The sequence below is a fragment of the Helianthus annuus genome, chromosome 2 (genome assembly GCF_002127325.2).
Source record: "Helianthus annuus cultivar XRQ/B chromosome 2, HanXRQr2.0-SUNRISE, whole genome shotgun sequence".
Taxonomy (NCBI): domain Eukaryota; kingdom Viridiplantae; phylum Streptophyta; class Magnoliopsida; order Asterales; family Asteraceae; genus Helianthus; species Helianthus annuus.
This window is the reverse complement of record NC_035434.2, coordinates 13,307,311-13,368,964: the sequence shown is the minus strand read 5'-3', so window position 1 is coordinate 13,368,964 and position 61,654 is coordinate 13,307,311. Positions and strand designations below refer to the sequence as shown.

Below are 61,654 nucleotides of genomic sequence, written 5' to 3'. Positions count from 1 at the left end.
AGCACTTAAAAAAAACACTTTTAAAGTTAAATAAGCAATCCCTTTGTAGTTTTATGATAATGAAATTAATTTATTTAAATAATTCATGGATCAAACTTATGGTGCATGCTTATTTAAAAACGCTGATGGTCTAAGTTAATTAAAGCAATGCATAATGGAGGGGCCCAAGTCCATACAAGTTGAAACATACTCAAGGCCCACGGCCCAAACAAAAACAACATACTAAAAAAAGAAAATAAAAGCTCCAATGAAAGTATGCAAAGCCCATATCCAAGTAGTGCCATACCATATTGAAGCACAGATCTGCAAGCCCAAAATTCCATACTAAATGATCCACAACCACCAAGCCTTGAGGCCCCCCAAACCAATCTGCCAGGCCCAATCCCATATAGAAGGCCCATAATGAAAAATCAAAGCAGGCCCAATGGCGACTCCAAGCCCAGTATCTTATAAACCCTAAAGTCCATGTAGAAACAACAAACCAAGCTACACCATTCCTTAGCCCAACACCCATATACTCAATTCTACCAAACAAGACACAAAAGCCTAGTGGTATCTTTGGGGTGGGATAAGGCTTATGACCATTAGGTCATGGGTTCGATTCTCACAAAGGGGGTTTTTCCCAGATTTATTGGGTTTCCTCCTGAATTGGTGTATAGACATTATTGCCTAGTGGAGATGGATATGATCGGGTGGTTCTGCTGGTGGCACAATGATACTCCAGTGGTCCGTCAGTGATCCAAATTTGCCGTTCAAAAAAAAAAAAAAAAAGACACAAAATAGGTTCCCACCAGTGACGAACCCATGAATTATTTGCTGCGAGTGCGGATAAAGGGTTCAACCATATTTTCAACAGGTGCGGTCGGAATTTTTACCTAAAAAAATACTCTAATTTTTTTTTTCAATGGGTGCTCCCTCCCACTCACAAAAACACATAGGTCCATTTTTATAGTAAGGAATTAAAAAAACACACACATTTTTTTATTTCAAAAATATTCCTTTTTAGTAGATTAACCTAGAGGTTTTATGGCTTAAAACTTAAAAGCAGGCTTTGGGTTATTTTTTTAGCCCAAACATCTTCTTCACGTAGGAAAAAAAGGAAGTATTTTTTTGTTTCTGAAGAGGGCGTCAAAATCGACGATACCTTCCGCTTTTACTACTCGGACGCTCTATCTTCTGTCACTGCTATTTCTAGCCATCTGAGATCTTTCAATAGAGGGAGCAACAACACCACTAGCGGTGATACGTAGGAGGTGTTTGGCGGTCTTATATTCACTTGTTGTGGTGAACACTTTTCTTTGGCCAACCAAACATTGCCGGTAAACCGTTTTTGGACAACTTTAAAGGTGTGACATTTGGTGGGACATCTGGTAGGAGGAGTTTCCCCTCTGACCATGCCCGCTTTCCTTCCGTCAGAGCCTCACCTTGTAGCGGAGACCGACAGTGTGCTTGGGTATATCAAATCCTTCCCTAAAGGGACTTCATGTGGGAGAGATGGTTTGAGGGCTCAACACCTTTTAGACGCCCTTTGTGGGGAAGGGTCCGTGATTGCGGTTAGTCTCCTTAGGGCGATTTCAGCTGTGGTTAACTTATTTTTGCGGGAGGGGGGGGGGGTGTCCGAGGAGTTTGGCGGAGTTTGTTGCATCTGCTCCCCTTACGCCCCTTCTCAAGCCCGATAATGGGATTAGGCCTATTGCATGTAAGACCCTATTCACGATTTGACCCAAAACGATGCAGCGGAAAATGAACCGTAAAATTTCTTTCTTTTTAACTACTCTAACATACTTAAATACCGTATAGGTCAACCCTTCTAACATAAATACATCATTCATCACTTATTTAATGTAACTATATTAACAAATGATTACAAACAACGTGACCGCTTTCCCATACAATCCATGATCTTCAACTTGATCCTCATTCACATGTCCATCATGAATATTTGATTAACCTGCGGTCACCATATATAACCAACACGTTAGTACATGGTAACATCATATATAATTTAATACATATACTTAAAAGGCTATGTCACATTCTAACTACATAAGGTATTCCATTGAAACATCCTCTCAATTCTATTTACTCGAGTCCGACCTCAATTCCTTGAGAGTCCGGCGTTCCCATACCTGCACTGCATTTATTTCATTCTCAATAGTAACATGGTTAGGAGTACGTAATCCCAAACATATTGAAAACCCACATCTTTACATATACGTATACCAGTGATCTACGATCATTAGATTACAACACGTGTATACACTTTCATATATCTAAGTACATTCATACGTATCCCATTCATATGTACGTACATACAAGTTCACAATGCTTACACACGCTACAGATCCATACATACATACATACATACATACATACATACATACATACATACATACATACATACATACATACATACATACATACATACATACATACATACATACATACATACATACATACATACATACATACATACATACATACATACATACATACATACATACATACATACATACATACATACATACATACATACATACATACATACATACATACATACATACATACATACATACATACATACATACATACATACATACATACATACATACATACATACATACATACATACATACATACATACATACATACATACATACATACATACATACATACATACATACATACATACATACATACATACATACATACATACATACATACATACATACATACATACATACATACATACATACATACATACATAAAAGTCACATTCACTTATTTGTAAGTTGAGTCTATCTACACTCATATCAACACAAATCAATGCAATTATAAACAAACATAACCGACTAACTTCCAACAAACATGATGAACATTCCATTAACACGATGAACATTTAGCAACATAATGAACATTCTATTAAAATGATGAACATTCAGCAACATAATGAACATTCCATTAACACGATGGACATTCAGCGACCTAATGAACATTCCAGTAATACAATGAACATTCAACAACATAATGAACATTCCATTAACATGATGAACATTCAGCAACATAATGAACATTCCATTAATACGATGAACATTCAGCAACATAATGAACATTCTATTAACATGATGAACATTCAGCAACATAATGAACATTCAGCAACATAATGAACATTCAGCAACATAATGAACATTCTATTAACACGATGAACATTCAGCAACATAATGAACATTCCAATAACACGATGGACATTCAGCGACATAATGAACATTCCATTAATACAATGAACATTCAGCAACAGAATGAACATTCCATTAACATGATGAACTGTAGGACCGGTTTGGTGACCGTTCGATTGCGTAACGGACGTTTCACGTGCGGAATCCGTGAACGAACGTGACCGAACACACGATAACGTACTACTAACGTGACTTCATTGATAGATGTGACAATTAGGTACAAGAAACCACGTTTACACTACTTTCTCTCTCTACTTTCTCTCTCTAGAAAGTCTCCTCTCCAAGAACTCTCCAAAGTCTCCAAAAGTCTTCTCCAAATTCTAACTCAAGATCTCTAAAAACTAACTAACTTAGTGACATAATCCCCTATTTATATGGTCAAGGCAACTTTAATGATATTTCTCATTAATTACAAGTTTGCCACCTTGCCATTTCTAACTAAATAAGACATTACGCGCTTGATTCCTTCCGGCTTTTCACTACGACACGGATTGACGAAGGCGATAGACATTACGTGCATCAACAATCTCCCCCTTGGATATTGCCGTAGTCAATCTCGTAGCGAAACTCATAGCGACTTGACTTTCTATTTGAGAGACTCGAACGAAGATGTAGTCGACAGACAACTGCACTAACAAACTCCCCCTTGGATGTTGACGGAATCTTTAGTGAGAGTCTTCAAATACTCTTGTTCGAACAGAATCCCAGAGGATCTGTATTTACTTCAGAATCTTCAGGCTCCCCCTTTCGTCAAGCTTCCGTGCTTTTGGGATCGACGCCTTGCTTTTCAGATACAAGCTCCTTTAGTGTTGAGCTCGTCTTCAGACTCCCCCTTAGACTCGGCTGTCGGGATCGTAGTCTGGCTTTTCGTAGCAACAAAAATTCGAAACCTACACATCTCAAACACACAATTATAACAAACAATATTGTGATTCAACTTAATGAATCAGCTAAACATTTGAGAATTTTCACATTTAAAACTTTATCAAACTAATTCGAAACATTCCAAATTCTGATTCAAATTAACGAATCATCTTAAACATTTCAAACCAATTAACCAAACCGTCTGTTCATCATGTTTAGCCTTTGAGATTTTGAATGTCAGCTCTCCAACATCAGTTGTCGAAAATCTTTTTGAATTTTTTTTAAAATAAGAAACATAAATGCAAAGACAGAAATTAAATGCGGAAATGAAATATGTACAAACATATTTTTGTGAGTTTGTGTAAGAGGATCATATCAGTTTTTGAGACACATCACAAGCACCGTTAAGCTTTTAGACATTTTAAGTTCTAAACGATTCACGTTGATTGACGATATTGTTGTCCACTTAAGCTCAATCTAAGAACTTTCGAAATGCTGACCGATACGTTTAAGGTATATTAATTATGCACTAAGTTCTTATGGACCCCACGATCTCAGCATATCCCCTCATCATGCAATACACTAACTCAAGTAATGCCTTTAAACTTTCATCAACTGTGATTTGTGCGAAAACAAAGCAGAATGTTTAAACATTAACAATCAGGTCGATACTTCCGTATACGCAGAGAAAGTCCAATGTTTAAACAAAATAAGAAAATAAAACAAGTTGAAGTTGTTTAGGCTTTAACCACCAGGTCGATACTCCCGTATACGCAGAGGAGGTCCAAAGCTTAAACGAAACACCAAAGAAAATAAAGTAGAACGTTTAGGCAACAACATCCAGGTCGATACTCCCGTATACGCAGAGGATGTCCGATGCTTAAACAAAATAAAGAAATCAAACAAGTTTAAATCTTTGCAAAATGAAATGCACAATCACAGCGATTTTTCAGCAAAGTAGTGAAAGTTCACAAACTTAACCAGTTTTATGTCTTTCGACAATCAGCGATTACTGAGCAGGCACACAGTCAAGAAGGACAAAACTAAGTACTATGCTTTCAACCATGTTTCCCACTAGAACTAGGCTTTTACATTTATATTTGTATCGTTATCGCAAATCTACTAGTCTAGCTGAGCCTATCGTCACATCTTTAGTGAGATCATTTATCACATTTTAGACTTTACATATCTTTAGCATGCTGTGATAGTCCACTGATTTACTATCATTTCCTCTTTTTCACAACAAAACTCATTTTTAAATTTTTCGATGTTTTTGACTTTTTCAAATTTTCTAATTTTTTAAAATTTTTCTCCCCCTAAAATCAAAATATGTTTCAATTTTGATTTTCTGAGAAAATTTGAAACAAACTGTACAAAGTTGACAACATGATGAGAATCACTTCAATTCTCCATCCACTTGGCGTAAACAATCAGAACTCCCCCTCACAACAAACTATTTTCCCATTATGATTTCAAAACACTTAAGTTTGTTTTAATCAAAATGGTTTTTCCGGAAAATTAGTTTTGTGTGTCATTTCACAAATTCGGGGTTTCATCACCTTGTTTTACAAATTATCACTTGTAGGAAAGATGAATCAAGTACAACTTAATGTCCCTGATTTATCTTTTGAAAGACGAAAAATCACCAGAGTGAAATTTCTCAAGAAATGTGCCGATTCATGTTCCACGCTTACCAACCTGGGAACTCCGGCAAGTCAGGATTTTAAGCAACGAATGTAGGCACCCAAGCCTGACCAGCCTTGGGTGTATTTGAGTTATTTTCACTCGGGGTTTGAACATTCCTTTTTGTTTCATAAAATTCTTTAACCCCTTTAACCTTTCCCTCAACCATCTTTCCAAAAATATTTTTCAATTTTACATTAAAAGCCTTTTCGACATCAAATTCTTTCTTTTCAGAATAGAATTTATTCGAAATTTTCACTTTACCATCTTTTTGTTTAAAGTTTTCAGTTCGCAATGGTGGAAAGTTTGTGTCATCCATTGGCGGAACTGAATTTTCACTTTTGAGCTCAACTTGTGGCTCCTCTGATTTTGACGAATCAGAATCATCGCCTGAAGGTGGCTTGTCTGACTTCGGCATGTCAGATTCATCGCCGACCTTTTCCTTCTTCTTTTCCTCCTTCATCCTCAGATTTGCATCTGACGAATTCGGTTTACTTGACTTTGTTGTCGAGTGAATCGATTCATCAGCACTCTTATTCGATCTGTCGGGTGAACCCGAGGACAAAATCTTTTCCAGATATTCCCTGGCCTTCTTCCTCTTCTTACGCAGTCTGTCTTTCTGCCCCTGAGAAAGTTTCACTTTCTTTTCTTGAACTTTAGGTTCTTGGACCTTCTGTTCTTTGACATGCTGTTCTGAAACTTTCAGTACCTTGGGCTTGACAGTGACTGGTTTCTTTGCCAATTTTTGAGAATTAACCCTCAATCTTTCACTTGATTTCCTTGGGCAATTCTTGGCAATATGACCTTTGATTTGGCAATTATAGCATCTTCTTGTCTCAAATCTCTGTTTCTGGCAGTTAACAGCAATGTGTCCTTGATATCCACATTTGTAGCACACTCTGTTATCATACCAATCACCATTGTCATACCAAACGCTTAGATCAAAGCATTGTCTAGCGTGGTGATACTCCTTCCTCCTCTTGATTGTTGGATTTGGCTTTTGAGCACTGTGGTCTGACCTGCACCACTTATTACCAACAATTTTTGAGTTTTCGTTTTTCAATTTTTGTACTTTTTGATTGCGATTGGATGATCGATCTGATGAGCTTTTATTATCTTTTTGAACAATTTTCAAATTTTTACCTTTTTGTTTTTGTTCTACAATCTTCTTAACAGGTTTCTGCTTTGAACATTCACCTATTTCAGTAGATTGCAAAACAATATTTTTGAATTTTTCTTTTAATTCTAAAAACAATTTTTGTTTTTCAATTTTTGTATTTTCATCATCAGATTTCTCATCGCAATCTTCAACTTTGACATTGTCAAAGTTTGTGACACCGTCACTTATTGGAATAGAATTGATTGGTTTTGGACAGGGAAAATTCAAACTGTCAGATTTAGTCACAAAACCTTTCAATTTCTTCTCGAGCTCATCAATTTTCTTCCTAGAATTCTCAGCTTCATTTTCAAACTGAGATATTTTACTGAGCTGAGAAGCAATTGTAATTTCATTCACAATTTTGTTTTTCTCAAAAATTGATTTTTCATTTTCTAAAATTTTTATTTGATTTTGAAATTCTGTTTCTTTTTCTTTCAAAACTTTGTTTTCCAGCTTTATCCAAGAAACATCTTTATTTTCACTTTTAATTTTTTCAAAATCTTTGTTTTCTAATAACAAACTCTTAATATTCTTCAAAAGTTTGTCATTTTCAGATTTCAGTTTTTCATAGTTCAAGCGCAACTCCAGAATCTGTTCATCATCAGCTTTCTTCTCAATCTTCAAAGTTTTGTTTTCCAATGTCAAACTCTCCATATCCTTCAAGAGTTTGGCATTGTCTGATTCAGATTTATCACATTTTGAACACTTCTCAGTCATCTTTACATCCTCAGCTTTCTTTTCTTCCTTGATCGCTGAAATTTCTTTAACCTGCTCCTCTACATCTTGATCGATTTTCTCAGATTTTAATTTTGCTTCATTTCTAATCTTTTGAATTTCAAGTTCTCGCTCTTCAATCTTCTCGATAAAATCACTCAAGCTGTAATTGATAAAATCAGTTTTATTCTTCAGCATCATTAAGTATGTACCCCACTCATCGTACGGAAGAGCATCGCAAAGCTTATCAATCCATTCTTTGTTTGTTTTTACAATCTTCAAACGTCTCATCTCCAACACTAAATGACAATATCGTTCAATCAGCTGTTTCGTCGATTCACCATCGATACCTGAAAAATTATTGAACTTGTTCAGTGCAATATTAATTGCAAAATCCATTTTCGTTATCAAACGATTCACAAAAACGAATTCTCAATTAATAATGAAATTCGAATAACAAAGATCAACAAATCGAGTGAGGATTCTCTTGGGCGAGGATCCTATTCTTTGACAAACACTTTGGATTACCTGCAAACACACAAGTAAACAATCAGTTTAAACTGAACTGAAACCGTAAAAGTGTGAATGAACCAATCTAAGACTCGTTTTCGAAGATTCGTGAACCCGTTCCAATGAATGTGCACAGTTAATACAAATGCCCCTCAATTTTTTATAAACTAATAATGTGAAAAGCTGAAAACACTTGATTGGACCTTTTGGGCGGTTTGGGCGGTTTGGGCGGTTTGGGCGGTTTGGGCTTTAAAATGTGGGATTGGGTCTCGTAATATGTGAATGGGCAGCAGTCGTGGGCGACAGAATTAAAGGTTTGTTTTGGTATTACATCGGTAAGTGGGCGGTGGGCTATGTGATGATTGGGTTTCAAAAGAAGGTGGGGCGGTGACACATAATTCAACAAACAACAATCTAAATGAATGGGTGATTGTGGCGGTTAACCTTGCAACTGACAACAACCTGCAACAACCTGCAAGTTCAGACAATTCACGTGAAGAAGACGACTTAAGAGCGAACCACACTCAGACACATAAGCGAACCAGAACTCAAACTACGAGCGAACCAGACAGTATCTTTGAACGATTCTCAATACTTGTACACAAAAGCGGTTCAGGTCAGTTGGAGCGGACCAGACCTGTATCTTCGAGCGATCCAGAAGTCAATTTCAAGCGAACCAGCCTAATATGTTCACAAAGGCGATCCAGGTGACTTTGGAGCGGTCCAGATGTTCGTATAAGCGAACCAGATCTGATGACGTAAAATCGGACCAAAAAATCGCGATTACTCCTAAACGGCTTGGAGTTTCGGGCTGAAACTTGGTAGGGTTGTAGATCGGGTCTATACGCACAACATATCCAAAAATCAGACGAAACGGACCGTATTTACCTGTTCAATTTGACGTTTTTCAGTAAAAAACGTAAGAAACAAGTAGAAAATGATGAAATCGACGAAATTGGATCTGAATCGGCTCTGAATCGGATGAAATCTGTACGAGAACTACGTGTTTGATCAAGCAATCGAGCTCCTAGCTCTGATACCACTTGTAGGACCGGTTTGGTGACCGTTCGATTGCGTAACGGACGTTTCACGTGCGGAATCCGTGAACGAACGTGACCGAACACACGATAACGTACTACTAACGTGACTTCATTGATAGATGTGACAATTAGGTACAAGAAACCACGTTTACACTACTTTCTCTCTCTACTTTCTCTCTCTAGAAAGTCTCCTCTCCAAGAACTCTCCAAAGTCTCCAAAAGTCTTCTCCAAATTCTAACTCAAGATCTCTAAAAACTAACTAACTTAGTGACATAATCCCCTATTTATATGGTCAAGGCAACTTTAATGATATTTCTCATTAATTACAAGTTTGCCACCTTGCCATTTCTAACTAAATAAGACATTACGCGCTTGATTCCTTCCGGCTTTTCACTACGACACGGATTGACGAAGGCGATAGACATTACGTGCATCAACATGAACAACATAATGAACATTCCATTAATACGATGAACATTCAGCAACATAATGAACATTCTATTAACACGATGAACATTCAGCAACATAATGAACATTCCATTAACACGATGGACATTCAGCAACATAATGAACATTCCATTAACATGATGAACATTCAGCAACATAATGAACATTCAGCAACATAATGAACATTCCATTAACACGATGGACATTCAGCAACATAATGAACATTCCATTAACACGATGGACATTCAGCGACATAATGAACACTCAACAACATAATGAACATTCCATTAACACGATGGACATTCAGCAATATAATGAACATTCAGCAACATAATGAACATTCAGCAACATAATGAACATTCCATTACAATGGACATTCATCTTAATTTACATTAAGGATAGACGAAGTTCATATGAACTTACCTTGGTATTTATCCTTACCCGTAAATTCTTACATGGTTCCCTATATACAACATACCAAACTTCATTTATAAATAAGAAGTGATTCCGGAAATCACTTACCTTAAGTGTCCGTATTCGCATCCGTTTCCTCGCCTCCTTTTGACCCGTTAGCCTTCCATGCTTCCATCCATCTTGACATGATCCCTATACTTTCATGTCATCGCATTTACATTCTTGTTAGCATGCATGATTGTACATATAAACGATCATATCAAATTCATGTTTCACATTTGACTTTCATCAGTCAATTCCAACAAGCATAAGGCATATTTCCACAAGTCAATCTTTTCAAACTCATATAATTTATTACGTCATCACATATAACACATATGGATATAACACGCATCGTATGACTTTCTATAATATTACAATTGTGACAAAAAGTCTAACATTGCTACTTATGCACAGTTGACTTTCAGAAAGTCAACGATTTATCATATGATCTTTCAACTTAACCTCATACATCTATGTCATTATAGTAGACTATACTAATGACACCATATACATTTCATACTCACGATGCAATAAGCATACAACCACATGATCATCTAGTTATATGCACACACCAAACATATCCAATTCCGCTCATTCTAGTAACATAATTCTACAACTAATACCATGACCTATGCTTAACAACCCAACATCATTCTAACTTCATCCTGTTCTAATGATCTCATATGCTTCACATTTAGAGTAATTTTACTCATAAATTTTGATTAAGCAATTATTTAAACATGTAGTAAACATCATACCACTTCAACATAGAGTACAATATTCTAATGCATACTTTTACCAAATAACATTGCCAACCAAATCCTACATGAATTCCATCTAAAAATAGATTTCTCATGTTTATTTATCATCAAATACATCATATCCCCATATTATACGATTTCATCCATTACTTGCATACCATTTCATCTATTAATCTTACCTACGCATTTCATCAAACACTTGGTGTGCATGCCACAATTTATGCATAATGTACAAGTGTTTCATGCTTTACTTCCTAATTCATGCTTTCATTCATCAATTAACACAAAAACATCAACAAATTCATATCACATTCAATCTACGTAACAAGAACGCATCACATGCAACATAGCACAACAAGATTTGAACAAGGATTGGACATGGGTGACACACCCATGTCGCCATCTTCACCACAAGAAGTGGGTTTCACCTCCAAACATCAAATTAACCCAAACCATGCATAATTCATATTCTATATGATGATTCTAACACATACTCATACTAAATTTCATACGAATTCGCGATTTACAACACAACTCACTTCATACATAATCACCAACCTAGGTTTTAAGACATACCTTATGATCCCCTTGTGAAGGTGATCATTAATCCATGCTCGGTTATGAATTTAAGCTTCATCTTACCTTTCAATTTGATGAAATGGATGGAAGTTAGGGTTTTGAGCTCATGGAGCTCCTGCTCGATCTAGAACACACGCGAAGTGTGTGTTTGTGTGTGTTAAACTTTCATAAATAAAACCCATGTTTCCATCTTAACGGTTTCGGTCCCTCAAATTTCGTTTTGATTACATATGGGACTAAAACTCACCATCTTGTTACTTATATACATGACACCACTAGGCTAATTTATTCCTAGTTATTTTTGTTTATGGGTTCACTTTTACTACTAACGGTACTTTACCCATTCCTTTATCTTAACCGGGTTCTAAATTACCAAACCCGTTTTTGGGGTGTTACATTGCAGTGGGTTCGATCTAGAGGAGAGTGGTCTCCAAGGTAGCGGTGAAGGGAGTGGGGAAGGATATGGCCAAATATCTTGGCGACTTTCAGTTTAAGGTCGGGGTTCCATACGGGGCTGAGGCGGTTCTTCATAGTGCCAACAGACTCTTAAATGCGCACTACCAAGACGGGTCGTTGGCTATGCTTACCGTCGATTTCTCGAATGCCTTTAATCTTGTGGACAGAATTGCTCTTTTAAATGAGGTAAGGAAAATGTATCCATCCATCTCTGCTTGGGTTGATTTTTTATACGGGCAACTAGCTAGGCTTTATGTGGGGAATGATTATATTTGGTCTTCCACGGGGCTCAGCAGGGGGATCATTTAGGGCCTCTCCTGTAACGCCCATATTTCTTAATCCGAAAAGTAATATTACCATACTATTATTTTTTTAAAAAGATTCGGGCATGACCCGTTCGTAATAAGAACAATTCCCTGTAAGATCATCGTGTAAGAACTTAAAGATAACGCAGCGGAAAAATAGCTTTAAAATTTTCTTTATGATCTTATAACAATACACACATTCATGAAGAAGCTTACAAAATTCACTTCCATTTACAAATTAATGCGTTACAAAATTAAGACTACGCAACCGTTCTTTCCGTACAATCCTTGCACTTGACTCGATCTACGCCCACTTGGTTATATTAGTCACAGAGAGATAGAGAGACGTACAATTCCTATGGAAACCATAAACAACTAAACTGTTAGTCACTGGCAACACCATAAAACATAACTCTATATAGTTAAAAATCAGTTCATAATTCACTAAGAACTTGGGTTCACCCAATCATCTCCTCATAGTTTATAGTTCCAAGTTCGACTTCAATCTTCATGAACTCTACGTTCTCATTCCTGCATTACCTTCAAATCTCAAGCACATTATTAGTATTCATCGATACACATACTAAAAACCTCATTCGCACATACTTGCACACATACATACTTACAATCATACACATCTACACACCTATATACATTCAATCATACCTACAATCATGTATTTATACCTACGTGTTCCGTACGCATTCTTGTATACCATTTACATGTAATACATGCCCAACTTCATAACATACATCTATCATACTCTTATATAAATTACATGAGGCTTAGACTTGGGTTTACAACTTATAATCGTCAAGGGAACACTCGAAATCATGTTTGGGAGGCCCACCGTAGTCCACGGATAATATACCGAAGCCTACGATGCATAAATCGCATAAATAATATTTTTTCACAGAACTTTCACCCGGCCGTGTCAGCCCACCACCCGGCCGTGTCAGCTCCGCACTTTTCCTAGCCATTAATCCTTACCGAAACAGACATAACTCTCTCATTTTTCATCCGTTTTGCGTCACGTTTCTTCCTACATGATTGTAGATTAACATTCTATCATGTGAACTTGAAATCCAACATCCGGGTTAAGGAAATTCTTAACTTATACGTCTTCGGCTTATTATTCATCTACGAATTATTCGACCCATTCATGACTTTATCAAGCAACTCATATGTTTACACTTAAGGCTCACATAATGGTAATGTTATAACACCTTATACTAACCGGGCACATGTAATACTATCGTCATTACTTGTACAAACGTTCCGTACTAAAGCATACCTTCACCTTGACCCATTAACCTAAGTCCCCATTCTCGGTTGGTGCACTTATGTGCAATTTTACCCATTACCCGGTTACATACCGTAGCCATTACTTAGACATTAATCGTCATATCATTTCAACTTTATATTGTCCCATTCGGTCTACTAAGCTAAAATTACCGATTTCATACAACCAAAACCATATGAAACTTCAAACAACATCATGCTTAATTAACTAACGCTGCTTTACTTAAATAAAATAAGAAGTGATTACGGAAATCATTTACCTCGTGCATCCATGTTTGTAACCGCTTATTTGCCTCATTTCGACCCGTTAGCCTTCCATGCTTGGTCCATGCTAGTTTGGTTCCTATCCTTTCATGTCGTCATGCCATAATAATGTTAGTATTCATGCTTATTCATATTAATACACATTTTCCAGCTCTTATCTACATTGACTTTCGCTAACACGCATACGACATGAATTGTCAACCACATTGTTCGGTTAGACAACCTAACGTAATTCATAACATCATCCTTTACTAGCATGGTCATATGTTATATATTTAGTACACATTCACTTCTTGCTTGAAATTAATGGATTAATAAAAACACATGGCGAGCATCGCCCGTTTAAGCACAACATACAAGCTTCTAATGCATAATCTTAACCATCACATACATTCAACCCGAATTCTCTTATGAATTTCCTCTAAGGCACCTTATTCAAGTTAGTTTACTACCGACCTCGTCATTCCCCAATTCATTCATAATGTCAAGCCCTTTCATAAAATTCTCATATCCTAACATCACTTGGGCATTTCATCAAACACTTGGTGTGCGTACACCGTTTAATGCATAATGCACAACCAAATCATGCTTTCATTCCTATTTCTTATCTTCATTCATCATCACCACTAAAAATTACATAAATTTCATACAATCTTTCAATCTAACCTATAATTATGTATCACACACCAACTAGTTCATCATATTTACACAACTTCACTCTTACGAGATCATCATATATCATCATCATCACTTCTACAAGTGGGTTTTTACCCCAAATCACCAAATTACTAAGAATCTTACATAGTTCATTTTCCATATAGTGATTCTAACACATATACATGATCAATTTCATACGAATTCATAGATTGATCATAACCTACTTCACAGCAAGATTGTCAAATCATAAATTACAACTTACCAAATGATTTTATAGGGCTAAGTGATCAAGAATCCTTGTTCATGTAGTAGAATTGGGCTAAATCACCTTTCAATTTGATGGTTTCTTAAGGTTTAGGGTTCACACCCCCTTGTTCCCTTCTCCTGTACGATCGCAACACACACCTTGTGTGTGTGTGTGATTAAATTTTGTTTTAATTAAATTCAGTTTCCGTTATGGCAACCTTAGTCCCTCAAGTTTATCACACCATCATAATCGCAACAAATTTTCATTCCTTTACTTTTTATTAGGCATTTAACTAAGTATAATAACTTAGTCATTGTAATTCATTTAATTACACATGGTGACATACTAACGAATTTAATAATTCGAGTTTTGGGGTGTTACAAATCTACCCCCCTTAAAGAAGGTTTCGTCCCCGAAACCTACTTCATCAATATCAGTTTATCCATTAGTAAGGTCATAACTTTAAGAACATCATTTCTAGGAAGTCCCTTCCCCATTCCTTTCAACAAATCAATCTATCTAGATTTGCACGTAACATTCATTAAACATCAAACATATAGTCCATCCGACCTATTCATAACGGGTCAAAGTTTTGACCATTATCATAGCCCATCATGCTTGTCTCAATTGACCCATCTATAATGGGTCAATACTTAACCTTTTTATATCATAGTTTTTATCCCTTGTGACCTATCACAACGAGTCACTACTTTTGCAACTTCTTCATTATGCTTTCTTCGTTACATTGACCCGTTCGTAACCGGTCAACTACATATACTTTACAATTCCATTCTTTATTAATTTCTTCTTGAATTTTCAACTCGTTACATTACTGTACTTAAACTAGTGTGTGCTGACTAGTAGAGACCTAAAGAGTCTAATACCATAATTTGTATTACAACAATTTGAATTTCATATGAACTTGCTAATACATTTCACTGTTCACATTAGTTTCACTTATTGTTGGAGTTCTATTTCTACCTCCTTACTCATTCACACTGCTTACTACGTAAGCCTGAATTGAAACTTAATCTTAATCAACTTCTAAAAGCCAAACCTTCCTTTTCATAACACATTCTATGCTATCAATAATTCATACGGAGGTACTTTTTCAACAATAGCGTAAAATTTTTACATTCATATATTAAATAATTTGCTAACCTTACTACCTTGGTGCAGTACTTGAACATGCAGCAACGAGTCGGTCCTCTTCGTCACTATCCATACCATGTTTCGGATTGACCTTGTTCATCCGTGTGACGAGCTTTCGCTTATGAACATTCTTTCACTGACCTTGCTAGGGTTATCATATCCTGCTTCCTTATTTATATTTTAATACTTTCTCAATTCCTTCGTAAGGCATTTATGCGTCTCACCTGTATAAAACATGTCAATAAGTGACCATTTCATAACATATCATTTCAGTTGTTTGACCCGTTCACGATGGTTCAATACATAACTGTTCTTTCGCAATTCTTTAACTTATTTATCAACTTCTGCAGTTTGACTTTTCAGAGTCAACCTGCCACTTCTTTCTCATTATAAATACACATGACGAAAAAAAACGTTGGTACTTCTTGTCAATTCAAACATGCATTCAATTTCATCGCTTTATGCTTTAGTGCTCCTCACGTATACTTGTCCTTTCCATTAAAACTTAGGTATTCCACCCGGGTCGTAACCCGTCATTCACCTTCTAACTTCACCTATGAATATAAACTTAACAAATCAACACATTAACTACCGAGTTCAAATGGCGATCGCCATCTGACCCGTATGACCCATTTATCTTTTCGACCATTCTTGTATGCAACACATTTGCATAATATATTCGTATATATATATGAAAGTTTAAACATAATTTGGATCATATCACTTAAGGAATATTTACTTGTTCGGTCCGTAATTACTTACACATTCGAATATTTTCATTCTTATCATTCTTTTGTTCTTTTGCTTTACATTTACTTATATGACTTATTTGACGCAAACATGGTCAAGCTATCGACTTCTTCTTATGTAGACTAGTTTCGTCTTTTATACCTTAAATCTGTTTCGCGGGTTCGAACACATTATTCATACCTTTCGTACCTTATATGTTTTGAATCCGTCTTGCGGATTCAAACATTGCATTCACATCTTTCATTCTTTGAATACGTCTCGCGGATTCAAACATTTCATTCATGTCTTTCATTCCTTGAATCCGTCTCGCGGATTCAAGCATTGCATTCATATCTTTCATTCTTTGAATCCGTCTCGCGGATTCAAACATTTCATTCATGCCTTTCATTCCTTGAATCCGTCTCGCGGATTCAAGCATTGCATTCATATCTTTCATTCTTTGAATCCGTCTCGCGGATTCAAACATTTCATTCATGCCTTTCATTCCTTGAATCCGTCTCGCGGATTCAAGCATTGCATTCATATCTTTCATTCTTTGAATCCGTCTCGCGGATTCAAACATTTCCTTCATACATTGTTGATACGTACTTTCTTACAGATTCAACATTCTTCATTCTTATCACTCATACTTTTCACTCTTACGTAGTACTCTCAATTCCCCGAGAGTCTTACTACCCATTTCACCGCACGCCCACCTGTTACCCAGTTCTACCGGACACACCTGTGATAATTACCACGGTCTCACGAACGTCATATGCTTCTTGCGTACTGGCCAGGTGCGCAATCCACATACTAGTTTCGTGCCTTCGTGTAATCATCGCCTTATGTCCGAGAAATGGGTTTCAGTTTCGTGCACATCTCTAAAATTTCCCCAAGACCATATCATTGCCTTTCGTTTAATAATCACCCTCCCAGGGAGATTTCTTCCTTTTTCTTTCAACATTGGTACCCATAGATATTAATAGTGTGTACCTGGGGTTCATTAGCTTATTTACACCTTTGCCAGCCTTAGTATTCACCCTATCCTGCATCCACGGACCATCCTCTTCAAACACTTATGCTTACCTTGCATGTACAAAACCGTTAGTTTCTTTATATGAATGTATACATACATGCTTTCATTCCATTTCTACCTTTAGATCTTGATCGAGTCATGGATTGTACGGGTTCCTTGTCACAAGAGCACTTTGATTTGAGTTCAAGTATTTACCTCCACATACTTGATTTCCCTCAAACCATGGCTCTGATACCAACTTGTAACGCTCATATTTCTTAATCCGAAAAGTAATATTACCATACTATTTTTTTTAAAAAATTCCGGGTATGACCCGTTCGTAATAAGAACAATTCCCTGTAAGATCATCGTGTAAGAACTTAAAGATAACGATACACACATTCATGAAGAAGCTTACAAAATTCACTTCCATTTACAAATTAATGCATTACAAATTTAAGACTACATAACCGTTCTTTCCGTACAATCCTTGCACTTGACTCGATCTACGCCCACTTGGTTATATTAGTCACAGAGAGATAGAGAGACGTACAATTCCTATGGAAACCAGAAACAACTAAACTGTTAGTCACTGGCAACACCATAAAACATAACTCTATATAGTTAAAAATCAGTTCATAATTCACTAAGAACTTGGGTTCACCCAATCATCTCCTCATAGTTTATAGTTCCAAGTTCGACTTCAATCTTCATGAACTCTACGTTCTCATTCCTGCATTACCTTCAAATCTCAAGCACATTATTAGTATTCATCGATACACATACTAAAAACCTCATTCGCACATACTTGCACACATACATACTTACAATCATACACATCTACATACCTATATACATTCAATCATACCTACAATCATGTATTTATACCTACGTGTTCCGTACGCATTCTTGTATACCATTTACATGTAATACATGTCCAACTTCATTAGATACATCTATCATACTCTTATATAAATTACATGAGGCTTAGACTTGGGTTTACAACTTATAATCGTCAAGGGAACACTCGAAATCATGTTTGGGAGGCCCACCGTAGTCCACGGATAATATACCGAAGCCTACGATGCATAAATTGCATAAATAATATTTTTCACAGAACCTTCACCCGGCCGTGTCAGCCCACCACCCGGCCGTGTTAGCTCTGCACTTTTCCTTCCCATTAATTCTTACCGAAACAGACATAACTCTCTCATTTTTCATCCGTTTTGCGTCACGTTTGTTCCTACATGATTGTAAATTAACATTCTATCATGTGAACTTGAAATCCAACATCCGGGTTAAGGAAATTCTTAACTTATACGTCTTCGGCTTATTATTCATCTACGAATTATTCGACCCATTCATGACTTTATCAAGCAACTCATATGTTTACACTTAAGGCTCACATAATGGTAATGTTATAACACCTTATACTAACCGGGCACATGTAATACTATCGTCATTACTTGTACAAACGTTCTGTACTAAAGCATACCTTCACCTTGACCCATTAACCTAAGTCCCCATTCTCGTTTGGTGCACTTATGTGCAATTTTACCCATTACCCGGTTACATACCGTAGCCATTACTTAGACATTAATCGTCATATCATTTCAACTTTATATTGTCCCATTCAGTCTACTAAGCTAAAATTACCGATTTCATACAACCAAAACCATATGAAACTTCAAACAACATCATGCTTAATTAACTAACGCTACTTTACTTAAATAAAATAAGAAGTGATTACGGAAATCACTTACCTCGTGCATCCATGTTCGTAACCGCTTCCTTGCCTCATTTCGACCCGTTAGCCTTCCATGCTTAGTCCATGCTAGTGTGGTTCCTATCCTTTCATGTCGTCATGCCATAATAATGTTAGTATTCATGCTTATTCATATTAATACACATTTTCCAGCTCTTATCTACATTGACTTTCGCTAACACGCATACGACATGAATTGTCAACCACATTGTTCAGTTAGACAACCTAACGTAATTCATAACATCATCCTTTACTAGCATGGTCATACGTTATATATTTAGTACACATTCACTTCTTGCTTGAAATTAATTGATTAATAAAAACACATGGCGAGCATCGCCCGTTTAAGCACAACGTACAAGCTTCTAATGCATAATCTTAACCATCACATACATTCAACCCGAATTCTCTTATGAATTTCCTCTAAGGCACCATATTCAAGTTAGTTTACTACCGACCTCGTCATTCCCCAATTCATTCATAATGTCAAGCCCTTTCATAAAATTCTCATATCCTAACATCACTTGGGCATTTCATCAAACACTTGGTGTGCGTACACCGTTTAATGCATAATGTACAACCAAATCATGCTTTCATTCCTATTTCTTATCTTCATTCATCATCACCACTAAAAATTACATAAATTTCATACAATCTTTCAATCTAACCTATAATTATGTATCACACACCAACTAGTTCATCATATTTACACAACTTTACTCTTACGAGATCATCATATATCATCATCATCACTTCTACAAGTGGGTTTTCACCCAAAATCACCAAATTACTAAGAATCTTACATAGTTCATGTTCCATATAGTGATTCTAACACATATACATGATCAATTTCATACGAATTCATAGATTGATCATAGCCTACTTCATAGCAAGATTGTCAAATCATAAATTACAACTTACCAAATGAGTTTATAGGGCTAAGTGATCAAGAATCCTTGTTCATGCAGTAGAATTGGGCTAAATCCCCTTTCAATTTGATGGTTTCTTGAGGTTTAGGGTTCACACCCCCTTGTTCCCTTCTCCTGTACGATCGCAACACACACCTTGTGTGTGTGTGTGATTAAATTTTGTTTTAATTAAATTCAGTTTCCATTATGGCAACCTTAGTCCCTCAAGTTTATCACACCATCATAATCGCCACAAATTTTCATTCCTTTACTTTTTATTAGGCATTTAACTAAGTATAATAACTTAGTCATTGTAATTCATTTAATTACACATGGTGACATACTAACGAATTTAATAATTCGAGTTTTGGGGTGTTACAAATCTACCCCCTTTAAGGAAGGTTTCGTCCCCGAAACCTACTTCATCAATATCAATTTATCCATTAGTAAGGTCATAACTTTAAGAACGTCATTTCTAGGAAGTCCCTTCCCCATTCCTTTCAACAAATCAATCTATCTAGATTTGCACGTAACATTCATTAAACATCAAACATATAGTCCATCCGACCTATTCATAACGGGTCAAAGTTTTGACCATTATCATAGCCCATCATGCTTGTCTCAATTGACCCATCTATAATGGGTCAATACTTACCCTTTTTTATCATAGTTTTTATCCCTTGTGACCCATCACAACGAGTCACTACTTTTGCAACTTCTTCATTATGCTTTCTTCGTTACATTGACCCGTTCATAACCGGTCAACTACACATACTTTACAATTCCATTCTTTATTAATTTCTTCTTGAATTTTCAACTCATTACATTACTGTACTTAAACTAGTGTGTGCTGACTAGTAGAGACCTAAAGTGTCTAATACCATAATTTGTATTACAACAATTTGAATTTCATATGAACTTGCTAATACATTTCACTGTTAACATTAGTTTCACTTATTGTTGGAGTTCTATTTCTACCTCCTTACTCATTCACAATGCTTACTACGTAAGCCTAAATTGAAACTTAATCTTAATCAACTTCTAAAAGCCAAACCTTCCTTTTCATAACACATTCTATGCTATCAATAATTCATACGGAGGTACTTTTTCAACAATAGCGTATAATTTTTACATTCATATATCAAATAATTTGCTAACCTTACTACCTTGGTGCAGTGCTTGAACATGCAGCAACGAGTCGGTCCTCTTCGTCACTATCCATACCATGTTTCGGATTGACCTTGTTCATCCGTGTGACGAGCTTTCGCTTATGAACATTCTTTCACTGACCTTGCTAGGGTTATCATATCCTGCTTCCTTATTTATATTTTAATACTTTCTCAATTCCTTCGTAAGGCATTTATGCGTCTCACCTGTATAAAACATGTCAATACGTGACCATTTCTTAACATATCATTTCAGTTGTTTGACCCGTTCACGATGGTTCAATACATACTGTTCTTTCGCAATTCTTTAACTTATTTATCAACTTCTGCAGTTTGACTTTTCAGAGTCAACCTGCCACTTCTTTCTCATTATAAATACACATGACGAAAAAAAACGTTGGTACTTCTTGTCAATTCAAGCATGCATTCAATTTCATCGCTTTATGCTTTAGTGCTCCTCACGTATACTTGTCGTTTCCATTAAAACTTAGGTATTCCACCCGGGTCGTAACCCGTCATTCACCTTCTAACTTCACCTATGAATATAAACTTAACAAATCAACACATTAACTACCGAGTTCAAATGGCGATCGCCATCTGACCCGTATGACCCATTTATCTTTTCGACCATTCTTGTATGCAACACATTTGCATAATATATTCGTATATATATATGAAAGTTTAAACATAATTTGGATCATATCACTTAAGGAATATTTACTTGTTCGGTCCGTAATTACTTACACATTCGAATATTTTCATTCTTATCATTCTTTTGTTCTTTTGCTTTACATTTACTTATATGACTTATTTGACGCAAACATGGTCAAGCTATCGACTTCTTCTTATGTAGACTAGTTTCGTCTTTTAGACCTTAAATCTGTTTCGCGGGTTCGAACACATTATTCATACCTTTCGTACCTTCTATGTTTTGAATCCGTCTTGCGGATTCAAACATTGCATTCACATCTTTCATTCTTTGAACACGTCTCGCGGATTCAAGCATTTCATTCATGTCTTTCATTCCTTGAACCCGTCTCGTGGATTCAAGCATTGCATTCATGCCTTTCATTCTTTGAATCCGTCTCGCGGATTCAAACATTTCATTCATGCCTTTCATTCCTTGAATCCGTCTCGCGGATTCAAGCATTGCATTCATATCTTTCATTCTTTGAATCCGTCTCGCGGATTCAAACATTTCATTCATGCCTTTCATTCCTTGAATCCGTCTCGCGGATTCAAGCATTGCATTCATATCTTTCATTCTTTGAATCCGTCTCGCGGATTCAAACATTTCCTTCATACATTGTTGATCCGTACTTTCTTACAGATTCAACATTCTTCATTCTTATCACTCATACTTTTCACTCTTACGTAGTACTCTTAATTCCCCGAGAGTCTTACTACCCATTTCACCGCACGCCCACCTGTTACCCAGTTCTACCGGACACACCTGTGATAATTACCACGGTCTCACGAACGTCATATGCTTCTTGCGTACTGGCCAAGTGCGCAATCCACATACTAGTTTCGTGCCTTCGTGTAATCATCGCCTTATGTCCGAGAAATGGGTTTCAGTTTCGTGCACATCTCTAAAATTTCCCCAAGACCATATCATTGCCTTTCGTTTAATAATTACCCTCCCAAGGAGATTTCTTCCTTTTTCTTTCAACATTGGTACCCATACATATTAATAGTGTGTACCTGGGGTTCATTAGCTTATTTACACCTTTGCCAGCCTTAGTATTCACCCTATCCTGCATCCACGGACCATCCTCTTCAAACACTTATGCTTACCTTGCATGTACAAAACCGTTAGTTTCTTTATATGAATGTATACATACATGCTTTCATTCCATTTCTACCTTTAGATCTTGATCGAGTCATGGATTGTACGGGTTCCTTGTCACAAGAGCACTTTGGTTTGAGTTCAAGTATTTACCTCCACATACTTGATTTCCCTCAAACCATGGCTCTGATACCAACTTGTAACGCCCATATTTCTTAATCCGAAAAGTAATATTACCATACTATTATTTAAAAAAAAAAATCCGTGTATGACCCGTTCGTAATAAGAACAATTCCCTGTAAGATCATCGTGTAAGAACTTAAAGATAACGATACACACATTCATGAAGAAGCTTACAAAATTCACTTCCATTTACAAATTAATGCATTACAAATTTAAGACTACGTAACCATTCTTTCCATACAATCCTTGCACTTGACTCGATCTACGCCCACTTGGTTATATTAGTCACACAGAGAGAGAGAGAGAGAGAGACGTACAATTCCTGTGGAAACCAGAAACAACTAAACTGTTAGTCACTGGCAACACCATAAAACATAACTCTATATAGTTAAAAATTAGTTCATAATTCACTAAGAACTTGGGTTCACTCAATCATCTCCTCATAGTTTATAGTTCCAAGTTCGACTTCAATCTTCATGAACTCTACGTTCTCATTCCTGCATTACCTTCAAATCTCAAGCACATTATTAGTATTCATCGATACACATACTAAAAACCTCATTCGCACATACTTGCACACATACATACTTACAATCATACACATCTACATACCTATATACATTCAATCATACATACAATCATGTATTTATACCTGCGTGTTCTGTACGCATTCTTGTATACCATTTACATGTAATACATGTCCAACTTCATTACATACATCTATCATACTCTTATATAAATTACATGAGGCTTAGACTTGGGTTTACAACTTATAATCGTCAAGGGAACACTCGAAATCATGTTTGGGAGGCCCAACGTAGTCCACGGATAATATACCGAAGCCTACGATGCATAAATCGCATAAATAATATTTTTCACAGAACCTTCACCCGGCCGTGTCAGCCCACCACCCGGCCGTGTCAGCTCTGCACTTTTCCTTCCCATTAATTCTTACCGAAACAGACATAACTCTCTCATTTTTCATCCGTTTTGCGTCACGTTTGTTCCTACATGATTGTAAATTAACATTCTATCATGTGAACTTGAAATCCAACATCCGGGTTAAGGAAATTCTTAACTTATACGTCTTTGGCTTATTATTCATCTACGAATTATTCGACCCATTCATGACTTTATCAAGCAACTCATATGTTTACACTTAAGGCTCACATAATGGTAATGTTATAACACCTTATACTAACCGGGCACATGTAATACTATCGTCATTACTTGTACAAACGTTCAGTACTAAAGCATACCTTCACCTTGACCCATTAACCTAAGTCCCCATTCTCGTTTGGTGCACTTATGTGCAATTTTACCCATTACCCGGTTACATACCGTAGCCATTACTTAGACATTAATCGTCATATCATTTCAACTTTATATTGTCCCATTCGGTCTACTAAGCTAAAATTACCGATTTCATACAACCAAAACCATATGAAACTTCAAACAACATCATGCTTAATTAACTAACGCTACTTTACTTAAATAAAATAAGAAGTGATTACGGAAATCACTTACCTCGTGCATCCATGTTCGTAACCGCTTCCTTGCCTCATTTCGACCCGTTAGCCTTCCTTGCTTGGTCCATGCTAGTGTGGTTCCTATCCTTTCATGTCGTCAAGCCATAATAATGTTAGTATTCATGCTTATTCATATTAATACACATTTTCCAGCTCTTATCGACATTGACTTTCGCTAACACGCATACGACATGAATTGTCAACCACATTGTTCAGTTAGACAACCTAACGTAATTCATAACATCATCCTTTACTAGCATGGTCATATGTTATATATTTAGTACACATTCACTTCTTGCTTGAAATTAATTGATTAATAAAAACACATGGCGAGCATCGCCCGTTTAAGAACAACGTACAACCTTCTAATGCATAATCTTAACCATCACATACATTCAACCGAATTCTCTTATGAATTTCCTCTAAGGCACCATATTCAAGTTAGTTTACTACCGACCTCGTCATTCCCCAATTCATTCATAATGTCAAGCCCTTTCATAAAATTCTCATATCCTAACATCACTTGGGCATTTCATCAAACACTTGGTGTGCGTACACCGTTTAATGCATAATGTACAACCAAATCATGCTTTCATTCCTATTTCTTATCTTCATTCATCATCACCACTAAAAATTACATAAATTTCATACAATCTTTCAATCTAACCTATAATTATGTATCACACTCCAACTAGTTCATCATATTTACACAACTTTACTCTTACAAGATCATCATATATCATCATCATCACTTCTACAAGTGGGTTTTCACCCAAAATCACCAAATTACTAAGAATCTTACATAGTTCATGTTCCATATAGTGATTCTAACACATATACATGATCAATTTCATACGATTCATAGATTGATCATAACCTACTTCATAGCAAGATTGTCAAATCATAAATTACAACTTACCAAATGAGTTTATAGGGCTAAGTGATCAAGAATCCTTGTTCATGCAGTAGAATTGGGCTAAATCCCCTTTCAATTTGATGGTTTCTTGAGGTTTAGGGTTCACACCCCCTTGTTCCCTTCTCCTGTACGATCGCAACACACACCTTGTGTATGTGTGTAATTAAATTTTGTTTTAATTAAATTCAGTTTCCATTATGGCAACCTTAGTCCCTCAAGTTTATCACACCATCATAATCGCCACAAATTTTCATTCCTTTACTTTTTATTAGGCATTTAACTAAGTATAATAACTTAGTCATTGTAATTCATTTAATTACACATGGTGACATACTAACGAATTTAATAATTCGAGTTTTGGGGTGTTACAAATCTACCAGCCTTAAAGAAGGTTTCGTCCCCGAAACCTACTTCATTAATATCAGTTTATCCATTAGTAAGGTCATAACTTTAAGAACGTCATTTCTAGGAAGTCCCTTCCCCATTCCTTTCAACAAATCAATCTATCTAGATTTGCACGTAACATTCATTAAACATCAAACATATAGTCCATCCGACCTATTCATAACGGGTCAAAGTTTTGACCATTATCATAGCCCATCATGCTTGTCTCAATTGGCCCATCTATAATGGGTCAATACTTACCCTTTTTTATCATAGTTTTTATCCCTTGTGACCCATCACAACAAGTCACTACTTTTGCAACTTCTTCATTATGCTTTCTTTGTTACATTGACCCGTTCGTAACCGGTCAACTACACATACTTTACAATTCCATTCTTTATTAATTTCTTCTTGAATTTTCAACTCATTACATTACTGTACTTAAACTAGTGTGTGCTGACTAGTAGAGACCTAAAGACTCTAATACCATAATTTGTATTACAACAATTTGAATTTCATATGAACTTGCTAATACATTTCACTGTTAACATTAGTTTCACTTATTGTTGGAGTTCTATTTCTACCTCCTTACTCATTCACACTGCTTACTACGTAAGCCTGAATTGAAACTTAATCTAAATCAACTTCTAAAAGCCAAACCTTCCTTTTCATAACACATTCTATGCTATCAATAATTCATACGGAGGTACTTTTTCAACAATAGCGTAAAATTTTTACATTCATATATTAAATAATTTGCTAACCTTACTACCTTGGTGCAGTACTTGAACATGCAACAACGAGTCGGTCCTCTTCGTCACTATCCATACCCTGTTTCGGATTGACCTTGTTCATTCGTGTGACGAGCTTTCGCTTATGAACATTCTTTCACTGACCTTGCTAGGGTTATCATATCCTGCTTCCTTATTTATATTTTAATACTTTCTCAATTCCTTCGTAAGGCATTTATGCGTCTCACCTGTATAAAACATGTCAATACGTGACCATTTCTTAACATATCATTTCAGTTGTTTGACCCGTTCACGATGGTTCAATACATAACTGTTCTTTCGCAATTCTTTTACTTATTTATCAACTTCTGCAGTTTGACTTTTCAAAGTCAACCTGCCACTTCTTTCTCATTATAAATACACATGACGAAAAAAAACGTTGGTACTTCTTGTCAATTCAAGCATGCATTCAATTTCATCGCTTTATGCTTTAGTGCTCCTCACGTATACTTGTTGTTTCCATTAAAACTTAGGTATTCCACTCGGGTCGTAACCCGTCATTCACCTTCTAACTTCACCTATGAATATAAACTTAACAAATCAACACATTAACTACCGAGTTCAAATGGCGATCGCCATCTGACCCGTATGACCCATTTATCTTTTCGACCATTCTTGTATGCAACACATTTGCATAATATATTCGTATATATATATGAAAGTTTAAACATAATTTGGATCATATCACTTAAGGAATATTTACTTGTTCGGTCCGTAATTACTTACACATTCGAATATTTTCATTCTTATCATTCTTTTGTTCTTTTGCTTTACATTTACTTATATGACTTATTTGACGCAAACATGGTCAAGCTATCGACTTCTTCTTATGTAGACTAGTTTCGTCTTTTAGACCTTAAATCTGTTTCGCGGGTTCGAACACATTATTCATACCTTTCGTACCTTCTATGTTTTGAATCCGTCTTGCGGATTCAAACATTGCATTCACATCTTTCATTCTTTGAACACGTCTCGCGGATTCAAACATTTCATTCATGTCTTTCATTCCTTGAACCCGTCTCGCGGATTCAAGCATTGCATTCATATCTTTCATTCTTTGAATCCGTCTCGCGGATTCAAACATTTCATTCATGCCTTTCATTCCTTGAATCCGTCTCGCGGATTCAAGCATTGCATTCATATCTTTCATTCTTTGAATCCGTCTCGCGGATTCAAACATTTCATTCATGCCTTTCATTCCTTGAATCCGTCTCGCGGATTCAAGCATTGCATTCATATCTTTCATTCTTTGAATCCGTCTTGCGGATTCAAACATTTCCTTCATACATTGTTGATCCGTACTTTCTTACAGATTCAACATTCTTCATTCTTATCACTCATACTTTTCACTCTTACGTAGTACTCTCAATTCCCCGAGAGTCTTACTACCCATTTCACCGCACGCCCACCTGTTACCCAGTTCTACCGGACACACCTGCGATAATTACCATGGTCTCACGAACCTCATATGCTTCTTGCGTACTGGCCAGGTGCGCAATCCACATACTAGTTTCGTGCCTTCGTATAATCATCTCCTTATGTCCGAGAAATGGGTTTCAGTTTCGTGCACATCTCTAAAATTTCCCCAAGACCATATCATTGCCTTTCGTTTAATAATTACCCTCCCAGGGAGATTTCTTCCTTTTTCTTTCAACATTGGTACCCATAAATATTAATAGCGTGTACCTGGGGTTCATTAGCTTATTTACACCTTTGCCAGCCTTAGTATTCATCCTATCCTGCATCCATGGACCATCCTCTTCAAACACTTATGCTTACCTTGCATATACAAAACCGTTAGTTTCTTTATATGAATGTATACATACATGCTTTCATTCCATTTCTACCTTTAGATCTTGATCGAGTCATGGATTGTACGGGTTCCTTGTCACAAGAGCACTTTGGTTTGAGTTCAAGTATTTACCTCCACATACTTGATTTCCCTCAAACCATGGCTCTGATACCAACTTGTAACACCCATATTTCTTAATCCGAAAAGTAATATTACCATACTATTATTTAAAAAAAAATCCTGGTATGACCCGTTCGTAATAAGAACAATTCCCTGTAAGATCATCGTGTAAGAACTTAAAGATAACGCAGCGGAAAAATAGCTTTAAAAATTTCTTTATGATCTTATAACAATACACACATTCATGAAGAAGCTTACAAAATTCACTTCCATTTACAAATTAATGCATTACAAATTTAAGACTACGTAACTGTTCTTTCCGTACAATCCTTGCACTTAATTCGATCAACGCCCACTTGGTTATATTAGTCACACAGAGAGAGAGAGAGAGAGAGAGAGAGAGAGAGACGTACAATTCCTGTGGAAACCAGAAACAACTAAACTGTTAGTCACTGGCAACACCATAAAACATAACTCTATATAGTTAAAAATCAGTTCATAATTCACTAAGAACTTGGGTTCACTCAATCATCTCCTCATAGTTTATAGTTCCAAGTTCGACTTCAATCTTCATGAACTCTACGTTCTCATTCCTGCATTACCTTCAAATCTCATGCACATTATTAGTATTCATCGATACACATACTAAAAACCTCATTCGCACATACTTGCACACATACATACTTACAATCATACACATCTGCATACCTATATACATTCAATCATACCTACAATCATGTATTTATACCTACGTGTTCCGTATGCATTCTTGTATACCATTTACATGTAATACATGTCCAACTTCATTACATACATCTATCATACTCTTATATAAATTATATGAGGCTTAGACTTGGGTTTACAACTTATAATCGTCAAGGGAACACTCGAAATCATGTTTGGGAGGCCCACCGTAGTCCACGGATAATATACCGAAGCCTACGATGCATAAATCGCATAAATAATATTTTTCGCAGAACCTTCACCCGGCCGTGTCAGCCCACCACCCGGCCGTGTCAGCTCTGCACTTTTCCTAGCCATTAATTCTTACCGAAACGGACATAACTCTCTCATTTTTCATCCGTTTTGCGTCACGTTTCTTCATACATGTTTGTAAATTAACATTCTATCATGTGAACTTGAAATCCAACATCCGGGTTAAGGAAATTCTTAACTTATACGTCTTCGGCTTATTATTCATCTACGAATTATTCGACCCATTCATGACTTTATCAAGCAACTCATATGTTTACACTTAAGGCTCACATAATGGTAATGTTATAACACCTTATACTAACCGGGCACATGTAATACTATCGTCATTACTTGTACAAATGTTCCGTACTAAAGCATACCTTCACCTTGACCCATTAACCTAAGTCCCCATTCTCGGTTGGTGCACTTCTGTGCAATTTTACCCATTACCCGGTTACATACCGTAGCCATTACTTAGACATTAATCGTCATATCATTTCAACTTTATATTGTCCCATTCGGTCTACTAAGCTAAAATTACCGATTTCATACAACCAAAACCATATGAAACTTCAAACAACATCATGCTTAATTAACTAACGCTACTTTACTTAAATAAAATAAGAAGTGATTACGGAAATCACTTACCTCGTGCATCCATGTTCGTAACCGCTTCCTTGCCTCATTTCGACCCGTTAGCCTTCCATGCTTGGTCCATGCTAGTGTGGTTCCTATCCTTTCATGTCGTCATGCCATAATAATGTTAGTATTCATGCTTATTCATATTAATACACATTTTCCAGCTCTTATCTACATTGACTTTCGCTAACACGCATACGACATGAATTGTCAACCACATTGTTCAGTTAGACAACCTAACGTAATTTATAACATAATCCTTTACTAGCATGTTCATATGTTATATATTTAGTACACATTCACTTCTTGCTTGAAATTAATTGATTAATAAAAACACATGGCGAGCATCGCCCGTTTAAGCACAACGTACAAGCTTCTAATGCATAATCTTAACCATCACATACATTCAACCCGAATTCTCTTATGAATTTCCTCTAAGGCACCTTATTCAAGTTAGTTTACTACTCACCTCTTCATTCCCCAATTCATTCATAATGTCAAGCCCTTTCATAAAATTCTCATATCCTAACATCACTTGGGCATTTCATCAAACACTTGGTGTGCGTACACCGTTTAATGCATAATGTACAACCAAATCATGCTTTCATTCCTATTTCTTACCTTCATTCATCATCACCACTAAAAATTACATAAATTTCATACAATCTTTCAATCTAACCTATAATTATGTATCACACACCAACTAGTTCATCATATTTACACAACTTCACTCTTACGAGATCATCATATATCATCATCATCACTTCTACAAGTGGGTTTTCACCCAAAATCATCAAATTACTAAGAATCTTACGTAGTTCATGTTCCATATAGTGATTCTAACACATATACATGATCAATTTCATACGAATTCATAGATTGATCATAACCTACTTCTTGGCAAGATTGTCAAATCATAAATTACAACTTACCAAATGATTTTATAGGGCTAAGTGATCAAGAATCCTTGTTCATGCAGTAGAATTGGGCTAAATCCCCTTTCAATTTGATGGTTTCTTGAGGTTTAGGGTTCACACCCCTTGTTCCCTTCTCCTATACGATCGCAACACACACCTTGTGTGTGTGTGTGTGATTAAATTTTGTTTTAATTAAATTCAGTTTCCATTATGGCAACCTTAGTCCCTCAAGTTTATCAGACCATCATAATCGCCACAAATTTTCATTCCTTTACTTTTTATTAGGCATTTAACTAAGTATAATAACTTAGTCATTGTAATTCATTTAATTACACATGGTGACATACTAACGAATTTAATAATTCGAGTTTTGGGGTGTTACATCTCCTTTTTGCCCTTGTTTTACACCCTCTTGTTCTCCGAATCAGATATCGTTGCAAGCTTCTTTTTCACGCCTGGTACCTGGATGATGGGACCCTTATTGGAGATGCTACTCAGGTGGCTAAGGCTTTAGACAGCATTAGAGTGGAGGGTCCTCCTTGGGCCTCCTTCTCAACATTAAAAAAACTATAGTTTTTTGGCCTACATGTGACGGGGTGAAGACTCAAGAGGGTTTATTTCCGTGGGAGATTGGTAGGTCGGTGCATGGTGTGAAACTCTTGGGTGGTGCTGTCAGTAGAGATGGGGAGTTTATTAGTGGTTTGGCCCTTAAAAGAGCTAAATGTGCGGTTGAGCTGATGGGATGCCTCAAACTTCTTCGGGACCCTCAGAGCAAACTCCTCCTGCTTCGTTCGTGTATAGGGGTTGCTAAACTGTTGTTTGGGCTAAGGACGTGTCAACCTTCTTATGTTGGGGAAGCCGTCTCTGTTTTTGACAAGGGGCTTCGGAATGCGATCGAGAACATTGTTGTTTGTGGGGGTGCCTTTTTCGGGGACCTACAATGGAGGTTAGCTTCCCTCCCAACCTGTTTTGGGGGGCTTGGGATTTGCTCAGCTGAGGATGCCTCTTCCTACGCTTTTGTGGCTTCAAGGGCCCAATCTTGGGTTCTTCAAGACCACATCCTTCGTGAATGTGGTGGTGGGTTGTTGGACTCTGATTACAGGGGTGCGTTGGACAACCTGCATAGTTCTCTTCCCGATCTTGATCTCGGCGGTTTCTACATTAAAGACACCGCCCCCATTAAAGCCCAGAAAATTCTGGCGAATGCCTTATATGGCGAAATCGTCAAGACAGTTGAAGAGAAGTTTGCTTTGTCTCCGCGGCAGCGAGCCGTGTTTGAGTGTTTGCGAGCCCCCCATGCTCAGGATTTCCTATCTGTTGTTCCCATCGAAGGTTTAGGGCAATGTATGTCGGCCGTGGAATACCGGGCTATCCTCAAGTACCGGCTGATGGTACCGCTTTTCCCTGTTGATGACCCGTGTCCTGTATGTCGGAAGTCTTGCTTGGATGCTTTTGGGGAGCATGCAATCCATTGCAAAGAATTACCAGGATTTAAATATCGACACGATTTAGTTCTTGATGTGCTTTATGATGTCCTTAAGCGGGCAGGGATCTCGACAAAAAAGGAAGCTCTGGTGAACTTCTTAACCGATCCATTAGAAGGGAGATCTACCCTACGACCCGCTGACATTCTTATTTTTTGATGGGAAGGAGGAAAACACGCGTGTGTTGATTTGACAGGTGTGTCCCCCCTCGTTGGGCTAAGGGACCACGGGTTTGTGGTGGGCCAAGCAATAACTAAGGCAGAGGCGGCCAAAGTAGCTAAGCATGAAAAAGCTTGCACCGAGAATCAACACGTGTTCGTCCCGTTCGCTTTCGATACTTTTGGCGCTCTCGCCCCTGACGCGGTGCGGTTCCTCAAGCGGGTTCAGCAGGTGGTAAGCAGTAACACCGCGCATGTTAAGGGCATAATTTTGTGTTTAGCAGGGTAGGGTTTGCTATTCAGAAGGGGGTAGCGGCGCAACTTGTTGCTCGTCTACCTGCCATTAGTCTATAATCGTTTATAATATGTAAAAACTTTAAATCTGTTAAAATTAAGAGTTTCTCCAGAGGGTAATTGGACGTGGTTTTTTAACTCCGTATGTTAAAGAATCCCAAGAACAAAAGACGGTGCAATGTTGCGTGCGGTGTTGTCTATTTAATCATGTCTTACACTCAATGAGAATGTGTTGAGGTTTGGTGGGAAAAAAGGATATATTAATAGCTTTAACTGAATTGGTGTTTTTTTCTAGTTGCCTGAGTATATGTTTTATGGGATGCATGTTTTTGAGTGTTCTTATCATAGGGTTTACTAGTGGTTCTTCTATCTCCTAATATTAAGTGTTACTAATATTTTTCGGATATGGTAAAATGTTTAGTTATTATATGAATACCACATGGTGTTTGGGTCAAACGTATAAACCCACGTTTCATCATTTAGGCTCCGATTTCAGCACTTAGATCACATGGTGTAGAGGAGCTTGAAAAATGAGCGTTATGCGACATGTGGATGACAAGTAAGCACACATCAGAAAAGTGGCGTGCTGGAAAAGGGAGGAGGGTGTGGAAAGGGCGTGGAAGAGAGGTGTTATTTTACACGTGACACACACTTATTATTATTATTTTTATTTAATAATTATATATTATCTTTTTTTAAATAGCATTATTACTAATATAATAATTGACAGTAATAAAAAATTACATAATTTAAATAAGAAAAGGATTACATAACTAAAAAACCGATTACTTAATTTAAATAAAAAAATTAAACGTAAAAAAACCCAAAACTATAAGTACGATATTTATCTATTATTTCTTTTTTTAGTTTCTCCTACATTTCCCGCTCTTCCCTTGAGGCGAAGTGGTGTTCGGTACTTCGCCGAAACCATAGGGGTTGTTCAGATCAAAGTTGCGGTTGCGTTGATGCATTATTTTCTATAAAAAGGTTGAAAGATTTTATAAAAATGAAAGTCAAGAATGAGTTGGGTAGAAGAGAGTGGGGGAAAATGGTGAGCTTTTTATATAGATGAAGTGAAATATTTAATAAAAAATCTTTTTTTTAAATAATACCGTTGAGGTCCAACGGCTAGTAGCCACCCCATCCGTCAACTCCACGTCGATGAGCATTTATCAATTGTAAACTTAAAAGATACATAAATTGAGTTATGTAATGCTATATATATTACAAGAATTATCATTGTTGTTTTCCCTATACGTTAGTGTAGAATCCCATACCATGCAACTAACTCTTGGGTTTCCTCCTTTGACGTTTCCATTACCGGAGTAGACCGTGTCCGATAATTTCCTCCACATTTATATAGGGTGAGGTTCTAGCGTGAACAACATCCCAGACGTGAACTGCGTGAACTTATCTAGACCGTTGATTAATATGATCTTGATAATCTTAGTTAGTGGCATGTTTGTAATTAATAGGTTACTTTTTATTATTTTAGTAAAAGCAAAAGGGTAATTTTGTAATTAGATTATTTGCTCATTTAATATACAGTTGCAAGATATTTGCCTAATTGAATATAAAATCCCGTGATTTTCTAGTATTTAGTTATGGGTATAATATCATTTAATCCCCTATTATAATAAAACATCCTGTATCTCAATGTTTTCTAAATCTACGAGAGACAATATAATCAACATCGTGTCTCTCTCCCTCTCTTTTAATATTCAACGGCGACGACAAAGGTAAAGGTAATCGGCGCCGGAGTTTTAATAATCGACGGGAAATAAGGTTCTTCTTCAACAATCAAAGGTACACATTGAAATTCCTTATCTTTAATTGCTTCAAAAAGTAGTTGCATGTTCAGATCCTTTTATTAATCAACTAAGAACACTAATCGGAATTAGGGCATGAATGTTTTGTTATGACACTTGTGTAGTTACATATCTGATGTACATTGGTATTAGTTTTAGTAGGAGTTATTAATTCTGAGTAAGATTACGTTCATTATGTTAATTGGAATTAGGGCTTGAAACTTTGAATCTGTTCATTCGAAATAGGTCTTTGACCGTTTTCATGTTTTTCTGTTTTCTTAAAGATTGTAGCTATGTTGGTTTGTTCAGGGTCCGGTGAGTTTAACGGTATATATAGACGATAAGTACACATGTGTATGTTGTTTAATTCGTGATGTACACCGGTGTACATAGTGGTTATATTGTTATATCTGTACCAACGTATTGTGTGGACTAGAGTTTGATTTGAACAAATGGTTGGCGCTTTCGCACCTAGAAGTAGTCTTCATTAACGTACACATAGGTATTTCGCGAAAATATGCTGGGATCCACTGTTCATGAATCAAATACATCTCAGTCAACCAAGAATGCTCTTGCAAACCGTACTCAGCAATAAGTAAATGCCATCTCTTTTCAAATGTTTCTGGTTTTATGTAAACATTCCATACTAGTTTGTGGAATTTTTTCTTGATTTCCGCGTTCCTTTTGTCGTTACCCTTGATCTAGAAAATAAAGGAAAAAAAAGATATCAGTATTGTAAAAATCCGATGTACACACGTGTACATAAGAGTTATAGCTAATAATACACATGTGTACATTTAGTTAAAAATGCCATATTTAAAACTATGTGTACAAAGTAAGGGCATTATGCTGTAGACATGTTTGTAGCGAATACCTTTGCTGGCAACTTTTGAATAATGTGCCACATACATAGTCTGTGGATGGACTTGTCAAATACGTTGGCGACAGCTTGTTTCATAGCACAATCCTGATCAGTTAATATCAAGAGTGGCTGTTTTCCATTGTGTGCTTGAAGAAATTTTTGGAGTAGCCATGTGTATGATTCAATAGTCTCATTATGTAACAACCCAGCCCCAAATATTGTGCACTTTTTATGATGGTCAACTCCAGTGAAAGGCACAAAAATCATATCGTACCTGTTTGGAAAAAAAGTTATCAACTGTAACTGATAACCAGCAAGTGTTAGAAATTCATAAATGAAATTTTTAAAAACTCACATATTTGTATGATACGTCGCGTCGAACGCCAAAACATCACCGAACGCTTCGTAGTTTAGTTTAGAAACGCCATCGCACCAAAAAATTAACTGAAGTTCCATATCATCAATATGGGTATCAAAACTGTAATTAACTTTATTTTCGCTTCTAGCTTTGAACTTGTCAATTATCATTTGGGCGTCTCTATCGCCAATAAAATCTCGAATGTCACGGCCACAATTTTTGTAGTCCACAACGGTACCGTGAACATTATGGTGACTACCTTTTATTGCAACATGTGCCTTGTGGGATTTGGTAGGGCCAAGATTAGCATTGCGGCACTTTGATATGAACTCTTGTGTAGAAAAATCGAGCTTTCTTCGCTTTAGTGATAAGTCAAGATTCTCGGGAGAGGTAAACTCATGGTTGTGTTGTTCAACAAAACCATAGATTTCATAATCAGTTGACTTTTTTATACGACGAAACTTCACACATGCCTTACAATCTGTAACTTTAACATTGGAACGGCGCGATGGTGAAGTTGAGTCAATATCATCAGGGATAGTTTCTTTATGTTTATGTTTGTTCACTGGCGCCCTTGAGCATAAAACGTATCGCCGAGTCGTAATTATCTCGTTGCCAATTTTTACTTTTTTCGAAGTACCCAAACGTGTTCCAAATCCGGCAAGTTGTGCGTACGCCTCGTACATTGCAATTGCTTGTTCAATCGTATTAAATCTAGCTTTCAAAAACGGTTTGGCTCCATGGGGGACAATGGGTGTCCAGTACCTAGTCCCATTTGGCGTTTCGTAAACATTGCTAGCAACCGACTCTACCAAATTACAGTAAAAAAATTAATTCAAAAAAACAAAGACAACAAATGGTTTGGGGTTCCAAGCCCAAAGAGCTCATGTCATACACTATCGACACGTAAATACCGTGTATTATGCACTAGACCGTGTATTATACACATGTGTACTATCATGTTATACACTATTGACATGGAAAAACCGTGTGTTATGCACATGTGTACTATCGTTATGGATTAAATAAAACATACCAGTACCTGCCGGAAAAAGATTCAAATATGTTCATCAAGTATATTGTTACCTGGATGGTCCATTGTTGTAACAAATATATTATCGCCATCGTTTTGGTCAGAATTGATATTGTCAATTTCTGGGTCGGCCATGAATGATCTTCATACAACAGCACCTGCAGGAAAAAAATTCGAATACGTTGAGCAGTGTAGTCAAAACGACATCAAGTGAATTACATAAATAAACAGTCAAGTTGTCGGTCAAATATTTCAATACGTAATTGGAACATATTCTCCGGAGATTTATTCCGGCATAATTTTTGATTTCCGGCGTCTGACGGCGACTTAAGCAAAAAAGACGAATGTTACTGATGATATCCAGCGATTAGAGAAGACTTACTCAGCAAAAATCAAAAAATCCGGCGATATTTTCAGGTTCTTGAAAAGGTTGATGTCCGGCACGATTTCAGGTTTCTGAAGAAGACGATGTCCGGCCACATAATCCTAAAAATCACGAACTGTAGATGATATTTATCATGTAGAAACGTTGATCGTGAAGATATATTTTACGGAAGAAATCTCGTAACTGAAGATTATGATATGAAAAGATTATGAAATATATTTTTGATAAATATAAAATATGTTAAGATAATCTTTAATAAAATTTGGAAATTTAAGATTCTATAATTTTCATTGTTCACGGAAATTGTAACTGAATTGATAATATGAATTTGAATTTAATAAGATAATAATTAAAAATCAATATTTATATGAAGTTACAATCTTACCCTTATCAAATGGATATGAAATCAATGGTTCAAAAGAGTTCACGCAGTTCACGCTAGAGAAAATGTTCACGTTTGAACCTAATCCTACCGTTGAGGTCCAACGGCTAGTAGCCACCCCATCCGTCAACTCCACGCCGATGAGCATTTATCAATTGTAAACTTAAAAGATACATAAATTGAGTTATGTAATGCTATATATATTACAAGAATTATCTTTGTTGTTTTCCCTATACGTTAGTGTAGAATCCCATACCATGCAACTAACTCTTGGGTTTCCTCCTTTGACGTTTCCATTACCGGAGTAGACCGTGTCCGATAATTTCCTCCACATTTGTGATGTGAGAAGTCAGTCACTGACCATAAAATAACTAACTTCCAGTGATTCTTATCTCTTTCAATATTACAACACCAATAAGGATCATCGGGGAACACTGAAATGGAAGTGTACACGGACACAATCGCTGCAGCTATTCATGTCATCGGCGAAGACAATCTTCTCAACATTTTCACTAGACTTCCGGAAACCTCCTTCGCCTCCGCCGCTTGCGTCAGCCGCTCTTGGAACCTCTTTTGCGAACGCCTCCTCTCTCGTCCGAAACTCGCCTCCGCTTGTTCCTTCAATCATTCTCTCAAGGTTTCTTTTATTCAAACCCTAACTTTTACATTAATCACAAATTATACTCCAAATCATGTTATTAGTCATTTGTATTGTATGCTCTAATTATGATTAGGCTGCTGTAAAAGAGGTAGTGAATAAAGTACTATCGGAGCCTATTCGTCTTCACTTTGCCATCGCTTCGATTGCTACTTTTTACGAACCGGAACCGGACATTTACGACGACGATGTATTTTCTGAATACGCTGTGGAAAAGGCTCGCGATCTCGTATGTTATTTCGGGCATGTTTGGCTAAGCTTTTTGAAACTAGTTTTTGACTTATTGGCTTTTTGAAAAGTCATAAGCTCCAAAATGATTTTTGGCAATGAGGGTGTATGTCAGGGGAAAAAGCCAATAAGTCAATAAGTTATTCCATATTGACTTTTCCAAAAAGCCAGTCAATAAGTTGTTTCAAAAAGCTTAGCCAAACATGCCCTTCTTGAAAAATTATTATGAATAAGGTCACGTTGTGTAATGAATAAGTTGCAGATTACTGAAGCACTAGGCGCTCATGTTCCTATCATTGTTAATTGTTCCTCGGAAACAATCGGAAGAGATGCAGTTTCAGATGAATTTAAAGAGGTCTTGTTTTCTTTCTTATTTTGATAGCGCTTATAATTCTTTGGTGTTAAGAAAGTAACGAATCATATAATCTGCAGAGTCAGCCTAATCTTGGAGAGGATGGTGATTCAATATTGTTGATTGTTGGATTTCTACCAGGGCTGAAAGTCACAACAATCCCACTTCTAAAGCAGATTCAGGTAATAAATCTGATTTTTTTTTTTGCAAAAATAAGTGGTTTAGAGAAAAAAAGAGTGCCTTTAGGTGATCCAGGATTTTTGTTGCAAATCTAGTTAGGTCGCCATATGAAACAGCGATCTTCTACTCAATTTCTGTCAAAAACCTGCAAAAGCTGCAATCCCCTAGAAGATAGCTGTTTGAATCAACAATGTTATATAAGGTCGCTGTTTGAAACAGCAACCTTAAGAAGGTTGTTGTTTGGTTCTGAAATCTTACCAAAGATTGCTGTTTAAAAGAGAAATCTTATATAAGGTCGCTGTATCATACTGCATTGTTAAATAAGGTTACTGTTTGAAAGAGAAATCTTTGTTTTGTTTTTTTTTTTATTCATAACGGCTTGAAGTGGGTATTCGAACTTAGTTTGTATAAACAATAATACCCAAAAATTTCAATGAAGCTTTGAAGTCAGCCAACTTAATATAGTTTTGGAGTTAAAAGAAAAGAAAAACATTTGAGAATCACCACGTCAATTTGTAGATAATGATTCTGATTAGTCTATAATATACCCTCACCATAATTAAATTTCAACTTATATCGATTATTAATTGATATTACATGCTTTGATCAAATCATTTTACTACCTAATGTGCTAGTTAACGTTTTATTTTCTTTTTTCATCTTATTACTTTTAATAAATGAAAGTTGTTAATTATATTATAAAAGTATTTTAATATAATAATACTAATAAATTAGAAATAGAAAGATGGAAAAACTAAAATATGAAATAAATTAAAAATATAAAATCAAATCTTTTTTTTCTAAAAAAGTTCTGAAACTTTTTTATTATTTAAAAATTATATTTTTTTATTAATTTGTTATAATATTTAATAGAAATATAATAAATACGAGTTAGAGAAAAAGTCTTCAAAAACAATATTTGAATTGTATAAAGGGGTGAAATTTTACAATTTTTAAACTATATTTTTAGAAAGAGGGTATGATTAGTAAAAAAAGGGGTGCATTTAGCCAACCCTATTTACTAAAATACCCTTTTAACATAAAAATATTAAAAAACATAATAAGACAAAAGAATTTAATATTGTTTTTATAACAATGCAGCAACCTTATATAACATTTCTCTTTCAAACAGCAACCTTATTTAACAATGCAGTATGATACAGCGACCTTATATGAGATTTCTCTTTCAAACAGCAACCTTATTTAACAATGCAGTATGAAACAACGTTCTTTTATAACATTTCTCTTTCAAACAGCAATCTTTGGTAAGATTTCGGAACCAAACACGACCTTCTTAAGGTTGTTGTTTCAAACAGCGACCTTATATAACATTGTTGTTTCAAACAGCTATCTTCTAGGGTATTGCAGCTTTTGCAGGTTTTTGACAGAAATTGAGTAGAAGATCGCTGCAAAAATCCTGGATCACCTAAAGGCACTCTTTTTTTTTTCTCTAAACCACTTACTTTTGCAAAAAATTCAATAAATCTCATCTTCCAATTTTTTTAATGTGTTGCTTTAGTTGTTTTGTTTAAACTTTCTTTGTTATAAGTTTGTGTATTCATGTATCAGGTACCAGAAGCTTTCATGATTCACGAATTCGTAACAAACATCAGGGAGTTCTCAACTTCTGTTTCAGGACGTAACTCCCCTGCCGCCATAATAATGTTCGCTGTACGTCTTTTATCATGTTATTTGTGCATATGTTATTAACAAGATCGTATTCTTATTGCACTTCTGATGCTTACTGGAGTTTGTTTACAGAACTACTACAGTAGAGGCATGATGGGTGTTGTGGAAAAGATGGGTTGGTATTGCTTTAGAAACACTTCACTTTAATTTGATGAATTTTATAATTAATTTATGTATTTTTCTTTATTATTGCAGGTTATGCGATGTCACCAGAAACCGTCATTGTTGGTGATCCATCATGTGAGTTTCGATATTCCAACGATACTCATGGTATTTCTGCTGCTGTTGCTTTGGTATTTGCGGTGGACAGGAATAAACCTTCTGGTAACATCAGATTCTACACTCATGAATATGTATTTTATGTTTTATTATATCCTTATTGTTTCTTTTTTTTTTCTCTGTTGATTTGGTATGCTCTTTTCATTTATCAAATTTTAAGTTACTATATGAGTCTCCACTTTCTCATGTACTATCAAGCAATTTAATTTTTACTAGTTGCATTTTAAAGGTTTGTTATGAAAACTTGTTAATATGTTTTTGAGCAGGTATAGGAGAAACTCAATTTCATGTTGTGTTATCAAGCGGATTGTCACCTGTAGGCCCCACATACAAGGCAACGTCCGTTATTAAGAGAAACATGTTGACATTTACGATCACTGCAAGAAGAGAAGGGTCGCGAGAGAATATTGATGGTGAAACTATTCTGAATCAAGTTTATGATGAAGTATGTTACTCTTTATCTTTAGGGAAAAATTACAAGTTTTGTCCTTTATCTTAAAACCATTTATCAGGCGGTGTCATTTTTAACGAATTTTGACAAGTTTTGCCCTTTACAAGGAATTTTGTTGCACGTTTTGTCCTTTGGGCTTAACCCAGTTAGATTTTCTTGTTAAATCTTATCACCCAAGGACAAAACTTGTAATTTTTCCTTATCTTTAGCTAGTACTCAAGCTACATCATTATATTATAACTAATATGTAGGTGCAATTTCATATAAATCCTTCTAAAAGTTTAAAATTTCATATTTGCCCCTTTAGAATACCAAACATATCATGTTTTCATGAATTTCGTATATTTAACAGAATCAGATAGAGAGTTTCATTTAACAAAAGCGATAAGCCTGTTTCACTAAAACTGTTACAAGTGATTTTTTTATATACTATGGAGCGGGTAAATATGATATTTAAAGAGTTTTGAAATTGTAAATACGATATTATGAATTTTTAACTTTTAGAAGTTATATGAATTTAGTCTAATTTACAATTCTAATGTCAATACCTTTCAACACATTTCTTTTTAGGAAGTATGATTCTCTCTCTTAAAGTGGATTCAACCATAAAATAATATGTTAATTGAAGATCAAATTTTTAAAATTTTTATATCTTAGTGAGTCTAAGATGGTTGACCTTTTGATCATGTTGACCTTTTCGTTGACTGGTTCTTGCATGGCATTTGAACATTTTTTAACTTATGACACACCCATAGATTGATGTTTATAAAATGTTGAATCTTTTTATATAGAGAGAATATGATTATATTATAACTAAGTTAGAACCCTGTATATTACACGGGTTAAATAAATGTAATTTTATATATCAAATAAGAAAAAATAGTTATATCTTTAAAAACCATGTATATTACACAGATTAAATAAATGTAATTTTGTATACTAAATACCAAAAACATCGTATCTTTAAGAAACCCGTGTATAATCAGGTTGAATAAATCTACCAAATAATAAAAATATTACATCCTTAAAAACCCCCGTATGTTACACGTGTTGAATAGATCTAAAAAAGAGTTATATCTTTAAAAACCATGTATATTAAATAAATGTAATTTTACATATTAAATACTAAAAACGTTGTATCTTTAAAAAACCCGTGTATAGTCGGGTTGAAAAATTTACCAAATAATAAAAAAAAATTGTAATCTTAAAAACCTCGTGTATTACACGTGTTGAGTAAATCTAATTTTACATAGCAAATGATAAAAAGTTATATCTTTAAAAACTTCGTGTATTACACGTGTTATATAAATGTAACTTTGTATAGTAAATAATAAAAAAGTTATATTTTCAAAAACCCCGCATTTTACACGAGTTGAATAAATATAATTTTGTATACAAATTAATAAAAAAAGTTATGTTTTTAATAAATTAGGATAAAATTTAATATTAATCTATTATTTATATATTTAATATAACATAAGTAGGAAATAGAGGTATTTGTTTTAAAAATATATTAAATTAACAATTTAGATTTGAGGATAATCTATACTATATAATAAAAGAAACCATGTTAAGGACACATGGCGCTCTATAAGGCATTCTTAATTATTTTTTTAAATATTTATTATAAAAAGTTAATTATTGATAATATTAAATTTGCAATTTAAAATTTATAGAAGAGATTTAATGATAAAGACAAAGATAACTGATAATAATATATTAATTATTATAATCATATATTAATTATTAAAAGAGTTAATTACATAGTTAGTCCATGTGGTTTGCACAAAGTAACATACTTAGGTACTAATAGTTTAAAATCACATTCTAGGGTACTACTTTTAATAAAGGATCGCATTATCCCGTTTTACACTACAATGAAATAATAATATTACATCATAATATCCAACTTATCTCTTGTGTATTTAATATTTTTTACTAAAATATTTCTTTTTTTTTCTGCTGGTTATCCAACAATCAAGTAATACGTAAGTTTCTAACCTAATAATAAATAAAAAAACAAGGTAAAATGTTATAAACCATGTAATACACAAATAAAAAATAAAGTGAGATGTTACAATAAGTAAATAGTACCTCAAAGTTCATTTTGTTAGAAAACACATCTTGATGACTAAATGTGTTAATGGATTACATTATTCATGTAAGACATGTGTTTATTCAAATCATGCAATACACGACTTTTTAAAAAAGAGTAAATTACAAAGTTCGTCCTTTATGTATGTCTAATATATCAAAGTATGTCCTTTATCTTTAATAAGCTCAGAAAACATACTTAATGTTTGCAAATCCTTACATGTTACGTCCTTTACCCCTAACTTAGTTAGTTTTCATTATTTAATTTGGTAGCACAAGGGTAATTTAGTCTTTTACCCTTTTAGTTAAACATTTTAATAAATAAAACAAAATATAAACTTAAAATATTAATATAACACATATATACACCCTTCTCTTTATCCCCTCTCTACCAAACATCATCTGCAACCACTTCCATGGCTCAATCACTGCCACCCTTTGCCACCACCACTCCCACCTCAACCATCAAATCGCCGGAGAAACAAAACTCAACCTCAATCATCATCATCTCCATCACAAAATCGTCAGAATCACAAGTACAAAAATGGCGGGAGAAGTATCAGAGAGCTGTATGGACAGTTTACTCACTGAAATAGTTTCATCGTACTGCAATGTTCTCTACGCTACGGCCTACGAAGCCGGAGCTTGCCGCTCGGAGAATTGAAGCAATCGGTTATCAGGTCGGTCATCAGTTCATATTTCCCCCAAATCTCGCCGCTTTAGAACAACAAGATTCCGGCGATGATGCTTCTGTTCTCTCCGTCCAACACTCCACCTGCATCTCCTCTCTCCGTCCTTCAGATCTCGAAGAATTCGTCAAAGGTACATCAATTCACGCACTTCACATCTCAATTCTTCTATTATCTATACAATAAAACCCTAACTATTTCAAATTACAGGCATTTCGTTCGATTTATCGGACAAAGAGCTGTTTTGCGTTGAAGAACAAGACGTGTTTGATAGGATTTACTCACTGGTGAAGTGTTTTGGTGACCTAACTCCTGGTTCGAAGCTGAATATTGTTGAGAGTCTTCGGTCGAACTTTAGTGTTTTGCTTCCGAATATTGATTCGCTTTTTAGGGCTCCGGCTTCGCCTGCTAGTGGGAGTGGATGTGGTGACGGTGGTGGTGTGCTTGATAGAGTTAATTCGCACCGGAATGCGTTTAAGATTTATACGTTTTTTCTGATTCATGTGGTGTTATCTCAGGAAGAAGATCGGTGGTGGTGGCGGGTTAATCCCTGGAGTTAACAGACAGCAGATTAGAGGTGATAATGGTCTGTACGGCAACGAGGTTACCTGCTCGTGCAGGTGGGTTTGCCGGTGAAGTGGTGATGGTGGCAGATCGGTGGCGGTGGCAGGTGGGTCTGGTGAGGTGTATGGCGGTGGTTGTCGGTCCGGTGGTGGTGGTCCGGCGATTAGAGAGAGAGAGAGCTGGTGTGTGTTGAGAGAGAGAGAGAGAGAGAGAGAGGTGTTTATGTGTGAGAGAGAGAGCTGTATTTATATATATATATATATATATATATAATTTTTATTATTTATTTTAATATTTATGATAAAATAACCAAAATACCCTTATGTGGGGCTGATTTAGTCAAATTTAACCATGAAAAGTAACTGGATTAGGACTAAAGGACGTAACATGTAAGGATTTGCAAACATTAAGTATGTTTTCTGAGCTTATTAAAGATAAAGGACATACTTTGATATATTAGACATACATAAAGGACGAACTTTGTAATTTACTCTTTAAAAAATGTAACTATTTTATTACTTAGTATATAAAGTTATATTTATTCAACCCGTGTAATACACGAGGTTCTAACCTAGTATTAATCTATATCTATAGTCTATAGTATATAATAAAAGAAACCTATTTTGTGACACTTGTCATTCTCTCATTTAATTGATTAAAATTATTAATAATACTAATAATAATAATAATATTTAATCTAAATTAATACAAATTTTTATTATTAATAATATTTAATCAAATCTAATAATGCGATTTTATTATATAAATATCCAATAGTAATCACCATGTGTTTCGTCTTTAAAATTTCATGTGATATGATTATTATTAATTTTCATGTGATATGATTATTATTAATTTTTCTTTAAATATTCTGAAGGAAGAAGTATGTGTGTGAATTTGTTTATGTCGGATTTGTGTTAGTACTCAGGGACCGCCCTGATTTCATTTAAGGGTGAGCAAAAGATAAAACCCGACCCTACCCGACTATTACCTGACCCGACCCGAGGAACATAAAATAAATTACCGATTCACTACCCTAAATATTAGGTCGGTTCCGGGTTTTTATGTAATCGGGTACTAAGTATAAGAACCGACCCGACATATTTTATTTTTCAACATGTTTTTTTATGAACTTGGGAAGGCCACTGAGAAAACAACAAATTTAGTATCTATGCATATGTCAAATTTACCTTTTCCAATATCATCAAAATTGATCATTCTTATGATAGTTATCGCTAATCAAGTGTATTAAAATAAATATTATATTCTTTATTGTTTTCGCTTTGACTCCCGAAGTCAAACTTATTGATAAAATTCTATGCTTTCTTATCGCTTAATCGATTATTCGTCTTATACCTTATTGTATTTGCGTTGACTCTGAAAAGTCATCTTTATCATTCAGTACGGTTAACCGATTTATCATCATACAACCTCCCACCTATTCAATCATATGATTTTTCAATCTTATATTAACTAAATAAATAAAGATTAATAATTAATCTTATCCTACTTTAAATATAAAAAATCCGTTAGTTCAGATTAATATTCAATCTTATCCTATTTTAAATATAAAAGTCTCCGTTAGTTTTTTTTAAATTATATTTTTTATTATTATTTGGTATATAAAATCATATTTATTCAACCCATGTAATACACGAGGGTTTTTAAAAATATAACTTTTTTTATTATTTGGTAACAATATTACATTTATTCAACCCGTGTAATACAGTGGTTTTAAAGATATATTTTTTTTTAATATTTGGTATATAATATTACATTTATTCAACCCGTACAATACATATGGTTCTTATAGATATAACTTATTTTATTATTTAATATATAAAATTACATTTCTTCAACCCGTGCAATAAAGGAGGCTTTTACAAAGATAATGTTTTATTATTTGGTATATAAAATTCATTTATTCAACCCGTGTAACACACGGGGTTGTAACCTAGTATTTTATTAAAGTATGATAAGATTTAATATTAATTTATTATTTATTTAAATTAGTTAATATAAGATAAATATAGATTTGAGAATACATTCTATGAATGACACGTGTTCAAAACTTATTTTCTTTTATTATAGATAGAAGATTTATATTTGATCAAGTTTTGAATAGAAATATTACCAAACCATGTTCCATTGGCTTTCTCTTTTCTCCAAAGTTGTTTTTTAATCGTTGATGAATAATGACAGCTACGAGGAGACCGAGTTCCTTATAAACTCTGCATAGGGGTGACTAAAAAAAGAAAATGCGGTCAAGAAAAGGTTGGATGCATGACGTTTTTTGCATCCTATCAACTTTTCGGGTAACATACTATTCTTTTTTCTTTGAGCGATTACATATATCATCATTTAGGCTATATGGTGTGGGGGTCATGATTGGGTCATGGTTTGCCACATAGGCCCATTATTCATGCCCTATACCACCCCCTCATTAAATCACGGTGGTTGGCGTGGATTAAACCACGGCAACCACGTCCCCCTTTTTTCCATTATTCAGGTAAACCCTAACCCCAACATCAACAAGAACAATATGTATTTTTCATTCACGTCGCAGTCTTTTGATCGTAATCTGCGGTTTTGCTTTTTTCCAAAGGTACTTTTCCTATTATATGTATTTTTCTTTTGATCTTAATCGTAATATTTTAATTCACAGCAGCAATTTTTTATTTTAATTCACAATCGCAATCTTTTTATTGTAATATCTGCAAATTACATGCTTGTTTACTATGCTTGTTTACTGTGCATACAAAGTGACGATTTGAAAAAAAATTAATGAATAGCAGATATTTATGCTTCTTCCATTCAACCTCTAAAAAAATTAATGAATAGCAGATATGTGTGTTTACTGTGCTTCTCTTTTAATATGTTTCCGTATGTGTTCTAGGATTCGCTAATTTCTGATTCAAGCCCTAATTTGTTGCAAAATTGCTTAAACTAATGTAAATTAATGGTAACTTGCATCGTCTCTGGCTGATTGTCGCATACGAGTTTAGTTAATTTTTATGGAGGTATATGGAATTGAATTCGTATTTGAGTTGAGCTTTGAAGTTACAATCACTCTGGTTTTGTAATGCGACATTGACCGATTCAGAAGCTAAATTGATATCAGCTTTTGGATGTCTAATAAGTTGTGTTTTAGCTTCTGAGTTAATATGGATATTTATAATTTATTTAGTAGCCAAGTTGACACCAGTTTTCTTTGATTTCTTCTGTGCTTTAACTTTTAAGCACATTGATATAGTTCATTAATGCCAATGAATTAGTTGATTATGCATAGGTTTCGTTCCTTATAATATATATGACCTTGTTTCAGCTTAGAAAGTCATAGGGTTTGATATCTCACTTCAGTGGCGAAGCTTGACGTTTTCGACCTCGACGGGGAAAACGTCCTCGACGGGGGTCGAAAACGTATATACCCAAAAATTTCTATACGAAAACTATATATATAACACTACTGAGCGAAAAGTTCAGGGTGTCGGGCGCCTCTCGGCCCCTTCAAAGTTGCGCCATTGTCTCACTTCTTTGATCCACATTATATATGTATGCCCTGTACCTGTTCCATATAAAGTTTTATAGGAATCTTTTGATACAACAGCTTTGTGATGTTACTGTGAATCTTTTGAATGTGTAAGGTAATTTGGTTTTACCTAAAAGCATAAGTGCATATCATTTTCTAAACACAGTGATTTTCTTATTTTATCTTGTTGGTGCTTTTTTGTGTGTTTATGTAAGTGCATTATATTTCAATGAAAGATCAAAGTAATATTGTCATGCATGTATCATGTAGTTGCCTCAGTTGGTAAAGTGAGTCGGTTGCTAACTGGTCACATGGGTAAAGTTTTATACAGGTCCAAATGGATTGGAATTGTTATTTTAATAACCCGAGTTTGAGGATGAAATTATGGAGATTCCGGAATTGAAGCACCCAAATGGTAGAGAAAAAACAAAAAAGGACGCGGCGGCCAAAAATAAAGAGGCGTCGACAAAAAATGAAACTCCGGGTGAAACGAAGGTGGATAAGTTGATGAGCAAGTTCACCGTATTTAACGAAATACAAGCGGCAAGACTTAAGTTGAAAGAAAAAGAAATGCAACGAGACTACGCATAACCATCTTCGTTCGGATTTGATTGAACATGTTTGGCAATTTGGTCGGGTTAACAACAACGAGTAGTTTTTTTTCCTTAATTTATAATATGCAGTTTAAATTTGGATGTTATTTTTTTATTAATTTGAGTGTTATGTAGTTTTATTACTAAAATTTATTTAATTTTATTTGTTGTTTATTTAAAATAAATAAAATATATTTCACACAAAAAAAAGGGTGGGTAGTGTTTTGGGTCATGACCACACCCTTAGGATAGTGATTTTGGATGGTGAATTAGAGGACGGTGACATAGCGCTGACGTGGAGGATCATGGTGGTCATGAGGGTCATGACCACACCCTATAGCCTTATAACATAGAAGACCAACTTATAATAGTTCACACGTGCACAGTCAACCTTTGCATCTCATTAGCAAGAAATCATCTTATTGTTTTAAAAATACGCTTCTAGTCGTTTTTTAACCCATTTGACACGTTTTAATTTTGCTAGCGTTTTTGGTTTATCATCTTCATGCAGGATTGAAAAGGGGCATCTTTCTGTTTTTGATCATGAGGGCATCAAAGCCGGCGATACATTCCATTTTTACCACCCGGATTTAACTGTCGGTGTATCTTCTATCGCCGCTATCTCTAGCCATTTGAGATCTTTCAATAGAGGGAGCAACAATGCCATTGGCGGTGATAAGCAGGATGTGTTCGGTGGTCTTATATTCAGTTGTTGTGGTGAGGAGTTCTTTGGACGACCAAACATTAACAGCGCACCGTTTGTGTACAACTTCCCGGGTGTGACACTTGGGGGGACATTTTGTTGCAGGGTATTTGGACGTGGCGTTTTAACCCCGTATGTTAAAGAATCCCAAGAACAAAAGGCGGTGCAATGTTGCGTGCATACTAAGGGTGCTGTCTATTTAATCATGTCTTACACTCCGTCAAAAACGATTTAATGTTGTTTTTGTGTTGTGTTGGGGTTTGGCGACATAGAAAAGATAATGGTGGTTTTTTCGTTGTCTGAGTTTATGTTTTATGGGTTGTCTGTTTTTTGAGTGTTTTTATAAGGATTACTAGTAGTTCTTTTGTCCTAAGATTTAAGTGTTAACATGTGATGTGATTTCTTCCTTGTACAAAAAGTAACTTAGGTTACCATCTTGGATTATACCCTTTCTTATATTAAGGTACCGTTTCAGAAAAGAAAAAGGAAGTGCCGTTTAAAAAACGTTTACTTGGTTGACATTTCCACTTTACAAAAAAATATTATTATGCATAATGGATATAGAATTAAATACTATTATTAATTGTTTACGAGAATATCGAATTCTATGAGTAAATATTATTATTCTTGGTTTATTATACCGGATCACCCACCCAAGAAACCCCGCGCCCTTAGTCTAACGATACAAGTTCAATTTTTTTAGAATACGCAAAATACTAAGAGTTATAATTCAAACCAACTCGCCCTAATGATTTAACCAGTGCAATGATTAATCAAACCAACGCACTGATTAAAAAATGACGACATTATCTATGTATAACTGATACACAATTGTACCTTACATTCTAACCAACACGCCCTTTAATATGACTGACGCACCATTGACATTCTAACCAACGCACCCTTTAATAATGTTTTGAACATAAACTAAACCAACGCAATAATTAATGACATGATTGTCTCTCAGTGTATAACAAACAAAGTAATTGTAGTAGTATCGTAGATAAAATCGCCAGTCCCTTATAACATGCGGGTTTTAGGCGTTTGGTCATTTGTGAAAAGAAGGAAGTAGTGAAAGGGTATACCTCTTTTGGTTTCATGAAATGAAGTAGTTGTGGTTTCATGAAATGAAGTAGTGTTTTCTCGTTGTCTTGTTTATGTGAACCTGAATCAACAAGTTTAATGTTATAACTACACAAAAGAACCAAATACATACCTAAATGCTTAGAGGAACTGTTACAATCATAACTAGGGTTGTTCACGAGTCGAGTCGAACCGAACTGATTAGACCTTTGCTTGTGCATTCGTTTACAGACCGATCCGAACTGAACCGAGCGTTTTTTCAACCGAGCCAAACTCGAATGAGCGCCTTTCGATCAGAGCATTTTTCGAACGAACGTCGAGCGAGTATCGAGCGTCGCGGAACAAAATAGGAAAGTGATGATAGGGTGTTAGTATTTAGAGTAAAGTACAATTGTTGTCTCTAAGGTTTCGTCCAATTAGATCACTAGTATAAATTTAACAATTAACAAGGAATAGAAAAAAGATTCAACTGGTTCTACCGAGATCATCTGAGCGGGAAGATTAATCGTCGATCGATTTAAGTAGACCCATGTTCTACCGGAAGTTCGAAATCAAATGAACTTATTGAAGCAAAACCATGGGGAATTAGTGTCATGGCAATAGAGAATTCGAATAATGATGGTCGATGCGGGGTTCTAATTAGGATTATGTATTTCCGAATTGAATGACGGGTTGGGACTTGAGTACCGATCGACGCTTCACATTTCGGTGACATTTTGACTTAATTACTCAAATGGACATTGGATTATTGAACAGTGGACTATTGGTGTCGACCTTCAGTTCTATAGTTAAATGACGTCTATTTGGATCTTGGACCAAACATTATTAATGTGCGTCTCTAGTCATTATACACACACGCATATCAAAAAATAAATCAAGCCAACCGATCCGAACCGAACTGAACGGACCTTTGCTCGTGCTCGTTCGTTAAAAAACCAAACCGAGCACCTTTTGCAATCGAGTTGAATCGAACAAGTATATTCTGAGCATTTTTTGAGCAAGCATCGAACGAGTTTTGAGCGTCGAGCAATTTGGACAACCCTAATCATAGCTAGTCAGCATGACCATTTGTATCACATGTTACTTACTGGTGGGGATGTAAAGGAACTGAACCAAACCGAAGCCTTGTTTATGTTCGTTCATTTAACACTGATTTTGTAAATGAACGATTCACAAATACAAACTGAACGGAACTTAATATTTGTGTTTGTTTATTAAGGAAATGGATTTATTGGTGTTCGTTCATTAACTTATAAACTTATAAATGAAAACAAACGAACGCATGCTAATTTGAAAAATTATAATAACATTGTTAATCCTAAACAACTGACACAACCATCAAAAGGATAAATCAAGTTTAATTACTTAGACATAATTACCCCAAATACTTAACACATCACATAGACACATAACCATAATTAACCCAATAAATGTTTAAGAGGTTTAAGTTCCCTAAATTCTTCTTACGATCACCATTTCACCATGCAAGATCTTCTATGCATCAAACAACATAAACAATAAAAAATGAACAAATCTAAACCCGTAAACGTAAACGAACGAATATAAACAAATGTTCACAAACAATCTTTGTTCATGTTCACTAACTTAACGAATCAAAGTAATTTCTGTCGTATGTTATTTACACTTAAAAGTTGCTTATGGAATATGCAAAAAACCTAACTAGATACAACTTTATAACCAATAATAAGGTCGTTTTTGTGTAACACTAATAAGTAATGGATGGAATAATAAGTTGCATATACACTAGCTTCGAATTATGAAAAGTTAAATAATAAGGTTTTATTGTGTAACACTAATCCATATTTACCATTGTAGAAACATGAACCTATACGGGTCTATACTTCAACGGTTATGAACACGAACATATCCACACCTTGCGTTCTCTGTCTCGTTTCAATTCTGCAAAATAGTAAACACGTTAGAAGGGGTCAGAGACTGGAGTCTCTGGACCACCCTCCAACGCTCAAGTCAGAATTAGATCAATGTAGAGAGAGTATTAGGGTTAAAAAATAACTTGTAGATATTAGGGAGGAGTCCCTTATTTATAGTTTGTGGTGATTAGGGTTTCCCCTTTTCTAGGAAATTTGGTTACATAGGGATCAGGCTCATTTTTAGGAGAATGGGAATATCACCAGAATAAAATAGTTTTTTTCTTGCCATTGGTCATGAGTTTTGCATTTTGTTTCCATTTTGATCACATTGCATAACTCCGTCTAAAAACCTCAATTTTAACCAGAGGTATTTTGGGCATTTTGGTTTTAAACCTTTCAACTTGCCATTTTGGTCCATTCTCAGGGCAGTGGGGGTGGAACGTTATGTTCCGTGATAAAGGAATGTTCAACGCGTGGAGAAAACATTTGACCACCGCCACCAACTATTCAACGCGTGATAAAATCAACGCGTTATGGCTTGTGAGTGATAAATTGATGTGAGGGGGTGTGAGGGTTTATTGTTGTGTGTTGTGAGTGATGACCATTGCCACTAAAAAAGGTTGTGAGTGATGGAAAAACGATTGATGACATGGCGGAACTTGATTGGATGTTTGTGAGTGATGGAATTCTATCACTAGTGACCACCCCCACTCCCCTTAGGGGTGCCGGGGCACTCCGTTATACTATAACGGAAACAATCTTCCACGCGTGATGGGCCGCCGCCACTACAACTACAACGCGTTAATCTTCCACGCGTTAATCATTTTCGTGATGGTGACAACGCGTTATGGTTTATTTTTGTGAGGGTATTTGTTGGTTGGGGGGAAATTGTTGGGTGTGGTGGTGAGTGATGACCACCCCCACTAAAAATGGTTGTGAGTGATGGAAAAATGGTCAATGACATGGCGAAACTTGATTGGTGCTTGTGAGTGATAAATTCTATCACTAGTGAACCACCCCTAGTCCCCTTATAACACATTACATAAACCCATTTAACCTTTTTTAAAACCCTATTTCAACATAATCATCTAACGTCTTTATACTTCTTCTCCAAATCATCCACTCACCCATCATATTAAGAATATACATGCAGGTGCATGCCTTAGTTCTACGTTGAAAAAAGAAGAATTATATAAATATATATAATATCTGTTTTGCCGCAAACCTTTCTATTCAACTTCATCCATGTCTTTCAAACTTGATGGCAAAAATTTAATATTTGAATCCCTTCTAACGAACAAACCAATACTTGAGGATGCGATATTTGTTCACCATTCGTTATAAACCCGTCAAAACAACAGAATGTCACACGAGTTTCCGTGTGAACCACTGCAAGCGTAACTCACTGCACCATCGTCAACTACACCGTGACCACCTTTGTTCGTCGGAGCTTTCCATCATGCCACCGGTTCCGTCACGTTAATTCTCTGATCACGATAAGGTACCAAGTTATCATCACCCTCTTCGCCTTGTTTCTGTTATAGTGCTAATTAAATTCTGCTATCTTCACAACACTGATCTAAACCGGCTGTTGCACTCCGCCGTGACTGTTAGCGCATCGATCCGGTCAATTTGATTCGTGACCTGAGTGTCAGAATCAGTTTGTTCTTTTGAATACCACTTCTTGGAAACCTTGTTTTAAAAGTTTATTGATTCGTTTTAGTGATTGACGCATCAGGCGATCGCTTTAACTCGGTTCAGATTGATCGTTCGAGAAGAAGTATGGTGGGCGAGTGGATGATTTTGGAGAAGAAGCATAAAGACATGGATGATTATGGTGAAATAGGGTTTTAAAAAAGGTTAAATGGGTTTATATAATTTGTTATAAGAATGGATGCAAGTTAAAAGGTTTAAAATGAAAATACCCAAAATACCCCTAGTTAAAACTAGGGTTTTTAGACGGAGTTATGTGATGTAATCAAAATGACAACAAAATGGAAAACTCAAGGAGCCATGGACAAGAAAAAAACTATTTAGACTAAATTAGCAAATTGGGACAAACCTCGGGGACTAAAATAGCAATTTACTCTTTTCATAATAAATTTTGTTATTTGTTGTAGGCGGTAAATAAATCATGGCAACCATGGTTCTCCTTTCCATTTTTCAAAATATCATTTCTTTTTTTTTTTACAAAGATAAATTAAAATAAATAAGTTGACAGTGGTTTGAGTCATGACCATATTGGTTTTGAATGGTGGATTAGAGGTGGGTGACATGACACTGACGTAGAGGATCGATAGTTACGAGGGTCATGACCACACCCAATAGCCGACTATTTACAGAATTTGAACCGATATATTCTTAGGAATAAACCACTTTTTTTACCACCAAGTTATCGTTCGAGAATTTAGAGGGATCTTTGAAACAAAAATCCCGTATTTAACGAGATAAATAGAGTACGTGTGAAGAATATTGACATTGGGCGGGAACTGTACGAACGAACCCTCCACCACCACCAACCGCCACCCAAATGGCGTCTTCTGAGACACTCCGGCACTGCGGAACCGCTGCAACTATTGATATCATCGGCGAAGACCTTCTTCACAACATCTTCTCCAGACTTCCGGCAACCTCTTTCGCCTCCGCCGCTTGCGTCAACCGCTCCTGGAACCTCGTCTGCGAACGCGTCCTTTCTCGTCCGAAGCTCGCCTCCGCATGTTCCAGTAACGATTCACTCGAGGTAGCTTTATTCAAACCCTAACTTTTACATGAATCAGAAGTTACACTCGAATTTGTGTTATTGGACATGTTTTAAGCCCTAATTGTGATTAGGTTGCTGTAAAAGATGTGGTGGATAAAGTACTATCGGAGCCTATTCGTCCTCATTTTGCCATTGCTTCTATTGGTAACTCATTTATTCAGGATTACGATGTGGAAGAATCTTTGGAAGAGGCTCACTACCTCGTATGTTGCTTCTGCTTTAAATTTTGGAGTTAACTTCCGTTTTGCTCCCTATTGTTTGGTCACTTTAACGGTTTAACGGTTTTGCCCCAATCATTTAAAAACAGTCATTTTCCTCCTTGATGTTTCGATCTTGTCGCCATTTTGCTCCCCGGCTCTAACTCCATCCGCTTCGTATGTTAACTGAAAGGGTATTTTGGTAATTTGAAGTATAACGTATGGGTACTTGGATCTTGTATGTTAGCATACAACATGGATGGAGTTAGAGCAGGGGAGCAAACAGACGACAAGATCGAAACATTAAGGAGGAAAATGACCGTTTTTTAAATGATTGGGCAAAACCGTTAAAGTGACCAAACCATAGGGAGCAAAACGAAAGTTAACTCCAAATTTTATAAACATTTAATTACATACAACTTTATAACTAGGGGTGCAAACGAGCCGAGCCCGAGCTCGAGCTCGTTTAACATATGAAAGCTCGGCTCGAAGGTAATTTTTCAAGCTCGGGCTCGACTCGTTTAGTACTTTTTAATTAATTTATATTAATTATAATTATTATTATACATATAATTTAGTTTTTTTTTATATTTATATAAATGGTAATTATTATTATATAAATATATGTTTAATATATTAATAAAAAATATATAAATAGAAAGCTCGATTAGGCTCGCGAGCCGGCTCGAGCTCGATAAGCGAAGCTCGGGCTCGGGCTCGTTTACTAAACGAGCTTGTTTTTAGGCTCGGGCTCGAGCTCGAGCTCGTTTAAGCTTTTTTTCGAGCCGAGCTCGAGTAGCTCGCGAGTAGCTCGGCTCGTTTGCACCCCTATTTATAACCATGTATAATAAGTTGCATATACACAGGCTTTGAAAAATTTACTGATTCAATGAATGGCTTGCAGATTACTAAATCATTAGGCAGCAATATTCCGGTTATTACTAATAGTACGTTGGGAATAATCGGAAGGGATAAGTTTTCTGATGAATTCAAAGAGGTTTTGTTTTCTCTTTTATTTTGATTGTTAGTCTTGCGTGTTAAGACTTAAGAAAGTAACGAATTAAATAATCTGCAGGCTCAGTGGAGACGCGGCGAAGAAGATAATGCAATCATATTGACTGTTGGATTTCTACCAGGGATCAAAGTCACAACAATACCACTTTTAATGAAGGTGAAATGTCTCATCTTTCTCTTTTTTATATATCGCTTTTGTTTGAACTTTATTTTTCTTAAGTTCGTGTGTTATTCATGTATCAGAATCCGATAACTTTTATGATGAAGAAATTTATAACCGACATTAGGGAGTTCTCAACTTCTGTTTCAGGGTGTTCATCCCCCGCTGCCATAATGATGTTCGCTGTAAGTCTTTCCTCGTGATATTTATGCGTATATTACTAATAATAGTCTTTCTTGTTTTATTAACAAGATGGTATTCTTGTTTACAGGACCAGTACCGTGTAGGCCTGATCGATGTAGCGGAAAAGATGGGTTAGCGTTGGTTCATAAAGTCGTCACTCTGTTATGCTGGCTTGATTTTATGTATTTTGTTTTTCATTATTGTAGGTTATGCAATGTCACAAAAAACTGTCATTGTTGGTGATTATTCCTCTCCGTTCCGATATTTGAACTGTCCTGATGCTTGGTCTGTTGGTGCTGCCTTGGTATTTGCGGTGGATAGGAATAAACCTTCTGGTAACATCAAAATCTACATTCGTGGATATAATATTGTATGTTTTTTATATGCTTATTGTTTCTTTCGTAATTTCCTCTCTTTGTTGATCTCGTACCTTCTTTTCGTTTTGAGTTAAATGCCATTTTAGTCCCTGTGGTTTGGGCCATTTTGCCAGTTTAGTCCAAAGGTTTCATTTTTAACCTGTGGGTCCAAAAAGGTTTCACAGTTGCCATTTTAGTCCACTGGGTTAACTTCATCCATTTTTTCTGTTAACGAGAAGGCCAATTCGGTCATTTTATATGGCTGAATTGCCCTTTTAGTTAACAGAATTACATACAAAATGACCGAATTGGCATTCTCGTTAACAGAAAAAATGGTTGAAGTTATCCAAGTGGACTAAAATGGCAACTGTGAAACCTTTTTGGACCCACAGGTTAAAAATGAAACCTTTGGACTAAACTGGCAAAATGACCCAAACCACAGGGACTAAAATGGCATTTAACTCTTTCGTTTTTTTTTTTAATATTTGAGTTGCTATTTGAGTCTATCAAGTACTATTCTTCTGGATTTAACACTCGGGTCAATTTTCCTTTTGTAATTTATTTTTTATCTGCTGCATTTTTAAATATATTTTTGAGCAGGTATAGGAGAAACTCGGTTTCATGCTGTGTTATCAAGTGGATTATCACCTGTAGGCCCCACATATGAGGCAGCATCCGTTCTTGAGAAAAGCAATTCAATTTGGATCTCGGCAAGAAGAGAAGGGTGGGGACAGAATATTGACGCTGAAACTATTCGGAATCAAGTTTATGATCAAGTATGTTACTCTTTTATCTTTAGTTAGCACATGTTGACTTTTTCGTTGACTGGCTCTGTGTGGTTCCGGCCTGGCATATGAAAACTGTTTAACTTACATTGTCTTGCAATTTACCTTCTCTTTTCTTCAAAGTCGTTGACTTTTAATTGTTCAAATATTATGACAGCTAGGAGACCGAAATCAGAACCGTAAACTTTACATTGGGGTAACTAAAAAAGGAAAATGCGGTCAAGAAAAGGTTGGACGCATGACGTCTCTTGCATTCTATGAAGTTCGTAGGTAAGATACTATTTGTTTTTCGTGTTTTACTTTTTCTTTAAGCCATTACCAATATCATTATTTTGAACTTAGAAGTCAACTTATCGTTTTCACAACTTGCCATAGTCAACCTTTGCTGTCCATCTGTCTTTATAAATATCTAACTAGGTTATAACCCCGTGTATTACACGGGGTTGAATAAATAAATTTTATATACTAACTAATAACACATTATATCTTTGAAACCTCATTTATTGTACGGGTTGAATAAATGTAATTTTATATACAAGATAAAAAAGTTATATCTTTAAAACAACGTGTATTACACGGGTTAAATAAATGTAATATTGTTTATCAAATAATAAAATAATACATCTTTAAAAAACCTCATTTATTACACGGGTTGAATAAATGTAATTTTATATACCAAACAAAAAAAAATTATATCTTTAAAAATATGCTCATTACACGGTTTGAATAAATGTAATTTTCTATACTAAATAATAAAAAATATATATCCTTAAAAACCCCGTGTATTGTACGAATTGAGTAAATCTAATTTTATATATCAAATAATAAAAAGTTATATCTTAAAAAACCTCATGTGTTACATGGGTCGAGTAAATGTAATTTTATACAATGAAAATAAAAATATTTAATATATTAATACAAAGTTTGGTTTTCGTGATAAAAATAGATTATTCTGTTGTTGCAAAATTTGTTAATGAAGTCTCAATAAATTTAACCCTTTATTTAAGTTTCGTAAAATTTATTTTATACCAAACTAAACAAAACGTTCAAATATAATTAATTCAAATAAATAATATTATAAATGAGAAGGAGATTAAACTAAATAATAATTATTCATAAGATATTAAACTAATAATATTTAGTAGGAGAGTTATCTATAATATAAGATATTAAATTAAATAATATTTTGTAGGAGGATTATCTATAATTAGTTAGAAGAGATTAAATTAAAATAATAATTATCTATAAGAGATGGCATAATATGATGACAAGTGTCCCTAAAGTGGTTTCTTTTATTATAGTAGTTAGATTAGTCGTCGTTTGGGATTGCTTTTGTGTATATATATTTTTGACTTTAAAACGCAATAACTTGTCCATACACATACTCAAAAGTTGATTATCACTGATTTGGAAACCCAGAATTCTGACGGGTGGGTCGGGGATTGGTCAAATAGGCATTTTTGGGTTGACCCGGAACCGGAACATATTTATTGAAAATTTATTGTTTTTTGAAGTAGAGTAAATTACGATTTTGGCCCCTGTGGTTATATCACTTTTACCCTTTTAGCCCAAAAAAGAATTTTTTAACATCTGAGCCCCCAACGTCTTTTTTTCTAACCCTTTGGCCCCTAACGTCTTTTTTTTTTTTCTAACCCTTTTGGCCCCTAATATTTAATGGATGGGGTTAGTGTTAGGGGCCAAAAGGGTTAGAAAAAAAGACGTTGGGGGCTAAGATGTTAAAAAATTCTTTTTTGGGCTAAAAGGGTAAAAGTGATATAACCACAGGGGCCAAAATCGTAATTTACTCTTTGAAGTAAATGGCTTAATTACCCGTGTACAGGTAGACTAAGAAGTTAAGTTTAATGCTTAAGCAACAATATACAACTTTTAAGTAGTAGAAAAATTATCTCACAAATTAATAAATGCTTATGTCATGATTATTGTTGTTTATTATATATAATAAATTATGTTTACAAAATTAAATTATTTCAATAATTCTATTTATGATAAATTGGCCTAGAGGTTTAATGGCTTAAAAATACACTTCTGGTGATTTTTTTTATCCATATAAAGTGTTCTAATTTTTGCTAGCGTTTTTCGGTTTATCATCTTCATGCAGGAATAACAGGAAGTATTTTTTTGTTTCTGAAAAGGGCGTCAATTTGGGCGATACATTCCGCTTTTACCACTTAGATTCTACCGCTGCTCGATCTTCAGTCACCGCTATCTCTAGCCATCTGAGATCTTTCAACAGAAGGAGCAACAACACCACTGGAGGTGACAAGCAGGAGGTGTTTGGCGGTCTTATATTCAGTTGTTGTGGTGCGCGGTTCTTTGGCGGACCAAACATTGACAGCTCACCGTTTTTGGACAACTTCCCTGGTGTGACACTTGGGGGCGCATTTTGTAGGAGGGTAATTGGACGTGGTGTTTTAACCCTGTATGCTAAAGAATCCCAAGAACAAAAGGCAATGCAATGTCGCGTGCAAGCTCGCGGTGGTGTCTACTTTATCATGTCGTACCATCAATGAAAAAGGAATTTATGTGGTTTTTGTGTTGCGATTTGGCGGGAAAGAAAGGATAGACATGATGAACCAAATGAAATTGTTTATCGGGAAATTGTTTTTTTTTTTTTAATTTGTTTATTAAATCTGCAAACATGATGAACATATTTTGTTTACTTAAGTGACTGAACATGAATAGGCTACCTAAACATGAAGAATCATATAAGAAAATTAATATTACTTTTAGAAAACAAATGTCTTGTATCTTTCTGATGCAGTTTCGCGTGCAATCAAATGGCTCAAACACAATGATTCATTCAAAGACTTGGAACCGAATGGTTCAAAGAAACCTAAAGGTTTTCTTTACAATAATCAAACTAAAATCTAAGTAACAATAAACCCTAAGGTAGCGTTCGTTTCATGGAATGGAATGGAATGGAATTAGGAAGTTTTTCTTTGTAAAATTGATCTTGGTTGGGGGAGGGAGGAATTTGA

At 35.5% G+C, this 61,654-nt stretch overlaps 4 protein-coding genes and 1 long non-coding RNA gene across 7 annotated transcripts; 4 read left to right on the top strand and 1 right to left on the bottom strand.

Annotated features, from left to right (window-relative positions):
• Positions 1 to 36,039: 36,039 nt before the first annotated feature.
• LOC110886268 (protein FAR1-RELATED SEQUENCE 5-like) lies at positions 36,040 to 37,583 on the bottom strand. The gene is made up of 4 exons (XM_022134046.1): positions 37,502 to 37,583; positions 37,452 to 37,457; positions 36,413 to 37,223; positions 36,040 to 36,331 (listed from the first exon to the last, which is right to left on the bottom strand). Exons 1-4 carry the CDS (start codon positions 37,581 to 37,583, stop codon positions 36,040 to 36,042), a joined length of 1,191 nt encoding a protein of 396 aa, XP_021989738.1.
• A 1,071-nt stretch (positions 37,584 to 38,654) lies between these two features.
• LOC110886277 (F-box/LRR-repeat protein At5g63520) lies at positions 38,655 to 42,100 on the top strand. The gene is made up of 10 exons (XM_022134057.1): positions 38,655 to 38,852; positions 38,950 to 39,102; positions 39,364 to 39,456; positions 39,534 to 39,635; positions 40,890 to 40,898; positions 40,981 to 41,010; positions 41,203 to 41,304; positions 41,395 to 41,437; positions 41,518 to 41,646; positions 41,868 to 42,100. The coding sequence occupies exons 1-10, from the start codon at positions 38,655 to 38,657 to the stop codon at positions 42,098 to 42,100; spliced, it is 1,092 nt and encodes a 363-aa protein (XP_021989749.1).
• A 5,382-nt stretch (positions 42,101 to 47,482) lies between these two features.
• LOC110911080 (F-box/LRR-repeat protein At5g63520-like) lies at positions 47,483 to 50,709 on the top strand. 2 transcript variants are annotated; one of them, XM_035979346.1, is made up of 3 exons: positions 47,483 to 47,714; positions 50,033 to 50,238; positions 50,330 to 50,632. In XM_035979346.1, the coding sequence occupies exons 1-3, from the start codon at positions 47,683 to 47,685 to the stop codon at positions 50,350 to 50,352; spliced, it is 261 nt and encodes an 86-aa protein (XP_035835239.1). In that variant the 5' UTR covers positions 47,483 to 47,682; the 3' UTR covers positions 50,353 to 50,632. The 2 variants fall into 2 exon arrangements, with proteins under 2 accessions (XP_035835239.1, XP_035835238.1); XM_035979345.1 differs by having other exon boundaries at positions 47,487 to 47,714; positions 50,033 to 50,709.
• Positions 47,760 to 49,628, top strand: LOC118483777. The gene is made up of 2 exons (XR_004871460.1): positions 47,760 to 48,004; positions 49,250 to 49,628. It is a non-coding gene; the product is annotated as an uncharacterized LOC118483777 (long non-coding RNA).
• A 4,866-nt stretch (positions 50,710 to 55,575) lies between the features above and the next one.
• On the top strand, positions 55,576 to 61,287 carry LOC110911083 (F-box/LRR-repeat protein At5g63520). 2 transcript variants are annotated; one of them, XM_022155664.2, is made up of 10 exons: positions 55,576 to 55,939; positions 56,032 to 56,163; positions 57,062 to 57,154; positions 57,233 to 57,328; positions 57,415 to 57,516; positions 57,603 to 57,645; positions 57,721 to 57,849; positions 58,471 to 58,646; positions 58,813 to 58,925; positions 60,775 to 61,287. In XM_022155664.2, the coding sequence occupies exons 1-10, from the start codon at positions 55,730 to 55,732 to the stop codon at positions 61,184 to 61,186; spliced, it is 1,506 nt and encodes a 501-aa protein (XP_022011356.1). In that variant the 5' UTR covers positions 55,576 to 55,729; the 3' UTR covers positions 61,187 to 61,287. The 2 variants fall into 2 exon arrangements, 1 of the variants encoding a protein (XP_022011356.1); XR_004871459.1 differs by having other exon boundaries at positions 55,639 to 55,939; positions 58,817 to 58,925.
• Positions 61,288 to 61,654: the final 367 nt, after the last annotated feature.

What these genes read in the sequence shown, in the direction of transcription:
- LOC110911083 (XM_022155664.2), top strand. Translation starts at nt 55,730, where the DNA reads ATGGCGTCTTCTGAGACACTCCGGCACTGCGGAACCGCTGCAACTATT. An exon ending in TTTCTGATGAATTCAAAGAG is followed by an intron (nt 57,155 to 57,232) that starts GTTTTGTTTTCT and finishes AATAATCTGCAG; the next exon opens with GCTCAGTGGAGACGCGGCGA. An exon ending in GGAATCAAGTTTATGATCAA is followed by an intron (nt 58,647 to 58,812) that starts GTATGTTACTCT and finishes ATATTATGACAG; the next exon opens with CTAGGAGACCGAAATCAGAA.
- LOC110911080 (XM_035979345.1), top strand. Translation starts at nt 47,683, where the DNA reads ATGACGTTTTTTGCATCCTATCAACTTTTCGG. An exon ending in GCATCCTATCAACTTTTCGG is followed by an intron (nt 47,715 to 50,032) that starts GTAACATACTAT and finishes ATCTTCATGCAG; the next exon opens with GATTGAAAAGGGGCATCTTT.
- LOC110886277 (XM_022134057.1), top strand. Translation starts at nt 38,655, where the DNA reads ATGGAAGTGTACACGGACACAATCGCTGCAGCTATTCATGTCATCGGC. An exon ending in CCTTCAATCATTCTCTCAAG is followed by an intron (nt 38,853 to 38,949) that starts GTTTCTTTTATT and finishes AATTATGATTAG; the next exon opens with GCTGCTGTAAAAGAGGTAGT. An exon ending in TTTCAGATGAATTTAAAGAG is followed by an intron (nt 39,457 to 39,533) that starts GTCTTGTTTTCT and finishes TATAATCTGCAG; the next exon opens with AGTCAGCCTAATCTTGGAGA.
- LOC110886268 (XM_022134046.1), bottom strand. Translation starts at nt 37,583, where the DNA reads ATGGCCGACCCAGAAATTGACAATATCAATTCTGACCAAAACGATGGC. An exon ending in GCGACGTATCATACAAATAT is followed by an intron (nt 36,332 to 36,412) that starts GTGAGTTTTTAA and finishes TTTTCCAAACAG; the next exon opens with GTACGATATGATTTTTGTGC.